The 72,089-nt window shown below is 37.3% G+C and overlaps 1 protein-coding gene and 2 pseudogenes across 1 annotated transcript; all 3 read left to right on the forward strand.

The window, feature by feature from the left end:
• Positions 1–12,155: 12,155 nt before the first annotated feature.
• LOC140889847 (abscisic acid 8'-hydroxylase 2-like) lies at positions 12,156–27,395 on the forward strand. Its single transcript, XM_073297578.1, has 11 exons — positions 12,156–12,310; positions 16,741–16,755; positions 20,735–20,759; positions 21,816–21,925; positions 21,992–22,325; positions 22,417–22,572; positions 23,915–24,163; positions 25,591–25,683; positions 25,823–26,008; positions 26,167–26,285; positions 27,293–27,395. Exons 1-11 carry the CDS (start codon positions 12,156–12,158, stop codon positions 27,393–27,395), a joined length of 1,545 nt encoding a protein of 514 aa, XP_073153679.1.
• Positions 26,752–26,902, forward strand: LOC140893915 (U1 spliceosomal RNA; annotated as a pseudogene).
• LOC140893921 (U5 spliceosomal RNA) lies at positions 26,978–27,104 on the forward strand (annotated as a pseudogene).
• Positions 27,396–72,089: the final 44,694 nt, after the last annotated feature.

Consider the following 72,089-nt stretch of genomic DNA (forward strand, 5'->3'; position numbering starts at 1 on the left):
CTCAGAACTGACGCCAATATGGGGACAATACGGAAGGAGATCAATGAACTTCTGCTGGTACTCATCCACAGACAAAGATCCCTGCTTTAGATTAAGCAGCTCAATGGCCTTCGCCTGGCAAAGAGCTGGAGGAAAATACATGTGGCAAAACAATCTGCAGAAATCTGGCCACCAAACGTGTCCTTGCTCCTAAAACAATGGTGCGGACGTGGACTTCCACCACTTACGAGCGCGTCCCTCTAACAGAAATTAGCAACCTCTATCTTTTGATCCTTAGAGCAATCGAAGACACGGAAACAACTCTCCATATGATCAAGACAGTCCTCCGGTACCTCGATCTTCTCTCCTCCTATCAAATTCTTCGTGCCTATCTGCACGAACCTATGCTGCTCAAAATGACACTTGTCCTCTCGATGGTAACGATGTGCATGGGGAAGTCTAGGAGCATCACCATCTCCCCAACGGCCACACTACCCTGACTCTCCTGATCTCTATCGGCCATCTGAAAATACAACGCGCATCAAAACCCAAAGAGCCAAAACTAAATCATAGAATTATCTTAAGCATGCTCTGATACCATAAATGTAGTGACCCACACCATGCTCTGATAGTCTCGTTTCTCTTAGTCCTGAATTAATCTCAAATCTGAAAACATTAAACTAACTAGAAACATCAAAAACATCAGGAACATTCATATCATAAATTTTAAATCTCATAAATAAAACACATAAAACCATTAAAATTATTTAAAAACCCTCGCGAGTGAACTAGTGGATTACTGGACCTTACAGTCGGCATTAGTAGGAGACTATTGGGCTTGTAGCGATCTGTGTTCAAGTTGTGGGCTCTCAAAATCAACGGCTGATGACAAACTCATATATCGACTGAGATCTCTACTAGTTATTGATAGTAGCTATTAGTCTAGTTAAGAATTGGAAAAACTGCAATTTTGGTCCTTTATGTTTGTCACTTTGTGATTTCGGTCCACTATGTTTTCATATTTCACTTTTAGTCCTGTATGTTTCGATTTTTGGCAATTCAGTCCTTTTTATTGAAAAATGATTACGTGACACTATACACGTCAGCTCCACATCAGCACTGTATTGGTGCCACATCAGCGCCACATAAAAAAAGACTAAAATTGCCAAAAAAATAAAGATAGCGGACTAAAACTGAAATCTCAAAATATAGACGACCAAAATCGCAAAGTGACAAACATATATGACTAAAAAAGTAATTTTTCCCTAAGAATTATAGATAAGTTATAGTGACATGATATTCACTTGACTTGTAGGCTTGGACTGTAGACAATTGTACTGCTAGACCTATGAGTTGAGGTATGTAAGTACAGACTGAGATAACTAGCTGAGTATGCATTTTTATGTTTTGCATTATTATCTTTCCTTTGGAGATAGCCAGTTGTGTCTAGGGTCGCTCAACCCTAGTTTTTCCTTGTACGATTAGGTACCATGTGACCGCCACTGGATCGAACGAAGCAACGTGTGCGGTCACCCAAGAAGGTGGTAATCCAAGATCGAAGTCAGTATGTGTGTCACAAACTTAATCTTCGGAGCAGCATTGTAACGTCCCAAAACTTGAGGACGCTACTAAACATACTATCTTATTTAAAAAGAAAATGCGAAAAAATAAAAACTTTCATTTAGAGAAAAATTGTGCACCACCAACTATAATAAAATATTTTCCAACAATGTTTTGCCAACATGCAAAAAGATTAAAATTTAAAAAAAAATTCCTTAAAATAAACTTAAAAGATGCACAACATAAAAAATTCTTTTGAAAGCACGCTTGTGCATATTCTTCCCTCCTGACCGTCTGCTCTGCTGCATGTCCCTCAACATACTCGTCGATGACATCATTAACTTCATCATTACCTGGACCATTCAAGTATAGTGAGTCTAAAGACTCAACAAGCATAAAGGTACATATTCATACATAATAAATATAATGCATTGGCGTGAATTAAACATAACAAAACATCATGCATTAAAGATCATGACATAAAAATCTTCTTCCTTAATCGTGATGGAGTACATGCAATTGTGGTAATCATATCTTATGAGCACATGGGGTTCTCGTGATCATGGTCGTTGTAGAACAAACATATAGATGTATCATCCATACTAGCCTTGAATAATATGCGCACCATCTCTGTACCGTCCATACTGGCCTTGGAAAATATGCGCCCCTTCCTTCTTTGGAAAGGCTCCTCTGTAGCTTATCTCGGAGTACAAGTCCCATACTGTTACCACAAGAACATATAAAATATCTAAACTAATATATCATGCATCATAATAATTATAAACTCGGTCATGTTTTCTCATCATAAACCTTTTCATCAAATCATGTTCTAACAATCTTTCGTGCTTAAAATCATGCATGCTAAGATGGAATAAAATCAAATACACCTCTAAAATTTCATATGATTTCATGCTTTTCATAGAGAAAAAAGCTTTCGTGAAGATATATAGCATATAAATGCAATACATAACTAGACCGATCCACGTGAGTCGTTCTCTACGTTTTCGACGTCGAAACTCAAAAATTTTTCCATAAAACATCTTAAAATTTTTTAAAATACTTTAAAAGACCATAAAATTGAATTTAGGACCTTAAATTTGAAAAAAAAAACAATATGTAAAAATTACTGTCTTACCCACGCTCGGGGGCAAGCTCGCGCGCCTCCTGGCGTGGGTTGTGTTGAAATTTTCCTACACGAAAATCCTTGAACCTCCACACATCAAACTCTTCCAAATGCATTCTAATATACATCCAACCATGAAAAAAACTTACATATCAAGATACTATTTTGAAACAATCACATCTCAAGATTGAACCAAAAAACACATTAAAAACCTCGATCATCAACCAATCAGATTTGGACTCATTGAAACTATTAAAAATATGAAAACTCTCAAAACATAATCAAGAACTAGTTGAGATCGACCTAAATTTCACAAATACATACAATCATACATCATGCTCTTCAAAAAATTTCAATAATTCAGGAAATATACAATACATACACAATAATTTTCAAAATTTTCATATCAAAATACCTATATTCTTGAATTGTGGTTTTAAAAGTATTTAAAACTTTCCTGATAGTTGTAGGTTGAGAATAATCGGCACTTTGGTAACGATTCTAGCCTTGAACGGATGAGAACGGATGTTTCTGCTTGTCCTTGGTACAACTTTTTGAATGTGAAGAGGGAAATGGGAATGGGAGTAGGCGGCGGCCAGGAGAGAAATAGAATGGTGAAAGAATTTTGACGACTAATCACTTTGTAACTAATGGGCTTGGAATTCTACCCATTAGTTGTAAACACTGACTTTAAAATTTTTCTCTATCAAATATTAAAATAACACTTCACCAACCTAAAACTTAAAATAATCATGAAATATTTTTCTTAACTCATTCAAAGGCTAGTATCGTTCCTCAGTCCGGAATTAATCTCAACTTGAAAACATTAAACAAATTTGCAACATTAAAACATCAGGCATATACATCTTATAACTGTTAAATTCCATAAATAAAATACATAAAATCATAAAAATCATTTTCAAAATATCGTGAGTGAACTAGTGAACTTTTGGACCTTACAACTCGACCCTATTTAAAAGAATTTAGTCCTCGAAATTTGACTTACCAAACAAATATGGATAGTGACTTCGCATATCCTGCTCATTTTCCCACGTAGCTTCTTCTACGAGATGATTACGCCATAGAACTTTCACCATTTTCGCCTCCCTGTTCCTCAACTTTTGGACCTGACTGTCCAAGATTTAAACATGTATCTCCTTATTGGACAAGTCTTGTGTCCATGCACTGGCTCATGGGAAATCATATGGGAAGGATTCACAATATACTTCCTCAACATGGAGATATGGAAGATGTTTTGTACGCCTGACAAATTTGAAGGTAAGGAAAATCTATAAGCTCGAGCTCCCACTTTGTCTAGGATCTCAAAAGTTCCTATGTACCTTGGACTCAGCTTTCCGTTATTTCCAAATCTCATCACTCCCTTCTAAGATGACACCTTTAAAAACATGTGATCTCCAACCTCGAACTCCAAATCTCTACGCCGCTGGTCGGCATAGCTTTTCAGACGGCTCTAAGCTAGCATCTTGTCTCTGATATTTGCTATCAGACTCACATCTGTGTCAATATTTCTTGTCCCAAATAAGCTCTTTCTCCAACTTCATCCCAATGTAAGGGAGTCCTACACTGTCTCCCATAAAACGCCTCATAAGGAGCCATACCAATAGTAGCTTAATAACTATTGTTGTAGGTAAACTATACTAAAGGCAATTTCGACTCCCAACTTTCTCTAAATTCAATCACACAGGCCCTGAGCATATCCTCGAATATCTGAATAACTCGCTCCTAATGTCCATCTATCTGTGGGTGGAAAGCTGCATGGAACGCCAACTTTGTACCTAACCCACGGTGTAAACTCACCAAAAACCCCAAGGTAAACCTAAGATCTCTATCAGAAACTATTCAAGTTGGAATCCCATGCAATCTGACTATCTATCGAATATAAAATTCTGCATACTGATTTGTCAAAGAAGTTAGTATTAACTGGCATAAAATGAGCTAACTTAGTCAATCTGTCAACTATCACCCAAATGGAATTCATACCTCGTGGTGTAATCGACAAACCTACCATGAAATCCATGGTGACATCCTCCCACTTCCACGTGGGAATTGGTAATGGTTTCAGTAGTTCTACTGGCCTCTGATGCTCGGCTTTAACTTACGGACATGTCATACATTCGTTCACAAACTTAACGATGAATTTCTTCATTCCAGGCCACCAATAAAACTGTAGATCCTTAAATATTTTCGTACTCCTAGGGTGTAGTGACCCGTCCCAGAATCACTAAGTAACCAAATATTTAAGCATGCAATTAACTTAATATGCAATTAATCAAAACATAACAACAAAATCATAATTATTCCAACTTGAAAACTATCGGCAGAATACAACCGGTCTTGAACAAATAAGCGTTGTGCAACCCAATCAAAAATAATACTAAATCCCATAACAAATGAATCTGGTACAGTAAAATCCACCCTGCTGCTGCTCAACGACCGCTACCACCTGGTCCATCTAACCTAAGTCCTGCCCCATGGAATGGCATGTCCAGAAAAAAAACCAAGGACGTGAGAAAATAATTCCCAATACGAACATATGAGTATACATATGCTATGAATGCTAAATGCAAGTGAAAAGGTACCGGGAACCTATCAATGTAGAATACTGCTCAGTCAAAGGTGCCATGGTATGTAGCACGATGGGCCGCCACATCAGGAGGTACTCCCATACCATAGACCGTGGACATAACCGGATCCAAAGCCATGGCATCCATCCACAAAATATTATGAGGCTGGGAGACCCCTCTACTTGTTATAACAAGGTGTAGGCTCAAAGTGATAATGCATGAAACATAATATTCATGACATAATTAATGAATAAAAAATAATGTCACACAAAACATGCAAACATAGAACATGCATACTCAACCAGGGTATCTCGTATAGTACGTCTGTACCTCAGAATAACTAACCTAGTGATACTGGCTCTTTAGTCCAAGTCTATAAACAGATAATCATCGTATCACTAAAAGTCTACTAAAAGCCTAAACTAGACTAATATCTACTCACTGAAACTAATCAGGGTCTAACAATATACATGCATTCGTAGTCAGCCCTTTGATGGCGATGGTCTCAGAACATGGGCACAACTCTGCTGCAAACCCGGCAGTGCTTCGTCTCCATTTGGCCCTCGAATAGGACGTCCAGAAGACCCTAAAATCTAGCTAGAATGAGAGAGGGAGAAGTTCGAATGAGCAAATTAAAGTGATCTCTCGGCCCCATATTTATAGACCACATTCAGAACTACCAAACTCGCAATCGGAACTTTTGATCTCCCTTCGGAGCTTCCGAGCGTGCTTCTGATCGTTCTCCACCAACCACGTGTCTCTGATTGGACAAATCGTCTATCGACAGTAGTTCAGAACTACCGATCCATAGTTCGGAGCTTCGGAACTCCCTTACATCCAATCACCCAATCAAAACACATACACTGTCTGACTGTCACTCGATCGAAACTACCGATCTCTAGTTCAGAGCTTCCGAACTACTCGCAATTTCCAAACTACAAATCTAGCTTTCGAACCAGTTCGGAGCTTCCGATCCTTCCTTTGGATCTTCCAAAATTCTCCAGTACTCTATGTAGCGACCCAACTCGAATCCATTACCTAATCAGAGTTAGAGCATAATTAAGCATGCATTTAAAATAAATCGCTGCGGAAGAATTAAATAAAAGCTGACCGAAAAAATACAACCGGTTAAATAAACCAATATACAACCCAATCGAATACAAATTATCCTAAGGGTAAAACCTACAGCTAATCCTGCTGACTCCACTGGTCACTGGTCTCTCCAAGCGACTGGGTACACCTCTTGAACTTGCACCTGCCCCGTCGAATGGGGTGTCCAGACATACAAAAAAATACTGGACATGAGCGACTACACTTAATACATAAGCAATGATATATATAATATATGCAGCACATAAGTTTATTTAAAACCAAGGTAAATCAGCATACTCAGGGGCGCCAGGAATATACAAGGCTGTGCCGGATAGCTAGTCCGCGGTGCCGCTCCTATATTATCCTATCAACTATAGTGTCTACTCCACCGTCGTGGTCGCTCCTAGTGATATCAAAACTAGGGGCTGAGCCTCCCCAAAACCTGACCCAAATCCAAACAGGACACAAGGCTCACATGGAAACTGACAATACCCGACTCGAGTCCATGATGAGTTACAAGCTCCCTATGGAAACTGTCAATGACTCACATCTCACGGGATGCAGTCTAGTACAAAACATGCATGTGTTAAAGCAATAAAACATATAAAACACGTAGCACATAATCATGCAACACATATAATATATATCATGCTGGTCATCTCAGTCAGTACTTACGTACATCACTAAAGGCAGTCCTAGCAGTCCCACTCTAGGTTCCAAGCCTAACATCAGCTCTACAATGAAAATTATCCATGCATCATTATTTAAGCTCTAAAAGCCTTAACTAAGCTATTGAATACTCCTAAATAATTCAAGGAGACCATAACTATACGTGCGTCCGTCGTAAACCCACTGATGACGACTGCCTCAAAACTTAGGCACAGCTCCGCTACGACGCTGGGATCGCTCTGCTACTTTCGTATTCCCAATAGTACGCCTCGAAATCCCTAGATCTGACTAGAAAGAGCTAAGAACGATAGAGAAGAGAGGAAAGGGGTGAGTTGAAGTGAGGCCTCGGCACCCCTATTTATAGACGGAGATCGGACCGTCCGAACCCTCATCGGAGCGTCCGTTCCCGATCAGAGCATCCGATCGCCACATCGGAGCATCCGATGTCACCTCACATGCATAAGCAGTGACGTCAATATGTTTACGTTAATGATGACACAAGTCCTAGCCATATCGGAACGTCCGTTTCTGTCGACGGAGCGTCCGATCCCATCGAATGGTCCGGTCTTAGATCGGATCGTTCGATCCTTACCGACCTCCCTAGCCATTTTCGAGCGTTTTGGATCTATTTTTGGACTTCGATAATCCACCTGAAATTTTTTTAATCATGTTTTACTTAATCTAAACATGATCACTTGATTAATTACCAATTAATCATTAATTCCAGATACGGGTCACTACACTCTAAATCCTAGAAACCATTTTTGATAGTTTTGAATCCGATTTTCAACTCCTTAAGCCCAATTGAGAACCCTATAATCATATTTAGTCATTATTAGCTTAATTAATAGTCGGGCTACTACACATGGTGAATGGAATATGATGCAATATGTTCTTTTGTCATCACATCGACTCTCAGTGAGTCCACTATTGGCACCCACATTCTAACCTTGTGCTGCACAATCTCCTCATTTAATGTATACAAATTACCATCTTTGGCCTCGCCCTTTGCTTCCATCCAATCCATTGTCGGTCTGAAGCATTTCCTGCTTGAATCCTGTCAATCAGACTCGACATTACTGTTAAAGCTCATAAATTGCACTCTTCCTCCAGCTCAACCACTCTAACCTCGAGTTCTGAAAATCTGCAATCAACTCTTGTTGAGTTGTCAACTATTTCAAGGTCGCAGACTTGCGACTCAAGGCATCTACCACTACATTAGCCTTATGTATCATGATTGCATGCATTGCATAATCCTGTAAACTCAGGTTTACGTACTGGGCGTTAGCGCTAACACTCATATTTTTTCTATCGATGGGGCAGGTTTTCAAGTTGACCAGGGTTTGGGTCAGATATTGATTGGTGATCAAGGCTTGGGATCAGAGGTTTTTGGTGATTTAGATTAAGTTGATCTACGATATTTATTTTATTCGATTGAGTTGTATATTTGGTAATTTGGGTTTCCATTCTTGTTCCGAATGTATATTGTCAGATTGGTATTTTATTAAGTTTATGTTTTTATACTCTGATTTTTTTAAATCTTTTTATCTTAATTACATGATTAAGTTTTGATTAGTAACGGGTCCAGATTGGGTCACTACACGTGACATAAGATATGAACATAAAAACATGTCATATAGAATGAAACACATAGAACATTCATAATCAAAAAGTACATCTCGGATGGTATTTTAGTACCTATACAAAGAAATCCTAGAAGCATCGGGTCTAGGTCCAAACCTATAACCAAGTGAACATAATATCACTATTACTTGTTTAAAAGCCTTTACTAAGCTAATACCTACTTCCAATAGCTACTAAGAACCAAACTTATACATGTGCCCATATATAGCCCTTTTAATTCGAAGTCTCCAACAAGGCAAATGTAAGGCCCGAGATTAATTAAAAATTAATCCGAATTTAATTTGATTTTAATTCGATTATATTTAATTTGGAAATATTTAGAGTTTTGATTTAAATTCTAATATTCTTAAATTATTTAGGATTGAAATTGAATTAAAATAAGGGCCGAGGACCAAATTGCAAATATTGAAGAATTGAGGGGCTAAACTGCAATTAGACTTGAACTTATCAGATTTTTAGTTTATTACTCAGCTTTCAACGTGTAAGCCTACAACTATGTTCAGAAAATTGAGAGAAGTCAGAACATAGAAGCTGAGACCTTCATTTTCTTTGAAAGTTGGATATTCAAATCCTTGTAACTTTTGCTCTGGTTATCCGATTTCCGTAAATTGTTCTGGAATTCTTACGACGAGGGCTTAGATCTCGTGTAAGTTTTATGATGTTTTATATGAATTTCGAAATCAGTTTGGGGCAGAGATCAGGTTTTGAGTTATTGAGTATGTTTATCGTTGTTTATACGATTCTATCTCGAAATCGGATTGAGGAGTTTGTATTGAACGTGTCCAAGCATGATTTCCAGCTTATGATTGTTGTTTATAGATGATATTATGAAGAGTTTGATGATATATTAGTTGATATATGTTGTACGAATGATTGAAGTGAAGTTAGAAATGATTTTGGGATTACGTCGATTACCGATTTTCAATCGCTACGCCGTCGAATTGAGTTTTTAGACTGTTTTGTTGGTTTATCTCTGAGCTGAAGTTGTTATCTAGATGATATGAATGTTATAGCATTTTTATTCTCCAGTTTCAGTTGAGTTTGGAAGGCCAACAAATCAAGACGTCGACTTTGTATCGAAGAAGTTTGATTGAGGTTTGAAATGAGTTTGATCGATGATCTTATGATGTTTTCGACTCGATTTTCATATGATAGATTGGAATGAAGTTTGATATATGTATTTTGATTATATCTTTCAGATTTGAAGAGTTCAGAATCGAGTTAAACGAAGGTATAATGACGACATCATGAGTTAGGGACTTTGAAACTCAAGAACGTCTATTCTTGAGTTGGCCCGTAAAAACCACATACTTGATATGTTTTGATTTATGTTTTGATGTTATTGATCCATCTCAGGTAGTGGATCTTTGAGTTTGAGTTGATATGATAGCATACTGAATTGATTCAATGCCAAGGTTGCGGTTAACCTTATTTTCTAGCCCGAAATGGCTACGATAGATGGATATCCATGTCAAGATCGTTTCCGAATCTTGATGGCAATGAAATGATATGAATCAATTCTTATTGAAGCGTTGATTACTCTATTTGCTGAGTCGAGTTTTAAATAGAGTCGATATGATTTATTTAACGCTTTCTATATATGTTGGTTATATTGAGAATTGTTTCTCACCGGAGTTTATCCGGTTGTTGTCTTGTTTTGTATGTGTGCATGACAACAGAGAGAACAGGAGCTGATTATCGACGTCATTGACAGCGGGAAGAGAGTCTAGCATGTGAGGACTCGGGTTGTAGAAGGTTTAGAAGCATCAAACATGATAGTATATTGTAGTTTGAAGTATACTTTTAAGAATTACGATAGTTGTGTTGTTTATTGCTTTTTGAACGTCTAGTTTGATGTAATAATCGCATGGTTTGATGCTAGGAACTTACTACATGTATATATGCATGTTACAGATTTTATAAACCATGATTTGAGTTGGTTTTTGATTATTTTGGATTGAGTTTGCATAGTTGACAGCAACAAAAATTCTACAGAATTCTGAACAGAACTCGTGATTTGCAAAAACAGAGAATTGGAATTTGAGGCTCGCTCGATCGTGTGAGTACGTGCGATCGAGCGCAACTTGAGATTGAAAAACAGAAAGTTTCAACTTTTATGTGCGCTCGATCGCATGAGTTTGTCCGATCGAGCGCAGGGCCAATTTTAAAAAAAAAAAATTAGCTCTTGATTTGAGTATGTTTTAATTGACTCGATTAATTGTTTATTAATCGTTAATTGCCCTAAGTTGAGATTAGCAACCCGAGTTCCCCACAACAGGTGGTATTAGAGCCTAAGTTTCTTGGACTGAGATTAGAGGAGCGGGGTAGATCGAGTCTTCTAGTTTGATTTATTTATTGCTTTTATACTTGTATGGTATATGATTTATTGAGTATAGATATTAAATTGTCACATGATGCTGTGATAATTTGCGAAGAATATGTCGTACAGTGTTTTGAAGTATATGTTATCTGATTATCTGATTGAAGTAATAGCATGTATTGAATGAGTATGAATCAGAACTCGATCTCTTGAGAAGGCATAATTGTGCTAATCAGAGGCGAACTGAAACATATTTATTATATCTATGATTGAATTGTGCACTAATCTCCTTGATTATCAGATATGCCTCCCCGACCAGCACCGAGAGTTAGATAGACATTGGCAATGAATCAGCCTGAACAGACGAATGTTGTACAGGTCCCAGTGACAACAACTGAACATGGACAGGGTATTACTTCTACTGATGAGTTTAGTGATGCTAATCCGATGGAGAAATTTCTGAAACGATTCCAGTCATTCAAACCACTGAAATTGCAAGGAACTGAGAATGCTGTGGATTGCGAGAATTGGATGGAAGATATAGAGCAGTTATTTGAGTCACTTGATTATGTGGAAGAATGATGAGTGAGATTGGTAATCCATCAACTACACGGCCTTGCGAAGAGTTGGTGGATAGCGACGAAGAGAGCATTGGAAAATCAAGGTACTGTTATTACCTGGTCTGTATTTCGAACTGCTTTCTATCAGCGTTTCTTTCCTGTTTCTTATCGTAAGGACAAGGGGGCAGAGTTCGCGAGTTTGCAACAGGGACAGTTAAATATCGAATAATATGTTGCAAAGTTCACTAGTTTGTTGAAGTTTGCTCCCCATATCGCTGTTAGTGACGAAGCTCAAGCCGATCAATTCATCAATGGCTTGAATCCTGATGTATTCACACTTGTGAATTCGGGAAGACCGAATACATTTGCCAATGCTCTGAATCGAGCAAAGGGTGCAGAAGCAAGAATACTGAAACAACGAGGAGCTCATTTTGTTCCCCAGCCGATGAGAAAACCCCAAGAGCAGCCACAGATTCCACAGCCACCTCGATTTGAAGCTGGAGGTAGCAGCAGTGGAAAGAAAAGCTTCTTCAAGGGTAAGAGCAAACAATTCAAGAGATCAGGTGGTAGTAGCTCTTCTAGTTCAGGTAGTTCTCGACAGTATAGAGCTGGACAGAGGTCCGATGTGTATTGCACTAAATGTGGATGTAGACATACCAATGAACAATGCCGAGGTGTTTTTTGCAGTTGCCACATTTGCAACAAGATGGGACACTTTGCGAGAGTATGTCCACAGCGAGGTTCTGAAGGTGCTCAGGGTACTGGATCATCTAGACCAGTAGTTCAGACTGATAGACAAGTAACTTTGGTACACTCTTTTCAACCACAGCCTGTAGCACAGAGTAGAGGAGGAGGTCAGACGGTGAATCAACCTCCGAGGCAACAAGAACGAGTGTTTGACAGAGGAGCAAGCACAAGCGGCACCGGATGATGTGATTGTAGGTAACTGTTTCTCTTTATGGTTATCCTGCCTATTTCTTATTTGATACTGGTGCGTCGCATACCTTCATTTCTGAACAATTTGTTACATTGTATTCATTGCCTATTGAGTCATTAACTACTGTAGTGTCTATATCTTCACCGTTGGGAAAAGGTATAGTATCAGTGAAGTCTGTTCGAAACTGTGTACTACAGTATGAAGGTAATGAAGTTGAGCTTGACTGTATCGTTCTTGGTTTGTCTGATTTTGACTGCATAATCGGTATTGATATGCTAACCAAGTACAGAGCAACAGTTGACTGTTTTCAGAAGATAGTGAGGTTCAGACCAGTGATGGCTGACGAATGGAAATTTTATGGTAAGGGTGCTAGATCTAAAATTCCCTTGATATCTGTTATTGCTATGGCTGATTTGTTACAGAAGGGAGCAGAGGGATTTTTGATCTATGCAGTTGATGTGCTGAAGACTAGTCCGAAATTGACTGATCTACCAGTGGTGAATGAGTTTGCAGATGTATTCCCTGACGAGATTCCGGGATTGCCACCGTACAGAGAGGTAGACTTCGGTATTGAATTGATGCCAGGTACACAGCCGATATCGAAAGCACCATACCGAATGGCACCGATTGAACTGAAAGAACTGAAAGACCAACTCGAAGATTTGTTGGACAAAGGATATATAAACCGAGTGTATCCCCATGGGGTGCTCCAGTGTTATTTGTAAGAAAGAAGAATGGATCAATGAGATTATGTATTGACTACCGACAATTGAACAAAGCAACGGTAAAGAATCGTTATCCTTTACCTCGTATCGATGATTTATTTGATCAATTGCAGGGTTCATCGGTATATTCGAAGATTGATCTACGATCCGGTTATCATCAATTGAGGGTTAGAGACGAGGATATTCCTAAGACTGCATTTAGAACCAGGTATGGCCATTATGAATTCATAGTCATGCCGTTTGGTCTAACGAATGCACCAGCAGTTTTTATGGGATTGATGAATAGAGTATTTCAAAAATATCTAGACGACTTTGTGATTATCTTTATTGATGATATTTTGATATACTCTAAGAATATGTGTGAACATGCTGATCATCTCTGAATTGTATTGAAAACATTAAGAGAAGAGAAATTGTATGCCAAGTTATCCAAATGTGAATTTTGGTTGCCGAAAGTTGTTTTTCTTGGTCATATAATTTCAGAAGATGGCATTTCAGTTGATCCGAGTGAGGTTGAAGCTGTGATTAGTTGGCAGAGACCGACATCTGTGCCAGAAATTCGAAGTTTTATGGGCTTAGCTGGTTATTACCGACGATTCATTCGAGATTTTTCATCGATAGCAAAGCCTATTACACAGCTTACACAGAAAAATGCACCATTTATTTGGTCTGAGGCGTGTGAAATAAGTTTTATCGAACTAAAGAAGAGATTGACTACAGCGCCAGTTTTGAAAATCCCTACAGGTACTGGTGATTTTGTTGTTTATTGTGATGCTTCTCACCAGGGTTTGGGATGTATTTTAATGCAGAAAGGACATGTTGTCGCTTATGCTTCTCGACAACTGAAACCACATGAAGTCAGGTATCCGATCCATGATCTTGAATTGGCTGCAATCGTTTTTGCATTGAAGATCTGGAGACATTACTTATACGGCGAGAAGTTTGAAATCTTTTCTGATCACAAAAGTTTGAAGTATCTGTTCTCACAATCTGAATTGAATATGAGACAACGACGATGGCTTGATTTATTGAAGGATTTTGATTGTGAAATAAAATACTATTTGGGAAAATCTAATGCAGCAGCGGATGCCCTGAGTAGAAAGGTGTGTGCTTTATCCTTGTCTACGGTAGGTGTATCTAATTTGATTGAGGATTGTTGTATTTCTGGGTATGTATTTGAGACAGATAGAAGGCCAATGAGAGTTTATACAATCATTGTTGAGCCAGAATTGCTGATTCGTATCAAAGAAGCGCAGAAAGCTGATCAGAATGTACTGAAATCAATTGAAATGATCCGATCAGGACATCAGTCTGAATACAAGGTTAGTGACGATGATATATTGTATGTGAATAACCGAATAGTTGTTCCCAATATTACAGACTTGAGACAGAATATTTTGAAAGAAGCCCATTGCAGTCGCTTCAATGTTTATCTTGGAGGTAGAAAGATGTACAACGACTTGAAGAGTCAGTACTGGTGGAAACAAATAAAGTCTGACGTGATTGAATTTGTATCCAAATGTTTGAATTGCCAACAAGTGAAAGCTGAAAAAAAGAAACCAGGTGGCTTGTTATAGAGTTTATCGATTCCTGAATGGAAATGAGATCACATTTTCATGGATTTTGTAACGAAGTTGTCACGATCATCTCGAGGATGCGATGCTGTTTGGGTGATCATCGACAGATTGACAAAATCTGCATACTTTATTTCTTATCGAATGACTTATCGTCATGATCAAATGGCAGATCTCTATATTCGAGAAGTGGTAAGATTACACGGTGTGCCAAAGTCGATTGTATCTGACCGAGATCCAAGGTTTACGTCACACTTTTGGCATAGTCTACAAGAAGCTCTAGGTACGCGCTTACATTTGAGTACTGCTTATCATCCTGAAACTGACGGTCAATCTGAACGAACTATTCAGACGCTTGAAGATATGCTGAGAGCTGTAGTACTTGATTTTGGTACTACATGGCAAAATTCTATACCACTTGTGGAATTTTCTTATAACAACAGTTATCAGACGAGTATAGAGATGGCACCATTCGAAGCATTATATGGAAAGAAGTGTCGATCGCCTTTGTATTGGGATGATGTTTCTGAGGTACCTGAGTTAGGGCCAGATATGATCAGACAAATGACTGAGAAGGTGAAACTGATACAGCAACGAATGAGAACAGCGCAACACAGACAAACCAGATATGCGAATGTACGACGACGGCCGTTATCTTTTGATCAGGGAGATAGAGTGTTTCTGAAGATTTCACCGTTCAGGGGCACAGTCCGATTTGGCAAACGAGGAAAATTATCTCCGAGGTATATTGGGCCGTACGAGATTCTCGAGAAGATAGGCAATCTTGCTTATCGACTCGCTCTTCCTATGTTTTTATCTGAAATACATGATGTCTTTCATGTATCGATGCTAAGAAAGTATATATCTGATGCGTCTCATGTGATTCAATCTGATGAAGCTGAGTTGGATGACACTCTTAGCTATTTCGAGCAACCTATTCAGATTCTTGATAGAAATACAAAACAACTCCGAACGAAGACCATTCCATTGGTGAAGATTCAATGGAGTCGACACGGAGTTGAAGAAGCAACGTGGGAAGTTGAAGAAGACATGAGACAGAGATTTCCTTACTTATTCCACTAATGGGAGTTCTTATTCAGTTTTCGGTTATTCTTTATTCTTATGAGCATACAGACTGCATATCTATACTGTTTATGAATTTGAGGACGAACTCATGTTTTAGTGGGGGAGAAATGTAAGGCCCGAGATTAATTAAAAATTAATCTGAATTTAATTTGATTTTAATCCGAGTATATTTAATTTGGGAATATTTAGAGTTTTGATTTAAATTCTAATATTCTTAAATTATTTAGGATTAAAATTGAATTAAAATAAGGGCCGAGTACCAAATTGTAAATATTAAAGAATTGAGGGGCTAAACTGCAATTAGACTTGAACTTATCAGATTTTTAGTTTATTACTCAGCTTTCAACGTGTAAGCATACAACTATTTTCAGAAAATTGAGAGAAGTCAGAAAATAGAAGTCAAGACCTTCATTTTCTTTGAAAGTTGGATATTCAGATCCTTGTAACTTTTGCTCCGGTTATCCGATTTTGATTCCGTAAATTGTTTTGGAATTCTTACAACGAGGGCTTCGATCTCGTGTAAGTTTTATGATGTTTTATATGAATTTCGAAATCAGTTTGGGACAGAGATCAGGTTTTGAGTTATTGAGTATGTTTATCGTTGTTTATACGATTCTATCTCGAAACCGGATTGAGGAGTTTGTATTGAACGTGTCCAAGCATGATTTCCAGCTTATGATTGTTGTTTATAGCTGATATTATGAAGAGTTTGATGATATATTAGTTGATATATGTTGTACGAATGATTGAAGTGAAGTTAGAAATGATTTCGGGATTACGTCGATTACCGATTATCAATCGCTACGCCGTCGAATTGAGTTTTTAGACTGTTTTGTTGGTTTATCTCTGAGCTGAAGTTGTTATCTAGATGATATGAATGTTATAGCATTTTTATTCTTCAGTTTCAGTTGAGTTTGTGAGGCCAACAAATCAAGACATCGACTTTGTATCGAAGAAGTTTGATTGAGGTTTGAAATGAGTTTGATTGATGATCTTATGATGTTTTCGACTCGATTTTGATATCATAGATTGGAATGAAGTTTGATATATGTATTTTGATTATATCTTTCAGATTTGAAGAGTTCAGAATCGAGTTAAACGAAGGTATAATGACAACATCATGAGTTAGGGACTTTATAACTCAAGAACGTCTATTCTTGAGTTGGCCCGTAAAAACCACATACTTGATATGTTTTGATTTATGTTTTGATGTTATTGATCCATCTCAGGTAGTGAATCTTTGAGTTTGAGTTGATATGATAGCATATTGAATTGATTCAATGTCAAGGTTGCGGTTAACCTTATTTTCTAGCCCGGAATGGCTACGATAGATGGATATCCATGTCAAGATCGTTTACGAATCTTGATGGCAATGAAATGATATGAATCAATTCTTATTGAAGCGTTGATTAATCTATTTTCTGAGTTGAGTTTTAAATAGAGAAGATATGATTTATTTAGCGCTTTCTATATATGTTGGTTATACTGAGAATTATTTCTCACCGGAGTTTATCCGGCTGTTGTCTTGTTTTGTATGTTTGCATGACAACAGAGAGGACATGAGCTGATTATCGACGTCATTGACAGCGGGGAGAGAGTCTAGCATGTGAGAACTCGGGTTGTAGAAGGTTTAGAAGCATCAAACATGATAGTATATTGTAGTTTGAAGTATACTTTTGAGAATTACGATAGTTGTGTCGTTTATTGCTTTTTGAACGACTAGTTTGATGTAATAATCGCATGGTTTGATGCTAGGAACTTACTACATGTATATATGCATGTTACAGATTTTATAAACCATAATTTGAGTTGGTTTTTGATTTTTGGATTGAGTTTGCATAGTTGACAGCAACAAAAATTCTGCAGAATTTTGAACAGAACTCGTGCGCTCGATCGCTTGAGTACGTCCGATCGAGTGCGGCTCGTGATTTGCAAAAAACAGAGAATTGGAATTTGAGGCTCGCTCGATCGCGTGAGTACGTGCGATCGAGCGCAGCCTGAGATTGAAAAACAGAAAGTTTCAACTTTTATGTGCGCTCGATCACATGAGTTTGTCCGATCGAGCGCAGGGCCAATTTTAAAAAAAACAATTAGCTCTTGATTTGAGTATGTTTTAATTGACTCGATTAATTGTTTATAAATCGTTAATTGCCCTAAGTTGAGATTAGCAACCCAAGGTCCCCACAACAAAACTCTGCTACGATTCAGGTAGCACTCTGATATCGCTCGACCCTCGATAATATGAATAGAAGCAGAATAAATATACACTGAACTAGGATTTACATCTAAAACACACTGATTGTGAGAAATTATTTGCCTATTTATAGAAAGAGGTTGGACGCTCCGATCCCTTGCATGAAGTGACGTGTCAACAACGTTTTGACAGCTATGTGGACAGTTATGTTCTGACGGTCTGAACTCGTGATTGGTGGATCCGATCTCCCACGTTTTCGTGCACTTTAGACACCTCATTAATCTGCATGGCCTAAATTTGATAGACGTTGTGATCTATGTTCGAGGCTTCCGAACTCACTTTAGTGGATCCAAACTCTTCGGAGGTTCCAAACTCAAATCCTTTGATTTCGAGCTGTTTAATCACTTGATTTACATAAGTAATGATCCATTAATCTTATTTAACATTTTAATTACATAAAATGGTGTTCGAATCACTTAACCATCCTTTAGAATAGGTCGGTTGGGTTTTCATTTCTTGGCCCATCCTAATGGTGAGTTTTGGGTTGTGGGTCAGCCCGCCTAGTTGGGCGTTTTGACGGTTCTATGTGATACTACATACATTAGCATTGCATTGAAGCCACATCAGCTTCATGTCGTAAAAAAAAACTAAAACTACCAAAAAAGAATATAGTGAACTAAGATTGAATTTGATAGTAAAACTGGGCTTGTTTCTGGAAGTTTTAATGATGATACCTAATTCTTTCTTTTTTTCTATTTTCAGAAGATATTATTATAATACTTTGACTGATATAATACTAGTATAAATCTACTTCAGTAGGTCTTATATCTTTGCCAACTGAAGCTCCTAATATCACAAGTCTATAACACAATGAAATGTTTATGGGAAAAACTCTTTCCACGGATTAAAAATTGTCTCACATTTATTGATAATTAAAAAAATACAAATATTGTGAGTGAGCAGTAAAGCAAGTGATCTTCTTAATCTGATAAGCTTTAAGCGTGTGATTTTAATAAATTTCAGTAGCTTTGTAATGCTTTTTGTTCCATGATTGATTCTCAAGAATGCGGGAGAGAGATCTGTAAGTCTAACGATGAGGCTTTTATAGATGTGTCTCAATGTTTTAATCGAGAATGTCTCTTGAAGTCTCATTAAATGCGCTTGTATATGAATAAACCAGGTTTTAGCTTGTCATTTGTTTTATATCGGGAATAATAACAAGCATAAATGACCTAGTACAATCTATTAAATGAAATGTACTATCATGCAGAACAACAAAATAAATATCAAACATTATCTGACTTATAGTACACAAGATCGGATGCAAATATTCTACTAAAATTATGTGATCTGCTAGCTACATATTTAGTCATCCTACTGAAATATTTCTCTTCTGAAGCTCTATTAGTTTCAGCGTTCAATGGCTTGACTTCTACTTCTTCCTTAAGTTTATTCTAACTACAATTCTGCTGGTTTTCCCGACATCAAGCGTATACTAAATTCCAGATGCCAACTGTTTTTTTTAATCAAACTGGTAGAACATCAACAAAACTTATAATACCTAACACTATATTTGTATTAACCCGATTATATTTTAAGCAATTAAATTATCTAAGCATGTTTAAGTGGTCAAAACATGATTAAAGAATTCTCATTTGGGTTTAATAAATAAAAAATTGGGTTCAAGACGTCCGAAAATGGTTTGAAAGTCATTTAGTGTTCGAGTAGTTCAGGAGATCCGAACTTGAACCAAGGCAGGATCGGAAGATCCAAACTGATCGGATGGAGCGTTGATTTAGGATGCGTAGTGTGAGTTCGAAAGCTCCGAACTCGCGATCGAAAGTTTCGAACTCCTTCCATCAAACAAGATATGGGTTTTTATTGGTGATTTGATGGGTGAGAGATCAAAAGCTCCGAACCCTAAGATCGGAAGGTCCGAACTCCGTCGGCAAGATGATTTGTCCAATCAACAGACACGTGTTCGGTGGACAAGGATCGAAAGCTTCGATTGAGCGATCGGAATCTCCGAAGTGCGATCAAAATGTCCGAACATGGGATCAGAAGTTCCGAACATGGTCTATAAATAAGGCCGAGACTTTTCATAGTAGTGTGTGTTTTGGGTGTGTGGGTTTCTAATAAGTGTTGGTTTCTTAGTGTTTTAGTCTCCTTTTTGAGGTCCGGACTATAGCGAGGTGCTACGGGCTTGTAGCGGAGCTGTGCTTGGGTAAGGGCCTTCGACATCAGCGGACTGGCGATGGACGCATGTATAAGCCTAGATTTTGATTAGCTTTTGGGAGTAGTTATTATTCTAGTTAAGACTTTTTTAGATAAGTTATAATGATATGGAATTGTATTGTATGCTTAGATTGTAGACAGTTGTTCTGCTAGGCCAGTAGTTGAGGTACATAAGTACTAACTGAGATAGTCAGAGATGCATGATATTACTGTTCATGATTTGTATGCGACATTAGTATACAATGTTGAAAATGTTATCCTTTTGAGATAGCTAGTTGTTTCTAGGGTTTCATTGTACGATAGGGTACCGTGTGACATCAACTGGACTTATGGGATAGCGTGTGTGGTTTACCCAGGACGGTGATAGTCCAAGATCGAGTTCAGTATGTGTGACACCAACTGAATCCGGTAGGAGTAGCGTGCCCATACTGGAGGCACCTATTTTTTTTAGCATGATACTCCAGATCTTGTCCCCAGTGTACTAGAGCATTTCATATTTCATGTTGCATGCATCATATAGACTTGTGTACTCGTACATTAGGTTCTGGACGTTAGCACTTACGTCCCTACTTTTATCTCAAAACCTCATTCGACGAGGCAGGTTCGAAGGTGGAGCAGGAGTGAGTTCAGTGGTTGGTTAGGTGACCAGGGCTTGGAGGCAGGGGTTGCCGGTGGATTCTAGTTTAAGATTTTATTCGGTATTTATTCACTCCATTGAGTTGTATTATTATTTCTATCAGATTCCAGTGATTTACCGGTTATAGTCTGCGGGATTAGTATTTAATTAAGTTTACACATTTAGCTCTGATTGTGGTTTTTGCTTAAGTTTAATTGCATGCTTAAGCTTCTGATTAATAGGTGTTTTCGGAGCTGATCACTACAATATTTCAAATATGTACCCAAAAATATTTATCTAAAATATTATAATTTTTATTTTCAATTATTTATATTTGGAAGTGATGTAATATCTAAATATTTAAAAAAAATTATTGAATTTTAAAATATAAGATAAAAGATTTTTTTTCTAAAATTTATTAAGAAAACAAAAAAAAAATTATAATTATTATTTTAAATAAGATTGATAAAATCAATTAAAAAGTTAGTTAGCATAGGTATCTCAACATTAATAATAAAAAAAAATATTTTTAATAAAATTGAAAACACATGGGTTTTGGCAATTGGATTGCTTGACAAATCACCATTACTTGACCTCAGGTTTACACGTATATATAGAACCAAAAAGCAAAACCAGAAAGCAAGCAGTAATTACTTACTTTATAATTAATTAATATTGGCTATATGTATGTATGTACCAGTACCAGTACCACCCATCGTAGTCACACCAGGTTAAAGCTTTCACCGCTTCGGCTTTCATTTTTAATCTTCGAACACAGCTAAAACATCTTCTTCTTGCTCATCGACAACCGATAATGGCAGTAATCACTACCGCGGTACTAATGCTGTTGTTGGGATACTACCTTTTCAAGAGATATTGGCAATGGAGTGAGCGCCGCCGCCACCGCACACACAAGGGATCTCTCCGCCGTCTGCCTCCTGGTTCCATGGGTTGGCCCTACGTCGGAGAAACCCTCAAGTTTTACACTCAACATCCCAACACCTTCTTTTCCATGAGAAGAAAGAGGTACATATATATATTTTCAAGAATATTAATTATTAGTTAGATGACAACATGTATGGTGATGTGCAGGTATGGTGATATATTCAAGAGCCATATATTGGGATGCCCGTGCGTTGTGATATCGAGCCCAGAAGCTATAAAGGAAGTAATGGTGACAGAAGCTCATCTTTTCAAGCCCACATACCCATCAAGCAAAGAGAGAATGATTGGACCCAACGCCATCTTCTTTCACCAAGGACGATACCATTCTTCCCTCAGGAAACTCATCCATCCATCCTTTTTGCCAGCCGCCATTAAACCTTTAGTCCACCATATCCAAAATATAGTGCTTCAGCTTTTACACACATGGGAAGAAATGGCCGCCACCCGCCACCCTATTCATGCTTTAGAGGGGATGAGCCAGGTCAATTAACTTTAATTTTTAATTATTTGTATATTACTTTTGTTGCAGTTTTATTTATATATATCTTATATATCTGGATCTGTTTAATTAGTATGCATTTGATGTTGCTATGGTGTCGGTGTTTGGAGGAGGCAACCACCAAGAGGTGGAGTTGGAAGGAATCAAATATTTATACCAAACTTTGGAGAAAGGTTACAATTCAATGCCTTTGGATTTTCCGGGAACTCCTTTTTACAAAGCAATGAAGGTAAATCTAAATAATTCATCATCTTCAAAAACAAAAACACACTCACACACACTTCTCATCTATATATACAATCCGTTGTGGCACATGCGATGCATGTTTTGTAAATATATAATTTGTAAAGACTCCAACTTGATAAAGTATGTAGGTATAGAGAAAATTTTAATTTGATAGTGAAAAAAAAATGGAAGAGAAAGAAGGAGGTTAGAAGAAAAACCGAAGAAAAAGTGGGAAAAAATAAGATACGATAGTTTTTTTTGGAGTGTGGGGTATAATCGAAAATTTTTAAAAAATTTAACATGACATCAAAAACAGTTTTTATAAAGTATACACATTTAATAATATAGTAAATATAACCTTCAAAAAAAATATATAGTAAATATATATTTAGATTAGATGTAATAAATAATAATAATAAATAAATAAATAAAAGAGATATTAATTAATTTGGCAAATAATCAAATACGTCCGGTGTTTTTGTCTTCATGCAAAAAGAATTGTACACGTACATGTAAGACGTGGAGTTGGACATAAAGTCATCATCAGTCTCATGACTCTCCTAATTATTAAATGTTCATGACATGACACTTAGACTTGTTTAGACAAGTATTTGTATATATATATTTTTTTTAAATAAAAGTGTTTCTTATAAAAATTTTATAAATTGTTTTAGCAGTTTTTTTTTTAAAATAAATATTTATTTACATAATTATTCTATAAAAACAATGTTGTAGTTAAATTAAAAGCAATATATTTTTATTATATTATTTCCTTCAATTATTAAAACATTAAAGACGCATCTCTGTTGTTGTTTAAAAATTTTAGTTGGATAATTATTTTTTTAAAATATATAAGATTCATAGCAGTTGTTCTTAAAAAAATTTACTTGGAGAATTATTTTTTAAAAATATTTGACAAAAATCTAGTTCAAACATATATATACTTTAAATTTTTTAACTAATAAAACACTAAAAAAAATTTAAAATATTTATCCAAACATAACTATACTACGATTGAAATATATTATATATCTTCAACTTATATATATTGACTCAAACATTTTACTTTATAAAAAATAAAAATAATTAATAAAAATAACAATTTTGGTTCTAGGGGAGTTTCCCCTCCTTTTGTTTTTTTTTTAGTCTCTTCAGATGGGATGCTTATGTAACGTTGATGTTGCGCCGACATGTGCAGCACATAGTGAGAAAAATTCCCTTGATAATTAAATCAAGGAGTTTGTAAACATTTACAATAGCTGATTATTGAAGGATAATGAATTCGAGATAAGTTATATATACATATTTAATTTCTTATATAATGGAATAATAATATATAAACACAGGCAAGGAAGATATTGAACAAGACAATGATGAAATTAATAGAGAAGAGAAGGAGCAACGGCGATTACGGCGGAGGGCTGGTGGGAGCTATGCTGAGGGCTCAACAGCAGAAGCTGAATACTTTGAGTGATGACCAAATATCTGATAACATTATTGGAGTCATATTTGCGGCTCACGACACCACTGCCAGCGTTTTGACTTGGCTGCTCAAGTATTTGCATGATAATGCTAATGCTTTGAATTCTGTCACGGTATATATATCTGATCATATACATGCAATTAATATATCTTCCATCTAAATATAATAATTTTAATGTTAGTTGTTGTTTAACTTTTAATTCGATGGTTTCATGGTTTTTAGATGCATGCATGCATGCATATATCGATGACGGAGGGATTATGATATTCCATGTGTCTGTTGTTGTTGAGCATTTTATGGACGGCGCACAATGTTCATATTATGTCACGTTAACGGTCCCATCATACACTTTTTTAGGTTTCAAGAATTGTGCTGTATTAAATGTTTCCACGATGTTCACATGATTAATATCTTGTGGAACTCATGAGATGCTTAACAAGACGCACTCGGAATATCAAAATTATATATGTCAAATATGGAGTTTTTACGACGCGCGCACACACACACATATATATACATGCAATTAATCTATCTTCCATCTAAATATAATAATTTTAATGTTAGCTGTTGTTTAACTTTTAATTTGATAGTTTCATGGTTTTTAGATGCATGCATGCATATATCGATGACGAAGGGGTTATGATATTCCACGTGTCTGTTGTTGAGCATCTTATGGGTGTCGTACTATGTTCATATTATAGAATGTCAGGTTAACGGTCCTATTATACACTTTTTGAGGTTTCAAGGAATGTGTTGCATTAAATGTTTCCACGATGTTCACATTAATATCTTGTGGAACTCATGAAATGCTTGACAAGAGGCATTCAGAATATCAAAATTATCTGTCAAATATGGAGTTTTTACGACGGTTACACACACGTACACGCACTTTTTGAGGTTTCAAGGAATGTGTTGCATTAAATGTTTCCACGATGTTCACATTAATATCTTGTGGAACTCATGAAATGCTTGACAAGAGGCATTCAGAATATCAAAATTATCTGTCAAATATGGAGTTTTTACGACGGTTACACACACGTACACGCACATATATATATGTATATATATATATATATATATATATATGCAATTAATCTATATATCTTCCATCTAAATATAATAATTTTAATGTTAACTGTTGTTTAACTTTTAATTCCATAATTTCATGGTTTTTAGATGCACGCATGCATGCATATATTGATGACGAACCGGTTATGATAGTGTCTTTTGTTGAGCATCTCATGGGCGCCGCATTATGTTCATATTATGGAATGTCACGTTAACGGTCCTATCATACACTTTTTCAAGTTTCAAGAAACGTGCTGCATTAAATGTTTTCACGATGTTCACATGAATTTCTTGTGGAACTCATGAGATGCTTATCAAGAGGCACTCGGAATATCAAAATTATATCTGTCAAATATGGAGTTTTTACGACATGCACACACAACAAATGTTTCCCTTTTTGATATAATTCTTTTGAAACATAAAGTTTTAGTTCTGACAATGAGAGTATCAAGATTATTGTTAATGTTTCAGATGGAGCAAGAAGAGCTCCAGAGAAAGCTACGATTGCAAGGGCAGCGGGGACTTACATGGGATGACACCCGACAGATGCCATTCACCACAAGGGTACCTGCCTAGTGTGTGTATATATATATATATATATATATATATATATATATATCAGAATCGCAAAATTAAATTCTTACATTGAAATTTATATTGTGAAATAAATCACATATTCATAAAATAAATTTGTGGGAAATAGGTGATTCAGGAGACATTAAGAAGTGCAAGTATTCTGTCGTTTACATTTAGAGAAGCAGTGGAAGACGTGGAATTCCAAGGTTATGTGATCCCCAAAGGTTGGAAAGTTCTTCCCCTCTTCAGAACCATGCACCATTCCCCAGATTTCTTTCCACAGCCCCACATGTTTGACCCTTCAAGATTTCAGGTACACCGACCGCTATCTTTAATTAGGAAAAAACTTCGAAACATTGATATTAGATGAACTATAAGTCGTGAACTATATATTTAGTATCACAATTTGTGATTACATGTATATATGTATGTCCAAAATCTTCACTAGATTATAATGGGATGTGACTGCAGGAACCACCAAAACCTAACACATACATGCCATTTGGTCATGGAGTGCACTCTTGTCTGGGGAGTGAACTCGCTAAGCTCGAAATGCTCATCCTCCTTCATCATCTCACAACCAGTTACAGGTAATTTAATTCTATTATTTTCTTTCTCAAATTGATCTTCGTGTACTTCGTTTAATAAAAAAATCAAAACGAAAAAATCCTGTTGTGTGAAATTATTTTCATTTCATACCCTGTGTATGTGAAACCGGCCGTTACAGATTGGACAAATGTGCTTGAAATTTCTTCAACCCGGAGTTTAAATGTGTGATTAATTATTTGACAATGGAGAATATATTAGCATATTAATATTTTTAGAAGGATAATAGGTCTTCTAGACTTTTCACAATGGTTCCGGTGAGATTATCCCTAGTATAATTAGCGGAAACCATATAAAGTACACGAATGCATGCATGTTTAGAAAACTAAGTTTAATTGCTTCAATATAAAAAATAAAAAACTAATATTATCTACGAACAAATCACTGACTTGGTCTTGTATGACAAAGTAATTGATAATATAAATTGAAGGAAAATCCTTAAGCTCCGTACCAATTACTTGGATAGGGTCGATGGACGATCAAGAAGGCCAAGGGCCTAGGACAGTGACCTCCATCCCACTCGGGAGGGGCACTTGCCTAAGGTCGATCAAAGTAGTCGAGTCTACATCATGATAGAGGGGTCTGCGTTCGCATGACCCTTGTCAAGTATAGTGCTAAATTAACTGTTAAAGTAGTCCATTGAAATGTACTTTCCATTCTACGGAATAAGCATACGGTGCATTGCAATGAGCACAGAGCGAGCGATTCTTTCGCCTTTTACTAATGAATACCATGTGCTCGTTGCAATTCAAGCAGCATATATATATACACTACTTTTTTGGAGGGTTCTTTTCCTTATATTTGAATTTTTATTCTAACATGAGTTCAGTGGTGCATCCCATTTTTCATGGCACAATATTGCTCCCTTTTGGTGCTGACTTAGCGACTGTTGATTCATATATTGCTCATATGTAATGTAATTAATATGTTTATTTTGTAATAATTCACTTCACATCAAGCAAACAAATAACATCATGTGTTTTGGTATCAGATGGAAAGTCATTGGAGAGGATGATGCAATACAATATGGCCCATTCCCAGTGCCTAAAGGAGGATTGCCAATACATGTTTATCCAAAGACTAAAGATGCGTGAAATTACTTTTCAATACCATTTGGAATTTATGACCAAAAAAAGAAGGGACTAAAGAGTTCTTTGTGAGGCTACCTAGTTATTGTATCTTTTAACCCAGTGCCAAAAAAATAAAAATGAATCTCTTCTTGCCAAGTGATCAAGAAAGACTAGTTTATATAGATTTATGTGTACTCCTTTAAATTTAATGATCATATATAAAAATGTTTTTAAGGTGGAGTAGGAGTTTGAGTTTGGTGGATTTTTTGTTCGATCAATGTTATGTGTTCTATTCCCTCTATTAATACTTTCTCAGATGATATGTTGTAAAAGGGTTTTCGAGTATGGTTTACCTTATTAGCATAGTTTGTAAGTTGAGGCTGTGTTTATCGGATAATTTATTCAATACACAATGAATGATAGTGATTACTGGTTTTATCGTTGTAAAAAAAAATCATAAAAGATATATAATAATTGTGCTCATATATTGATTAAAACCTCAAAATGATTAAATAGTTTGAATTTTTAAAAATTAATTATATGACAAAATATTATGAATGCGAAGAAATATAGATAATGATTAAATATTTACATTTTGATTAAGTACTTTAAATTGCATATATTTATAAACTCTATGTCGTCATATGTTAAACCTACCATTGCTATTTTTTGGTGTGCATTAAGTAACCTCAAGGTTAACGTAAATCGTATTGGCTTGTAAATCAGGTTAACCAAGTAAATCGTACTGACAAGAGTCATGTGCGACAAACTCGTCTTAGAAGATGTTCGTAGGAAAAATCAAACTTTTATCCACTGATCAAACATTCACCTACTTCACCAACTCAAACATCTCACGAGAACATGTTGTAAAGGCTTTTGATGGATATATATATATGTTTCCACTATATTTTATGGAAATTGTAATCGAACCAAATTATTTTTAATTTGGATATAATTACAAAAAATTATATTTAAGCATGAATTAGTTGTCATTGACAATTTGGCATTGCACCGACGATTACATAATTATAATTGTGGAAGCATGGCATTTAATTTTTATCTTTTAATATTAATTAAGCACATTTAACCACTATGTTATAAAAACTCAGACACATTTACCCAACTGAGAGGGTTTTTATGCTTAATTGTTTTAAAAACATAAGCTCTAACATACTATTAATTTTACGTACATAGGGTGTTTTTTATTTTTTGTTTTTATTTTTCACAAGAGTGTTGATGCGATTAACCCCATTTTAAAATATAGCATTTGATAATTTTAAAAACATAAAATACCATTTATGTATCTTCATTATAGTGAAATAAATTAAACCATTATAAAATTTTTCGTTTGACCTGCAATTCATAATCGAATATTAAAAGTTATTGCAGCAAAACTAATTTTTGAAAAATTAATGGACCAAAACAAAAAAAAATGGATAAGTTAATGAACCAATAGGAGAAATGAATTGTAGTGCGGTAGTGAGTCCATTGATTAAACTCCCTGAGTTTTCGGTTGGCTGATCTTAGTACTTGAGAGAGAGTGAGACTGATCTCAAGTTCTTCAGGGGTAGTGAGGGGCTTGGAGGGAAGAACCATATTTCCTTTACCTTTGTCTAGAGGGCCCAGAGGAGGCACCCGAACAGTTTAAGAAGGAATTGTACCTTCTTTGATAACAACACGTTTTATCGGTTAAAGGATAGTAGCAGATGGATAAGTTGAGGCAGATGATGTTGTTTAGACCGGTGGTGGGCGAGACACCTTTTCCGGGTGAGGATCATTGGTGGGCTTCTTGTCGACTGATGCTTACTCGAACTATGAAAGAGTTTTCAATTTCTTTTTCTTAGGTGTAGCAGCCTCATCTTTCTTAGATTTCTTCGATTCCTGGTCTTTCACCTGAACAGGTGAGGAAGACCCGGATACTTGATGGAAAGGAGCATTAATATCCAGTGCTTCACCGGGATCAAAATAATATAACATCTTTCTGATGCCTTTTTCAAGGCCTTCTTGGGTGCAGGAGCCTCAGTCTCAGCTAGATCAATGGTACCAGGAATCATAAAACTTTGTATTTAAGCTTGGGGTATAAGGTTCGATTCTTGGGAGGGCAAAAACTCCCCACCAGGGGGAAGAAGACCATGAGTGCAAGAATGGCTGGGCCAACCCAGTTCATTAATCATGACATAAACATCATTGATCCTAATTCTTAAACATAAGCATAACTTGACATCATAAGCATACTTATTATAGTTGAGCATGATATTTTGAAACAGTCTATGCTCCTATCAGTAAGTGTGACTAAATCTGTACCGACTGATCAGTCTCCTGAACCAACGTACGTGACGGTGATAAATCACCTCTTGCTGGTAGTAACTACCTCTTAACTTAAATAGTGGATAACCACCTCTGTGCTGTCACACTACTTCAATTTCCATTATAAAAATATTTTATAGCTCAACAAGTACCATAATCATAACATGTAAAATTTCATGAATGCATGCACTGAAAATATGTCTGTAATATATATTTAATTGATTTTCATAATAAATATACTTATACTTAAAAATAACTTTCATGCATAAAATAAATTAAATATATATTCCGAACTTGGTAATTTTCATGGGTTGGTCCAGACTGCTGATCACTGACTCTAAGCCCATAAAATCTTAAATAAAAGCCTAATAACAAATAAATTCTTAATTAAAAGCTCTTAATCATAAATGGGCCTAAATAAAAACATTTAAGCCCATTAACTTAAACTAAGCCCAAAAATCATATTTTAGTCCAAATAACTTAATTAAACTTAACTGTGCCTAAATAAAAATATTTAAGTTCATTAACTTAATTAAACCCAATAAATCTCTAGACTGGCCCAAAAATCCACGGACTGGCCCAAAAATTCCCATGGGCTCTCGAGCCTATAAAAATCATTGGGCTAACTTAAATAAATTATTTAAGGCCCAAATAAAATTATTTGGAGACCCAAATATTTTTTTAATTAATTTAAAAACCAAAAATACACTTAAACTATTAAATACTTAAAAATTAAAATACCCGAGCCCGGCCCACCTAACCCGGACCCAGACCCTACTGACCCGACCCACGACACCCTAGACCCGACCCAACCCAACCCAACCCACAGCCCAAACCCGATTCCTCTCTCTTGTTCCCCTCGGCTGCGCGAGCAGCTGGCCTTCATGGCCTGCTGCCGGCAGGCTCCGGCCGCCCCTGGCCGGAGCACCACCGCCCAGACGTAGCCCACGTCTGGGCGGTCCTAACCTACTAGGCCTCACCCTCGACTAGCCCCTGCATGGCTCGAACCAAGCCCTCTTCCACAAACCCTAAATCTGCACCCTCCTTGGACCAAAATTGAACCAGCTTGCCTAGGCCCCTTTCCAGCCCCAATCCGACCAAACCACTCCAGCCTAGGGACCCTAATGAACCCCCCTGTGACCCCTGACCAGCATCCATTCACACACCATAGCAAAAACGTGAGTATGTTCATGCAAACCAAGCAAAATCATGAGTCAAACATGTTCTAACTATGAAATCTTAATCATTTTCGAACATAACATCAACAACTCAATGAAAATATGACATGAACAAAATAAATAGCTTATATGGTGGTAAAGGAAGGAATTAAACATGCCTTTGTTGAAGATTTGAATAATAACGAGGCCTATGACGCGTGTACGGTGCTACGGGACGAACGGATCTTCAAACCAATTTAAAAACTTGAAAAATCGGCTATGGAGGTTTCTGGAGGATGAAGAAAGGTCTGATGGAGGCGGCTAAGGGAGGGGATTGACGTAGGGTTGGAAAAGATTTAAGGTAATTATGAATTAATTTAGGCTAAATTAGTATAAGTTAATTAGATAAATAATATACTATAAAAATATAAAATTTTAAACTCTTAAATACATACAAATCTAATAATAAAACCAAAATCTCGAAATTATTAATTAAGGTATTTTTAAAAATCAATAAAAGTCATTAAAATGATTTATTTTGGCTAAAAACAAGCTTTCTAAAATACCTAAATAAAATACCATAAATTTTCAGAATAAAAATTTCAAAAATAATAATTTATGGCTACTTAAATCTCCTAAAAATGATTGGGATGAAAAATCAATATTTCGTCCGTCCACGGTCCCGTCTATGCGATCAAAATAATAAATTTCTTAAAAAATCTAGAATTTCCATAATTATGGGTTAAATACTAAAATTAATTTAAATCATGCACATAACACACATAATAACACAAATAATATTCAACCCATATTTCTAAAATTTAAATAATTAAATCTCCCTAATTATGCATGCGAATTTACGTATTAAAATTTTTGGGTGTTACAATTCTCCCCTCTTAAATTGAATTTCGTCTTCGAAATTAAAGTATTTACCCGAACAACTCCGGGTAACGAGTCCTCATGTCCGCCTCGGTCTCCCAAGTAGCTTCCTCCTCCGAATGATTTAGCCACTGGACTTTGACCATCGGTATGACCCGCGTCCTCAGCTTCTGCTCCTCTCTATCCAAGATCCTAGATGGCCTCTCCTCAAATGCCAAATCCGGTGCCAACTGTAGAGGCTCGTAATCCAACACATGCGACGGATTCGAGATGTATCTCCGAAGCATGGATACATGGAAGACGTTGTGCACGCAAGCCCTGGTGGCATAGCCAAATGGTAGGCCAACGTGCCAACTCTCTCCAATATCTCAAATGACCCAATATACCTCGGATTCAACTTGCCTCTGCGACCAAATCGCATCACCCCTTTTCATAGGTGATACCTTCATAAACACATGATCACCAACAGCAAACTCAAGGTCTCGTCGTCGAGTATCAGCATGACTCTTCTGACGACTCTGAGCAGTCCTCATACGGTCCCGAATCTGAGTCACAATATCTGCAGTCTGCTGCACGATCACAGGACCAAGTAAAACTCTCTCGCCAACCTCATCCCAATGCACGAGAGATCTGCATCTTCTCCCATAGAGAGCTGCATAAGGAGCCATACCTATAGATGCCTGAAAACTGTTGTTATAGGTAAACTCCACCAACGAAAATCTAGTCTCCCAAGAGCCCTGAAAATCGATGACGCAAGCTCTCAATAGATCCTCGAGAACCTGGATCACTCTCTCAGACTGCCCGTCTGTCTGGGGGTGGAAAGTTGTATTGAACAGTAATCTAGTCCCCAATGCTGTATACAGACTCTTCCAGAACGCAAATGTGAACCTCAGATCTCTATCGGATACAATAGACACCGGTATGCCATGCAGTCTAGCTAACAATCTCTTTGATATAAAGCTCTGCATACTGGCTCAAAGAAAAGTAGTCCTCACCGACAGAAAATGAGCTGACTTGGTGAGTTTATCCACGATCACCCAAATCGCTGTACAACCTCTGACACTCCTCAGAAGACCAACTACAAAGTCCATAGTGATGTTCTCCCACTTCCACTCCGGAATGGGTAAAGGCTTAAGCAACTCTGCTGGACGTTGATGCCCTGCCTTGACTTTCTGGCAAGTCAAGCACTCATATACAAATCGTCCAATGTCTCTCTTCATGCCGGGCCACCAATATATTGACTGTAGATCTCTATACATCTTCGTACTTCCGGGATGAATGGAGTACGGAGATGTGTGAGCCTATCTCAAGATCTCTGTCCTCAACTGATCAACGTTTGGTACCCACATGCAACCACGGTACTGAACAATGCCATCAATGACAGTATAAATAAGACTGCCCTTGGCCTCATCCCTCTGTCTCAACCTCTGCAACTCCTTATCAGCAGGCTGTCCATCCCTGATATGATCTCGAAGATTCGGTTGTACTACCAACACTGCCAAACTCGGTGCGTGACCGCCCGTGTAGAACTCCAACTCAAATCTCTGAATCTCCTCCAGGAGTGGCAACTGTGCTGTCAAACAGGATACCACCGAAGTCTTCCGACTCAACGCATCGGCCACCACATTAGCCTTACCTGGATGGTAGCTAATGTCGCAGTCGTAATCCTTCACCAACTCTAGCCATCTGCGCTGCCTCATGTTCAACTCCTTCTGGGTGAATAAGTACTTGAGGCTCTTATGATCGGTAAAAATCTTGCACCTCTCACCATACAGATAGTGCCTCCATATTTTTAAAGCAAAAACCACTGCTGCTAGCTCCAAGTCATGCGTCGGATAGTTTTGCTCATGCATCTTCAACTGTCTCGATGCATAGGCAATGACTCGATCACACTGCATCAGCACGGCGCCTAACCCTAGCTTAGACGCGTCCGTGTAAACCACTAACTCCTCATGTGGAACAGGCATCGCCAACACTGGCGCGGAAGTGAGTGCTTCCTTCAGCTGATCGAAGCTCCTCTGATAGTCAGAACTCCATATGTACTTCGCATTTTTCTTGGTCAAGGTTGTCAAAGGTACTGCAATAGAAGAAAAACCCTTGATAAACTTCCGATAATAACCTACCAAACCCAAGAAACTGCGAACCTCAGAAGCATTCTTCGGAACTCCCCAATTCTGCACTGCCTGAACCTTAGACTGATCCACCGCTATCCCATCTCTTGAAACTATATGGCCAAGAAACGCCACCTGCTCCAACCAAAACTCGCACTTACTGAATTTCGCATACAGTCGATGCTCCCTCAAAGTTTGCAACGTTGTCTGCAAGTGCTGTCTATGCTCCTCCATGCTCCTCAAGTAGATCAATATATCATCAATGAAAACTATGATAAACTGATCTAAGTACGACTGAAATATGCGGTTCATGAGATCCATGAAGACCGCTGGAGCATTGGTCAACCCAAATGGCATTACTAAGAACTCATAATGCCCATAGCATGTCCAGAAAGCAGTCTTGGACACATCTGCATCTCTGATCCTCAACTGATGATAGCCAGATCGCAGATCGATCTTAGAGAAAACCGAAGCTCCCTGCAACTGATCAAACAAATCCTCAATTCTAGCCAGTGGATAGTTGTTCTTCACTGTGACCCTGTTGAGCTCTTGGTAATCAATACAAAACCTCATGCTACCATCCTTCTTTTTCACAAACAAGACGGAGCTCCCCAAGGAGAAAAACTAGGGCGGATGAAGCCTTTCTGCATCAATTCCTGAATCTGCTCCTTCAAATCTTTCATCTCGGTAGGAGCGAGTCGATACGGTGCATTAGATATAGGCACAATGTCGGGAATCAACTCAATACTGAACTCCACTTCTCTCGCTGGTGGAATTCCTGCAACGTCATCGGGGAAGACATTCTGAAAGTCATGAACAAAATCTATCTCTGATAAGGATCTGCTAGATGATTCTGATGTTGTGACTACACTGGCAAGAAACCTCTGGCAACCACGTCTCAATAACTTCCTCGCACGTACATATGAGATAACCTGCGAGACACTGCTGCTCTGAGATGCATAGAAGATTAACGGTTTACCCTCAGCGGGTTTCACTAACACTGTCCTCCGACGAAAGTCAAGCAAAGCTCCATTGACTGCCAACCAATCCATGCCCAAAATTAGATCAAACCCAGCCAATGGCAAAACCACTAAATCTGCTCGGATGAAGTGTCCCTGCAGCTCTATCTTCAATCCTCTGACGATACTAGTGGTAGTAAGAATCTGCCAAAATGGCATAGTGACATCGCAACCTGTATCAGCAACCTCAGGTGTAATTCCTATCCGCCTGATAAATTCCAGGGAGATAAACGAATGCGTGGCTCCAGAATCTAGCAATGCAAACGTGGAGTTTCCTCCAACTAGAATTCTCCCTGCACGCAAACATTCCCAACAATTGCATACCAACACTTATTTTCCCAAGAACCATATTACCAAAATCTTCTACTTCTAAACACAAGTAAAAATACATCTTACTCTAATCATGTAGACAGATAACCCATAAAACATGCAATTTAAAATCATGAAATAAATTCCCAAAAAAATTTCTTAAAAGACTAAGTTAGGATATACCGGTAATCAAGGAGGTATCTGGGTTTGCCTCCTCTGCCTGCATAACAAACACCCTCCCAGTGGTGTTCTTATTCCTTGGGCAGTTGTATGCTATATGCCCTGGCTCCTTGCAGTGGTAGCAGACGTTGGAGCCAATCAAACACTGACCTGAGTGAGGCCTCTGACACTGTGGTCACAATGGAACTCCTCCAGTCTTAGAGGCCCCGCCCCTTTACTGCTATTGTGTCTGTCGACCCTGAGGCTTCTGCTTACTTGGGCCCTTAGATGGCCCCGTGAACTGCTTCTTCACAGGAGGCTGCAAAGACGACCGCTGAAATCTCGGCTGGAACTGTCTCTTGCTCTGCTGTTCCCTCTGCATCTCTCTTCTCCCTTCCTCAGAACGCAATGCCCTACTAACTGCAGCCTCATAAGTAGTGACGTCTAGCATGCGAACGCCATGCTTGATGTCAGCCCGCAACCCATCAATAAACAGTCTCAGTTTCTCCAGTGCACTGTCAGCAATAAGGGGTACAAAGCGACACCCCCTCTCAAACTGTGTGATGTACTCTACCACATACTTGTCCCCCTGACGGAGACTCATGAACTCCCGGATCATGCGGCTGCGCACATCCTCAGTGAAATACTTGGCAAATAATATACGTCTGAATTCTGTCCAAGTCAAAGTAGGTAGGTGTACGCCCCTAACAGCGCCCTCCCACCACGAGGCAGCATCCTCTCTCATCATATAAACCGCACACTTGACCTTGTCCGCATCCGTAATCCACATGTAGTCAAAAATAGACTCCAATGATCGGATCCATCCCTCCGCAGTGAGCGGATCAGTGGTGCCTGTAAACTCCTTCGGTCCCTTCTTCTGGAACCGTTCAGCCACGTCCTCATCATGCGTAAGTCTAGGTCGTGCAGCTCGCTTCTCCAACAGAGCAGTGATCCCCGCCATTATATTTGAATTGGCCTGCTGCAATGCTGTAAGCGGGTTCTGCGGAGGTGTAGGATTACCACGCCTGTTCATCTGTCTCGGAGGCATTCTGTACCACCATATATTTCTTTACGTAAATCTCAATGCATAACTATGTATTTTTAAACCTTGCTAACATAAAGTCTTAAGTCGTATCATATGCTACTGATAAATCATAATAAAATATTTAAAAATTACAGACCGGTAGTGGGATTTCTGAGCTTCATGTGGCAGATAGACACCCTCCAAATATCGCGCTCTGATACCAAATGAAACGCCTACTACTAATAAAATGCGGAAAAACTTTTTTTTAAAATAATAACTATACATATATGATCATACATATATGTATAAACATTAAAAATAATAATACTAACCAAGTATTTAAATAAAAATCTTAAGTCATGTAATAATAAAATTATTGTTACGCCTTAAACGCATACAAATTTCGTGTTATGAGATTAATATTTTTAATGCATTAACAAATCTCATAATATTATGTTTTGATGATTACAAAACTCGGTTAATTGTTACTAACCATTTAAAGTGAGATTTTGCAGATTAGATTTATTGACAAATAAATTATTGGAAGTTATTTTGAAGCTATCAATGTATTTATGAAGTCTCATATTGCTCATATAATGGACACAGTGTTATATGGATGCTATGAAACATTGTTATGAGGATATGAAGAAAAGGACAAGAAGAAGCCAAAGTATGGAGCAGCAACTTCCGAAAATTATTGGGAATTTTCTATGATTTAAATCCAATCTGCACCGGTCATAATCTAGATGAGGAAGTGTTAAATCTTTTGTCTATATTTGAGAGAAATCCAACGGCTATATTGAGAAATATGATTTTTTCAAATATGCTGCAGAGTACCTACTCCTGCAAGGAACGAAACCATGAAGATTCAATTTCAGAAAATAACTGGGGAGAAATCCAAATAAAATCTCCACTAATCAGATTCTAGTTTAGGATTTTATACAACTTTTGTACAAATTTCAGATCCATCCAATGGATGGATTGAGAGATATGAATTTTTCAAATGTGTGTTATGCAAAAACATGATGAAGCAACTTCCGAAAATTACTGGAAATGTTTGACTCAATCAAATCAAATCGCCACCGTTCAGAATGAAGATTAAGATGTTTTAAAGACTCAATTACAATTTCAGATCAACCCAACGGTTAGATTGTGAGATATGATTTTTCCACAAATTCTGCTTATTGCTGGGTAAAAGCAGGCAGCGGCGCCGAACACTTTTTTGCCTACTCCTTGACTTTCCAACACACGCTCCATGCCCTCAAATCAGATTCAAATTCTTTCCAACTATAAATAAAAGCTTTCCAAGGTCATTTGGAGACATCCCAACTAATTTCTTCTCTCCTTTGCAAGCAATCTTCTCTCTATCAAAGTGTTTGTGTGATATATTCAAATATTTGAGAGTGTTTGTAAAAATAGTTTGTGAGTTGGTTGTGCTATTGTTGTAAACAATTGAGTGTGAAGCCAAGTGTGTTGTGCTATCATTGTAAACACTTGAATGTGAAGCCAAGTGTGTTGTGTTGAGGCTATCCTTGGAGCCCTTAAGGCCAAGTGTTCGAGTTGTATCGATGCGGTGATATTGTTGAGTTGTACGGTATCCTTGGAGCCATCAAGGCCAAGACGTTCGAAGTACTAATGGATCCTTGGTTAATCGATCTTAACCAAGAAGGGGAGACGTAGACGATTTATCGTCGAACTTTCATAAACATCTTTTATCCCTTTTACTGCTTTATTTTCATTAAGCATTTATTTACCGCACTTATTATTAATTGTTTTAAGTCTTCCGCTTGCGTATTTGCATAATCTCTTTAAATTGCTAAAGTTAACAATAGAACCTAAATCCCCCCCATTAGGTTCTAACAAGTGGTATCAGAGCCACCTTTTTACAAAATATTTTCAAAAAAGTCTCTATGACAAATCTTGCTAGCGATTATGCTCAATGACAATCAACCAATCGTCCTCCTCTTTTCAACGGCATAAACTATGGATATTGGAAAAATCAAATGTCTCTATACATCCAATCCATAGATTATGACCTTTGGAAAGTAACTGTGAATGGTCCCTACATACCTACGAAAGAGGTTGAAGGAGTTAAAATTCCTAAGGGAATGGACGATTTTTCAAAGGAGGATATGAAATTGATATCTCAAAATGCTAAAGCTATGAATATTTTGCATTGTTCCCTAGATATAAACGAGTACAACCGGATCTCTATGTGCTCCTCCGCAAAAGAGATTTGGGACAAATTAGAGATATGCCACGAGGGAACCAACCAAGTCAAAGAGACAAAGATAGATCTTCTACAAATCAAATACGAGACATTTGAGATGGAATCCAATGAAGATATAGACACAATGTTCCGAAGGCTCTCTCAAATCATCGATGAGCTAGCCCAACTTGGAGAACAATATCCAACCAAGCAAGTGTGGAGTAGAGCTCTACGCGCCCTACCCAAGGAGTGGGATGCCAAGAGGACGGTCATCATTGAGTTCAACAAAGGCGACACCGCATCCTATGATCTTGATCAACTTCATGGGACCCTTAAAACCCATGAGTTAGAAGTATCTACAAGGAAAAAATCAAAAAGGGAGGATGAAATTACCAAGGCAAAGGGGATTTCCTTATCCACCCAAGTCAAAGGAGAAGATGATGATGATATGACACTCTTCACAAGAAAGTTCAAAAGATTTATGCGAGGAAACAACTTCAAAAAGAATACGGACAAGGAAGTAACATGCTTCAACTGTCAACAACAAAGACACTATGCAAATGAGTGTTCTCTCAAGAAGAAGATTGACAAGGGAAAGAAGAAAGCACTCATAGCCACTTGGAGCGATAGCAATGATGACGAGGAGGAAGCTAACATCAGCCTCACGGCTAAAAGTGATGACATCGCCTCTGACGATGATGATGAGGTACCTTTCTATGATGAATTACTACATGCATATAAACATATGTTTGATATGGCTAAATCACTTAAAAAGGAAAATAGAAACCTCAAAAATGAATTAGAAACTAAGGAGCATGAAAACCCAAGATTAAAGGATAACATAGCTCACGTAGAAAAATCATTTGATAAATTCAATGTTAGTAGTAATAAATTGAATAATTTATTAAGCATGCAGAAATGTAGTTTTGATAAGGATGAAATAGGGTATGATAAGAAATCTATAGATTTTACTAGCCTTACTGCTAAAGCAAAAATGAGATCATCCCCTACATGCTCTTACTGTTGTAAAATAGGTCATGCTAGACATAAATGTAGATCTTTGAAATATCAATATGATCAAAAGAGCTATATGAAATGGAGGCCTAAGAGTACTTAACAACTCATCAGTTGACATTATGAGATCATGATCTAAGGGAGTTCATCACAGACCGGTTTAAACTGCTTTGACTTGCGACTAGTCTTCCTGATGAACGCAGCTCTGTCCAAGGAAATAGGTTTTTAAAGAGGCCATAGCCCTACCTACTACTGGGAGCACTCTTGAAAAGTGGCGATGATGTTGCTATGAGAGACTGATGATATGAATCTTATGTATGAAAGGCAACACGATTACAACGAATTGCACCTCAATTCGATAACAAAATAATTCAAAGATTTTTGTCCCGACTTTGAAACAAGTAACAGATTTGGATCTCCATCTCTAGTTGAACCCGTAACTAGCAACAGAGAATCACGATAAAAAAAGAATCAATAATTCAATTAGACCTTCAAAGGAACCTGTCTTTGATAACCCAATCAAAAATCGACTGACAAACGCCACAAAGCTATGAAACTTTGATAAGTTTGATTTTGGATAAAGCAAAAGCTTTGATAAAATTCTAGAGAGAATTTTTGTATTGAATAATCAATAATCTGAAAATTATTATTCTATATCAAAAAAATAATGAATGTTGTAGTATTTATATTACAACCTAAAATATTGAAAGATAATGCAAAATAAATAAAAAAGATATCAAAGATATCTCCTAAAGTTTCCTAGTAGGAATAAAAGACCTAAAATAACAAAATAAAGCCAAAATATTAAAAATCCCGAACACACACACAAACACCTTTGGTGCATGTAAAATACGTCGGGGCGGGCGCGCTAGGAAGAGGCGCGGGCGCACCGAAGTTGCGCAGAACACGGCGCGGGCGCGCCGAGGGTTCGCAAAAACTTCGTCAATTTGGCATCCGGACGCGCAGGCGCGCTGTTGGCTCGCTAATCAAAGGCGCGGCCACACCGCAGCTTCGAGCTTGGTCTTCAATTTCTTCACTTTCTTGACCTCATTTGACCTCAATAAGATTATAACATCCTCCAAATTGAATATCAAGAAACCCAACGCCCTCTTGTGACTTCAACATCAAAGATTGAAGTGCTTCCTTAAACTTCTGAGCTCGGCCTCTCGAACTGGTCCTTGTGGTATCTCCAACGGATCCTTAGCCACTTGAGCAGCATGCGAGCCATCCATGATCGCATCATCCTCCCCTTCTTGAAAAGGATTTGTCCTCAAATCTTGATCATCACCTACATCAAACGGAGATAAATCAGAAACATTAAAAGTAGCACCGACATTATACTCACCTGGAAAATCTAATTTGTAAGCATTGTCATTGATCCTTTCCATGACTTGAAAAGGGCCATCGCCTCTTGGTAACAACTTAGAACGTCGCTTCTCCGGAAAATGCTCATTCCGCAAATGCAACCAAACCCAATCACCGGGTTCAAATACAACCTTCTTTTTACCTTTGTTTGCTTGCTTTGTGTATTGCAAGTTCTTTATCTCGATGTTCGCTTTCACCTTCTCATGCAAATTTCGCACAAATTCAGCCTTTTTCTTTCCATAAAAATTAACCCTTTCACTCATAGGCAAAAACATTAAATCCAACGGGGTTAAAGGATTGAAACCATACACAATTTCAAATCGTAAAAAATTTGTAGTAGAATGCACACTACGATTATATGCAAACTCAACAAATGACAAACATTCTTCCCAACTTTTAAAATTCTTCTTAATTATAGTACGCAAAAAAGTTCCTAACGTCCTATTAACAACCTCAGTTTGACCATCCGTTTGAGGATGACATGTAGTCGAAAAAAGTAATTTAGTACCAAGTTTGCACCACAATATTTTCCAAAAGTAGCTCAAGAAACGAGTATCTCTATCAGACACAATACTCCTAGGCATGTCATGCAATCTAACAATTTCATTAAAGAACAAGTCCGCAACATCAGATGCATCATCAGATTTATGACACGCAATAAAATGAGTCATCTTAGAAAATCTATCAACCACAACAAAAATTGAATCCCTCCCCTTCTTAGAACTCTGTAGTCCTAAAACAAAGTCCATAGAGATATCTACCCACGGTTCACTAGGAACAGGAAGTGGAGTATACAAACCATGTGGTTGTTGTCTAGACTTTGCTTTCCTACAAGTCACACATCTTTAGCAAATTTTCTCAACATCATGCTTCATATGTGGCCAATAAAAATGTTCATCCAAAGTTTCATAAGTTTTAGCAACACCAAAATGTCCTATTAAACCACCCACATGTGATTCCTTAACAAGTAATTCACGAATAGACGACTTAGGAACACACAAAGTATCCTCCTTAAACAAATACCCATCATGCATGAAGAATTTATCTTTTGGACCATGCAAACATGATGCATATATCTTACTAAAATCGAGATCACTAGTATATAACTCCTTCACATACTCAAACCCTAAGAATTTAGAATCTAGAGTAGATAAAAGCATATACCTTTGTGATAGAGCATCCGCTACCACGTTTTCCTTCCCTTGCTTGTACTTGATAATGTAGGGAAAAGTCTCTACAAACGCCACCCACTTGGCATGTCTCTTGTTCAGTTTTTGTTGTTCTTTGAGATGCTTCAAAGACTCATGATCCGTATGAATCACAAATTCTTTTGGCCTCAAATAGTGCTGCCACGTCTCAAGCACACGAACCAAGACATAGAATTCCTTGTCGTAGGTAGGATAATTCAATGCTGCTCCACTTAGTTTTTCACTGAAGTATGCAACTGGCCGTCCACCTTGCATCAAAACACCTCCAATCCCTACACCTGATGCATCACATTCAATTTCAAAGGTATTAGAAAAATCAGGTAAAACAAGTAAAGGAGCATTAATTAATTTTTGCTTAATAATATCAAAAGACTTCTCTTGCTCCTCGCCCCAATGGAATGGAACGTTCTTCTTGATCATCGCAGTCATAGGAGCCGCCAAAGTGCTAAAATCTTTCACAAATCTCCTACAGAAACTTGCAAGACCATGAAAACTTCGAACTTGACCAATAGAAGTAGGCGTTGGCCAATCTCGAATTGCACTTACCTTGTCCTCATCAACTCTGACACCTTGGGAACTCACAACAAAGCCAAGAAACACAAGTTCTTTTGTACAAAACACACACATTTTCAAGTTGGCATACAAATGTTCAGCTTTTAGTGTGATTAGCACAATTCTCAAGTGTTCGACATGCTCATCCAAATTTTTGCTATATACCAAGATATAATCAAAATATACCACAACAAATTTTCCAATCTAAGCATGCAATACATGATTCATCAATCTCATAAAAGTGCTAGGTGTATTAGTTAATCCAAAGGGCATAACCAACCACTCATACAAGCCATATTTGGTTTTAAAAGCAGTTTTCCACTCATCACCTTCTCTCATCCTAATTTGATGGTAACCACTTTTTAAATCAATTTTACTAAAGACGCTAGAACCATGCAACTCATCCAACATATCATCTAGTCTAGGAATAGGATGCCTATACTTCATAGTAATGTTATTAATGGCTCTACAATCCACACACATTCTCCATGAACCGTCTTTCTTAGGAACCAACAAAATAGGAACTGCACAAGGAGACATAGAATCACACACAAATCCCTTATCGAGAAGTTCACTTACCTGCCTTTGTAGCTCTTTTGTTTCCTCCGGGTTACTCCTATAAGCTGGACGATTCGACAATGCACTTCCGGGTACAAGATCAATTTGATGCTCAATTTCCCTCAAAGGTGGTAATCCTTGAGGCAAATCCTCCGGAAATAAATCTTCAAATTCTTGTAAAAAAGAAACAACATTGCTCGGAAGATTTCCGGCTGTATCACTTGTGTTAAGGAGAATCTCCTTATAAAAAAACAACACAAGTGGAGTATGCACATGTAAAATCTCTCGCAACTCACTCTTTTGGGCCATACATATTTTTTTATCGGCCTCTTTCCTCTCAATTTGTTTTTCATCTTTTTTTTTTCTTATTGTTTTTTTCTAAGGCCATCTCACTTTTTTGTTCACTCTTTTTTTTGGCCTCTTCTTTCTTTTTCTTTTTCAAATGGTCCCCCAACACTTGCTTTGGAGTCATAGGTAACAATACAATAGGCTTCTTTTTCAAGGTAAAAGAATAACGATTTTTAAAACCGTCATGTATCACCTTCTTATCAAATTGTCATGGCCTACCCAACAAAATATGACAAGCTTGCATAGGCACCACATCACACAACACTTCATCTACATACTTACCAATGGAAAATGGTACCACCACCCGCTTATGCACTCTCACCTCCGAGCTATCATTAAACCACTGCAATTTATAAGGTTGAGGATGCTTTATAACAGGCAAAATCAAATTTTCCACCAGCTCATAACTCGCTACATTAGTGCAACTCCCACCATCAATAATAACACTACACACTTTGTTATTCACAAAGCACCTAGTATGGAATAAATTTTCCCTTTGAGTTTCTTCCTCCTCCTTTTGTTGTACATTCAACACTCTCCTAGTCACTAATAATTCTCCGACCACCGCATCATATCCCTCTTCATCGGGATCCTCCAACGCAGGCATACCATCATAATTTTTCTCCTCACTCTCCGACTCAATCTCACCACCAGCATTCATAATCATAATTTTTTTATTAGGACACTGACTGGCAATATAACCAATACCTTGACATCTAAAACATTTAATATCTCTAGAACGAGTGTTAGTAGTTTCAGTTGTACCTTTACTCACTTGTTTTGGTGCCTCCGATTTGGGGTCAAATTTTGGCTTGGACACCGGCTTGTTGTCCTCCCGTTTTGCAACGTTTGGACGCCAAGAAGTCGACGATCCACCACCTGTAGAAAATCGACCAGCTCCTCTCCTCTTGAGCTGGTGCTCCACCTTCATGGACGTCTGCACCATCTCATCCAAATCAAAACAATGGCGAAGCTCCACTTGATCGTGGATTTCTTTATTCAAACCGCACAAAAATCTGGCCATCGTAGCTTCATTATCCTCCTCAATGTTGGTCCGGATCATCGTGGTCTCCAATTCCTTGTAGTAATCCTCCATGCTTCTTGGACCTTGCTTCAGAGTTTGTAAATGCCTGCACATATCACGATAATAATAGTTAGGCACAAACCGCTTCTTCATGACACGCTTCATCTCCCATATCTCAATAGGTGGCTCTCCATACCTCCTTCTAGTGGTCACTAATTGATCCCACCAGATTAACGCATAGTCTACAAACTCAACCACTGCCAACCTCACTTTCTTAAGGTCAGAATAGTGATGTCAATCAAACACAAACTCCACACGCTTCTCCCATTCCAAATACGCCTCTGGGTCAGATTTCCCATGAAATGCTAGAATTTTCATCTTAATACTACTAATATTCTCATCCTCCTTACTGCCCTCCGTATATTTTCCCCGTACCGCTTCTCGCCTATGTCTACCCCTATGTACTCTTCTCTCCCCATCCCAATTCTCATCAAAACTCTCCTCATCACCTTCAAAATCATTCCCCTTCCTATCTTTAATTTTTTTTTTCCACTACCACTACTCTCCTCCAATTTACTCATTCCGTCATGAAGAGGCTCCAACTCCGACCTCATCACCCTAGTCAACTGCCCCATCAACGCCTCCATCTGAACCTAGGGAATTCCTTGGTTCACACTCTCACTAGCATCTTTATTAGGATTCATGGTAACTGCAAGAAAATTGTTAGTAATAAACTTCCTCACACAAGTTCTCACAGTTCACTCCAAACGAATCACTCAAACACTATTTTTCTTTCCACTCAAAATTTGTGTAGGCTTTTGCTTTGTGTAAAAGTGAATCAAACTCTCAAGTTCACAACTTTTAGACGCTTGAAGATCGACTCTCGAAGTTTGACAAAAACAAGAATAAGAAATTTATGGATGCTCGAATTTTGACTTGCACCCAAGGATGAACAAGAACAATAATTGTCCACAAGTTATCTTGCTTCTTTTATTATTATTTTATTTTATTTTTTGAAGCTTTCGGCCCTTACTTTTTTTTTTGACCGAAATTTTCGAATTTTCCCTTCTTTTTTTTAAAAAGATAACTTGTAGCACAAGACACGAAAACTTGGGCAACAGAATTGACACAGAAACGATTTAGAAATTTGAAATAAAATAGACTCAGATGAAGAATGAAAGATGAAGAGCGACGAACACGAAGAACACGAAGAACGAAAAAATATGATACTTACTTGGTTCAAAACCTTGGCTCTTGATACCAACGGATATGAATCTTATGTATGAAAGTCAACACGATTACAACGAATCGTACCTCAATTCGATAACAAAAGAATTCAAAGATTTTTGTCTCGACTTTGAAACAAGTAACAAATTTGGATCTCCACCTCTAAATGAACCCGTAACTAGCAACAGAGAATCACGATAAAAAAAACAATCAATAATTCAATTAAACCTTCAAAGGAACCTGTCTTTGACAACCCAATCAAAAATCGACTGACAAACGCCACAAAGCTATGAAACTTTGATAAGTTTGATTTTGGGTAAAGCAAAAGTTTTGATAAAATTCTAGAGAGAATTTTTGTATTGAATAATCAATAATCTGAAAATTATAATTCTATATCAAAAAAATAATGAATGTTGTAGTATTTATATTACAACCCAAAATATTGAAAGATAATGCAAAATAAATCAAAAAGATATCAAAGATATCTCCTAAAGTTTCTTAGTAGGAATAAAAGACCTAAAATAACAAAATAAAGCCAAAATATTAAAAATCCCGAACACACACACAAACACCTTTGGTGCATGTAAAATACGTCGGGGCGGGCGCGCTAGGAAGAGGCGCGGGCGCGCCGAGGGTTCGCAAAAACTTCGTCAATTTGGCATCCGGACGCGCGGGCGCGCTGTTGGCTCGCTAATCAAAGGCGCGGGCGCGCAGCAGCTTCGAGCTTGGTCTTCAATTTCTTCACTTTCTTGACCTCCTTTGACCTCACTAAGATTATAACATCCTCCAAATTGAATATCAAGAAATCCAACGCCCTCTTGTGACTTCAACATCAAAGATTGAAGTGCTTCCTTAAACTTTTGAGCTCGGCATCTCGTAACTGGTCCTTGTGGTATCTCCAACAGATCCTTAGCCACTTGAGCAGCATGCGAGCCATCCATGATCGCATCAACTGAACTCTTAGAAGTCCATTTTGTATCTCTCTTTTCTAACACTATGGACCCAAAAGAACTAAAGGGTACCAAAATCAATTCTTGCAGGGAAATAGGAAAATTGTTTTCCCTAGCATATGGTATCTAGACAGTGGATGTTCTAGACATATGACGGGGAACAAAGAGCTACTCCAATCGATCAAACCAAAGGAGAAAGGAACTATCACCTTTGGAGACAACAACAAAGGAGTTATTGAAGGAATCGGCTCAATAGGTATTTCTCAATCCTGCTTGATTGATGATGTACTACTAGTGAAAGGACTTAAGCATAAACTACTAAGCATTAAGTCAATTGTGAGATAGAGGTTATGAAGTCAAATTCACTCCCCAACACTGCACAATATCACTCACATCTGAAAAATCCATAAATTTCAAAGGATATAGAAGTGAAATTTTTTACAAGGTTTCTTTAAATAATTTATCTTTGACAAATATTAAAAGCCTTGTATCCTTGAATGTTGATGACAACATTCTTTGGCATAGACGACTAGGTCATGTTGGTCCTAGTACCATAGAAAAACTTTTTAAACTTGATTTAGTTGTTGGTATGCCAAAACTCAATTTGAAATTAGATTCTGTTTGTGATGCGTGTCAACTTGGCAAACATACAAGAGAATCATTTAAAAGAAAAAATTTTGTATCAACTTCTATGCCCCTTGAACTTCTTCACCTAGATCTATGTGGTCCCTCGAGGAACGCTAGCCTAGGAGGGAAGCTTTATGCATTTGTCATTATGGATGATTTTTCACGTTACACGTGGACATTGTTTTTAGCCCACAAAAATGATGCCTTTGATTATTTTAAAACTTTTGTCCAACGTGTTGAGAATGAGAAAAATCTTTCAATAAAACAGATCCGTAGTGACCACGGAACTGAATTTAAAAATGAGAGTTTTACAAATTTTTGTGAAGAGAAAGGCATCGGTCACAATTTTTCTTGTCCTAGGACTCCTCAACAAAACGGGGTCGTTGAGAGGAAAAATAGAAAACTTGTAGAGATTGCAAGGACCATGATATGTGAGCATTCTCTACCAAAATATTTTTGGGCTGAAGCAATGAACACTGCCTGTTACATTATCAATCGTGTATCAATAAGGCCAATTCTCAAGAAAACTCCATATGAATTATGGAGAGGGAGAAATCCTAACATTTCATACTTTCGGGCTTTTGGATCAAAATTCTACATTCATAATAATGGTAAGGATAATCTCGGTAAGTTTGATTCCAAGTCTGACAAAGGTATCTTTCTCGGATAGTCTACCTCAAGTAAGGCTTTTAGAGTATTTAATAAACGTACTTTACTTGTTGAAGAATCTATGCATGTCGTATTTGATGAATCTATGTCTATAGTTTTTCGCACTAACAATGATGACGTAGATTTACTTGAAGAAGAAATGAATTCCTAAAGCTTAAATGATTTAGATGTTTCTGTTGAGGAAACGCCTCTTCCAAAGGAATGGACGCTACACAAAGATCACCCAATGGATCTTATCATCGAAATTCCTTCAAAGGGAGTAACCACTCGCTCTTCACTTACTAATATTTGCAATCATCTTGCTTTTGTTTCGCATGTTGAACCTAAGTGCATTGATGATGCTTTATTAGATGATTCCTGGATTATTGCTATGCAAGATGAATTAAATGAATTCAAGCGCAATGTTGTTTGGTGTCTTGTTCCTAGGCCGCATGATAGATCTATTATTAATACTAAATGGGTCTTTAGGAATAAACTTGATGAACATGGTACTATCACTAGAAATAAAGCTAGGCTAGTAGCGAAAGGTTATAGTCAAGAAGAAGACATTGATTATGAAAAGACATATGCTCCCGTTGCCCGACTTGAATCTATTCGCATGTTTCTTGCTTTTGCTTGCTCTAGAAATTTTAAGTTATTTCAAATGGATGTTAAGAGTGCATTCCTAAATGGTGAACTAAAAGAGGAAGTTTACATTGAACAACCTGATGGCTTTGTTGATACATTATTGCCTGATCATGTGTTTAGACTTAACAAAGCTTTGTATGGTTTAAAACAAGCTCATCGAGCTTGGTATGAAAAACTATCAATTTTCCTTCTCTCAAATGGTTTTTCGAGAGAAAAGATTGACATTACTTTATTTACCAAAAATGTCAAAAATGATTTATTGATTGTGCAAATTTATGTTGATGACATAATTTTTTGTTTTACTAACGAAACTCTTTGTCAATATTTCTCCAAGCTTATGCAGGAACACTTTGAGATGAGCATGATGGGGGAAATTAATTATTTCCTCGGATTGCAAATCAATCAGTGCAAGGATGGGTTCTTTGTGAACCAAAGCAAATACATCAAGGAGATTCTGAAGAATTTTGGGATGGAGAACACAAAATCATCATCTACACCGATGAGCACAGCAATCAGACTCGATAAGGATGAAAATTGTAAATCTGTAGATCAATCTTCCTTTCGTAGTATGATTGGCTCCTTATTATATGCTACTGCTAGTAGACCGGACATTATGTTTAGTGTTTGCTTGTGTGCACGATTTCAATCATGCCCAAAGAAATCACATTTGTTCGCCTTAAAACGCATTTTTAAATATCTTTCAAATACTCCAAATCTCATCTTGTGGTATTCGAAAAATTCTTTCTTTGATTTAAAAGCTTACTGTGATGCCGACTTTGGTGGATATAAGGTGGACAGGAAAAAGAACTAGTGGAACTTGTTTCTTTTTAGAAAACTGTTTAGTCTCTTGGTTTTCTAAAAAGCAAAATTGTGTTGCGCTGTCAACGACCGAAACCGAATATATGGTTGCTGGTAGTTGTTGTGCACAAATCCTTTGGATGAATCATCAACTTCTCGACTATGGCGTCTCTTTTTCAAAAATCCCTATTTTTGTGATAACACTAGCGCCATATGCCTTACAAAGAATCCGATTCAACATTCGCGCACCAAACATATTGACATTCGTCATCATTTTATTCGTGATCACATCGAACGAAATAAAATTGAACTTCAATATGTTGACACTAAAAATCAAATTGCAGATATTTTTATAAAACCACTAGATGAAAATACTTTTATTCGTTTGCGTGGTGAACTTGGCATGATTGAGTTGTAATCACTTGTTGACATATTCTAAAGATAATGTCATATTAAGGGGGAGCTTAATATTAAATTCGAGCAATTTAATGTTGGATAATATAAATTAATTATATTTATTCAATATTATACGCTCATATTTTGTTATTTATGTGAAATTTATGTGTTGCATTTTAGAAATCATATTTCAATTCTCATGTTTTTGCATTTACTTTTCCAGTCTTTTTGATTATCACAAAAAGGGGAAGAATTAGTTTGGTTAAATACTTTAACTAAGGGGGAGAGTTAGTATAGTTAAATGCATGAAGAATAAAATTGGTTATTTGATAAACAAATTGTTTTTAACTAACTATTTAATTGAGGGGGAGTTTTTGCATAGTTTTATTTATGCAATTTTATTGTGAAAATTTAAATTATTTATTTAATATTGTACATTTATTTCTCCGATTTAACCATGTTTTGTGATCATCAAAAAGGGGAAGATTGTTACGCCGTAAACGCATACAAATCTCGTGTTATGAGATTAATGTTTTTAATGCATTAACAAATCTCATAATATTATGTTTTGATGATTAAAAAACTCGGTTAATTGTTACTAACCATAAAAGTGAGATTTCACAGATTAGATTTATTGACAAATAAATTGTTGGAAGTTATTTTGAAGCTATCAATGTATTTATGAAGTCTTATATTGTTCATATAATGGACACAATGTTATATGGATGCCATGAAACATTGTTATGAGGATATGAAGAAAAGGACAAGAAGAAGCCAAAGTATGGAGCAGAAACTTCCGAAAATTACTGGGAATTTTCTATAAATTTAAATAAAATCTCCATCATTCATAATCCATATGAGGAAGTTTTAAATCTTTTGTCCAAATTTGAGAGAAATCCAACGGCTATATTGAGAGATATGATTTTTTCAAATATGTTGCACAGTACCTACTCCTGCAAGGAACGAAACCATGAAGATTCAACTTAAGAAAATAACTGGGAATGATTGAGACAACAAATCAAATCTACACCAATCAGATTCCATTCTAGGATTTTATACAACTTCTGTCCAAATTTCAGATCCATCCAACGGATGGATTGAGAGATATGAATTTTTCAAATGTGTCGCGCAGAACAAGATGCAAAAACATGATGAAGCGACTTCCGAAAATTACTGGACATGTTTAGCTCAATCAAATCAAATCTTCACTGTTCATAATGAAGATCAAGATGTTTTAAAGCTTCAGTCAAAATTTCAGATCAATCCAATGGTTAGATTGTGATATATGAGTTTTCCATAAACTCTGCTCAGTGCTGGATAAAAGAAGGCAGCGGCTCCGAACACTTTTTTGCCTACTTCTTGACTTTCCAACACACGCTACGCTCTATGCACTCAAATTAGATTCAAATCTTTGTCAACTATAATAGAGGCTTTCCAAGGTCATTTGGAGACATCTCAACTCATTTCTTCTCTCTTTTGCAAGCAATCTTCTCTCTATCAAAGTGTTTGTGTGATATATTCAAATATTTGAGAGTGTTTGTAAAAATAGTTTGTGAGTTGGTTGTGCTATTGTTGTAAATACTTGAGTGTGAAGCCAAGTATATTGTGCTATCGTTGTAAACACTTGAGTGTGAAGCCAAGTGTGTTGTGTTGAGGCTATCCTTGGAGCCCTTAAGGTCAAGTGTTCAAGTTGTATCGACGCGGTGATCGTGTTGAGTTGTACGGCTATCCTTGGAGCCATCAAGGCCAAGACGTTCAAAGTGCTAGTGGATCCTTGGTTAACCGATCTTAACCAAGAAGGGGAGATGTAGACGATTTATCGTCGAACTTTCATAAACATATCTTATCCCTTTTAATGCTTTATTTTCATTACGCATTTATTTACCGCACTTATTATTAATTGCTTTAAGTATTCTGCTTGAGTATTTGCATAATCGTTTTAAATTTCTAAAGTTGCCAATAGAACCTAAATCCCCCCCCCCCCCAAATTAGGTTCTAACAATTATTATTCAGAAAATCACCCAAACAACAACTGAATTAGAAAGCCATAAATAAAATATAAAATTCCTCTCAACCACTGAAACATAAAAATATGAAACATGTTTTAAAAGCTCTCATAAATAACTCAAAGCATGCTAGGACTCGATGCGACGGTCACGGGATCCTCTGCCAGCTCGCTCACACATCCTCACCACCGGTAGGAGCTACAAATGAAACATCATGCTCACCTGCACCATATAAGCGTAGCGAGCCTAGAGGCTCAACATTTCTAATCCTTTATAACAAATGTTAAAATAATGCATCACATAATCATACTAATACATATACGTGTACATGCATGCATGACTAAAAATATTGCATAATCATGAAATAAACATCATTGATCCTGATTCTTAAACATAAGAATAACTTAACATCATAAGCATACTTAATATAGTTGAGCATGATATTTTGAAACAGTCTATGGTCCTATCAGTAAGTGTGACTAAATCTGTGTCGACTGATCAGTCTCCTGAACCAACGTACGTGGCGGTGATAAATCACCTCTTGCTGGTAGTAAACTACCTCTTAACTTAAATAGTGGATAACCACCTTTGTGCTGTTACACTATTTCAATTTCCATTATAAAAATATTTTATAGCTCAACAAGTACCATAAACATAACATGTAAAATTTCATGAATGCATGCACTAAAAATATGTCCGTAATATATATTTAATTGATTTTCATAATAAATATACTTATACTTAAAAATAACTTTCATGCATAAAATAAATTAAATATATATCCGGACTTGATAATTTTCATGGGTTGGTCCAGACTGCTGATCAGTCACTCTAAGCCCATAAATCTTAAATAAAAGCCCAATAGGAAATTAATTCTTAATTAAAAGCCCTTAATCATAAATGGGCCTAAATAAAAACATTTAAGCCCATTAACTTAAACTAAGCCCAAAAATCATATTTTAGTCCAAATAACTTAATTAAACTTAACTGGGCCTAAATAAAAATATATAAGCTCATTAACTTAATTAAACCCAATAAATCTCTAGACTGGCCCAAAAATCCACGGACTGGACCAAAAATTTCCATGGGCTCCCGAGCCCATAAAAATCATTGGGATAACTTAAATAAATTATTTAAGGCCCAAATAAAATTATTTGGAGGCCCAAATAATTTTTTAATTAATTTCAAAGCCAAAAATACACTTAAACTATTAAATACTTAAAAATTAAATACCCAAGCCCGGCCCACCTAACCCAGACCCAGACCCTACTGACCCGACCCGCGACACCCCAAGCTCGACCCAGACCCCAAAGACCCGACCCAACCCAACCCAACCCAACCCACAGCCCAAACCCGATTCCCCTCTCCCCTTCCCCTCGGCTGCGCGAGCAGCAGGCCTTCATGGCCTGTTGCCGGCCGGCTCCGATCGCCCCTGTCCAGAGAACCACCGCCCAGACGTAGCCCACATCTGGGCGGTCCTAACCTACTAGGCCTCACCCTCGACTAGCCCCTGCATGGCTCGAACCAAGCCCTCTTCCACAAACCCTAAATCTGCACCCTCCTTGGACCAAAACTAAAACAGCTGGCCTAGGCCCCTTTCCAGCCCCAATCCGACCAAACCACTCCAGCCTAGGGACCCTAAGGAACCCCCCTCTGACCCCTGACCAGCAGCCATTTACACACCATAGCAAAAACGTGAGTATGTTCATGCAAATCAAGCAAAACCATGAGTCAAACATGTTCTAACTATGAAATCTTAATCATTTTCGAGCATAACATCAACAACTCAATGAAAATCTGACATGAACAAAATAAATAGCTTATATGGTGTTAAAGGAAGGAATTAAACATGCCTTTGTTGAAGATTTGAATAAAAACGAGGCCTACGACGCGTGTACAGTGCTCTGGGACGAACGGATCTTCAAACCAATTTAAAAACATGAAAAATCGGCTATGGAGGTTTCTGGAGGATGAAGAAAGGTCTGATGGAGGCGGCTAAGGGAGGGGATTGACGTAGGGTTGGAAAAGATTTAAGGTAATTATGAATTAATTTAGGCTAAATTAGTATAAGTTAATTAGATAAATAATATACTATAAAAATATAAAATATTAAACTCTTAAATACATACAAATCTGATAATAAAACCAAAATCCCGAAATTATTAATTAAGGGATTTTTAAAAATCAATAAAAATCATTAAAATGACTTATTTTGGCTAAAAACAAGCTTTCTAAAATGCCTAAATAAAATACCATAAATTTTCAGAATAAAAATTCAAAAATAATAATTTATGGCTACTAAAACCTCATAAAAATGATTGGGATGAAAAATCAATATCTCGTCCGTCCACGGTCCCGTCTACGCGATCAAAATAATAAATTTCTTAAAAAATCTAAAATTTTCATAATTATGGGTTAAATGCTAAAATTAATTTAAATCATGCATATAACACACATAATAACACATAAATAATATTCAACCCATATTTCTAAAATTTAAATAATTAAATCTCCCTAATTATGCATGCGAATTTACGTATTAAAATTTTCGGGTGTTACACACGGTGTCAACAGAAGCCTCATTAGCCTTAAGGAACTTGTGAATGGTGCAAGCATTGATCCATTTTGTGGAGAGCAGTGGCTCGGCAGCACTAAGATCTATCCCCAAGCATTTCCAAGAGATGGTAGATTTGAAGAGCGAACCCTTAAGACTGAGTCTTGCCTCGGGTCATATCACACAAAGTGCCAAACACAATATCCGACTAGTTTACTTGGATTTGAGAAGAAATGACAGTCATATACTGAAATTTCTAGAGGGTTACCTTCTCGTAAGAGCCTGCTCGTGTGAGACGATTCTTGGCCACGATGTTGGCCAGTAAGTGAAATTATACTTTCAGATTAACCTTGTCTCTTGGAATCTTGATGGGGTGGCCATCCATAGTGAATTCAGTGGCCTATTGGCTAGAATTTTTGTCAGGAAGCTCGGAAAATTTCATCAAACTAGTGGCAGGTAACTCAAAAGTGTCGGCAAAGAACTTCTGATTAATATATTATTTGACGTCGTTGATAATGAAGATAATTTGTACATGCTCCAGACGAGCAGAAGCAAAGAATTGCTTGCCCCAAGGAATTGACATGATCGACTGATGCTCTTTCTGTCAATCTTACATCGTGCATAGTCTGCATCTGAATAGCAAATTAGGTTAAAACTTGCGTCTTTGGGATACCAAAGACCCACATTAGTACCCTTGAGATATTTGATGATTCTTATGGCAGCAGTATAGTGAGATTATTTGGGTGTAGCCTGAAATCTAGCACATAGACATAGAGCAAACATGATGTTTGTTTGACTAGAAATTAGGTATAATAGGGAGCCTATAATACTACGATAAATTATTACCTTGACCATTATTCCCCCTTCATATTTATCAAGTTTTATTGATGCACTCATAGGGGTTGTTGCTGCTGAGCAGTTTTCCATGCCAAATTTCTTTATGAGCTTTTTGGTGTACTTGGACTGATTTATTAAATTAACCCTTCTCAAGATGTTTAACTTACAGTCCCACAAAGAAATTGAGCTCTCCCATCATGATCATTTCAAATTTATCCTGCATTAACTTAGAGAATTTCTCACATAATTTGGGATTAGGTGACCCAAATATTATATCATCCACATAAATTTGCACAAGAAATATATGACCCCCTTTTGTAAATTTGAACAAAGTCTTGTTGACTATTCCTATTGTAAAACCATGTTCGAGTAAAATTTTAAAAGGGCAAAATACCATGCACGCGATGCTTTTTTTAAACCATATAATGTTTTATCTAACTTAAAAACATAGCTAGTGTGAGAACCCAAAATAATGGCAGAATGTAAACTAAAATCAAGGTAAATTGAACTAGAGGAAAACTGCTTGAAGGTAAACTGAACTTGAGATAAACTGCTTCAATAAAACTGAAACTTGGTAAATTGAAATCGAGGTAAACTGAAATCCAGGTAAACTGAACCGAGGTAAAATGAGTTGATCAGTTGACCAAGATCAGTCCAGTAGCTAGACTGAAATCATTGTGCTTCAAAATCGTAACTGATGCATTAACTCATAAATCATGGAAAATAAAGGCATTGAATGGGGATCCTAACAGTCAGAATCTTCCCTATAAATAGCAATCAGATATTTTAGAATGGTTACATGAAATTCTGAGAATTACACCTATAGAGTGAGTGAGGAATTTAGTCTAGCAGTAGCAGTCATTTGAGCAGACCAGAAGCAGGCAGTTGAACAAGGAAACCAAAACTTTGTTTAGCAAACCTACTGTAAGTGGGCGTTTTGTTTTAAAGTAATGAAACTCTGTTTTTATTTTCGAATCCAACATGATTTGTTTTTTGAATAAGCACTCTGTGATTTTTTGGTGTACCAAAACTTATGAACTAGTGGTAGGAATATATATGCTGAACATTCTGCTCTATTTTTATTCTGTTCTGATTCCTTACCCTTTAGTGGATAAACATACAAGGGCCTGATATCAGTTAGCCACAAAATTTGCAAGTAACTTGGTACACTACCTGAAGTTTATGTTTTTGAATTTCTGAAAGAATAAGTTTCTGTCTATGTACTCTGTTATATTCTGCATATGAATTAAATCCTGTTACAATGATTTTAAACAAATGTTGGGAATTTATCCCATTTACTGAGTGACACACATATCACTTACCCACCCAAATCACCCATCTCAGATAAGAACGATGAAGAGCTCAAGGATGATGAGAAAAACCAGTTCTGGGGTTGGTGAAGAAGACCAACAAAATGTGGATGCGTAGTTCTGTTTAGTTTTTGTTCCCTTTTAGTTGTAATAAGCCGCTACGTATTAAGTTCTATTGTTTTCAGTTTAAATATTGTAAAGACAATTTAAATTCGAGTTTATAAAAGACCATGTAAAATTCAGTTTCATGAATGAGTAGACTGGTTATTCTGAAATTCTGTACTCCGAGGCTTGTTGTTTAATTTGAAAACTTTAAATAACGCCGATGTCAACTAGGCTCAGTTACGGGGCGTGACAGCTAGAATGAGTTGGGTTGAAAAAACCTGGTGGTTGCTCAACATACACTTCCTCTTGCAATAATCTATTTAGGAAGGCTGTCTTCACATCCATTTGATAAAGTTTAAAATCCTTGAAGGCAGCATATGGAAGGAAGATTCTAATGGCTTAAAGTCTTGCTACAGGTGCAAATGACTCATCAAAGTCAATGTCTTCTTCTTAACGGTAACCTTGAGCCACCAGAAGAGCTTTCTTTCTTATTACAGTTCCATTCTCATCCATTTTGTTCCTAAATTAATACCCATATGGTACCAATGATGTTTTGTCTTTACAGGCGAGGGACTAGATGCCCGACATTATTGTGTTGAAACTGGTTGAGTTCCTCTTACATGGCATCTATCCAGCATTCATTTTCTATTGCTTCATCAATCCTATTAGGTTCTATCTGTGAGAGAAAGCTTGCATGAAAAAACTCATCAAGTGTTTGATGCCTAGCTCTAAGGGGTGCAGAAGGGTCTCCTATGACCAGATCAGGTGGATGATTTCTATTCCACCAGAGACAAGGTCCAAGAGGTTCTGGATCTTGTTGAGGTTGTGCTTCTGCATCAGGAGGGATGAAACCTGCATTTCTTGGTCCATCAGTGTCGTCGAACGATTGCAATGGGTCTCGATCGGTTATATTTTCTTCAAGAATTGGAGGGCCAGTCGTGAAAATTTCTTCAGGGTGTCGCCTGATCTCTATATCACTTTAACTTTCATAGATGAAATTTTTGTTCTCCAACTTATGACTCAATTCAGTGATATTTACCTGTTTTGGGCTGCACATACAGTAGATTAATCAAAGATAACATGAATGTTTCCTCAACGGTCACAGACTTATTATTGAACACTCTGTAAGATTGCCTAACCGAGGAGTTACCAATGAAGATTCCTTCATCAGTTTTAGCATCGAAGGCAGTTAAGTGATGTTTACCATTGTCATGGATAAAACACTTGCAACCAAATATTTTTAAATAAGAGATATCAGGTTTAAGACCCGGGATTATTTGATTTAACCAAAAATATTTAATTTTAATCCGAGAATATTTAATTTGAGAATTTTGGAGTTTAGATTTAAATTATAATATTCTTAAATTATTTAGGATTGAAATTGAATTAAAAAGAGGGCCGATGACTGAATTGCAATTTATGAATTTTTGAGGGGTTAAAGTGCAAATTCTGAAATTTGACTTGGACACTTGTATTTTAAATGGCCATCAACGTGTAAAGCATCATTTTTTTTTCAGAAATTTATCAGCAAGAACCGAGACTCCTTCTTCTTCACTTGGAATTTCATCTTCAATCCTTCACATCTCACAATCCGGTTATCCGATTTCAATTCCGGACATAGCGCTGCGATCCTCTTGCTACGAGCTTTGATTTGGTGTAATTTTTCTTATGTTCCATCATGTTTTGAAAATTTAATGTTGGGAGAAATCAGAATCGAGCATAAATATGTGTTTTCTGAGATTTTGATGTATTCTTGCTGATATATGATGGTTTTGAAGTGTATGTGATGGTTAGAATTGATAGAAATGAAGTTCGGTTACCGGTTTTTTTGTCGTTATGCCGCCGGTTCGAAAATAGCTAGACTTGTGATATTTTGATTGAGCTGGACATTGATTGAGTTATTGCTGATATATTATGCTTGTGATCACTTCAATTGACAGATTGATAAGAAGTTGACGAGCTTGGGAATTCCGTATTAAAATCGGTTAAGAAGTGAACAAGGTTTGAAGTTATTTTGGTATTGAATATTGAGTTGTGATTAGTTTGAATAGATTTTAATATGAGTTTTGTTGTAGATTGTCAAGACTTGAAGCATCTACAATTCAAAAGAAACGAAAGGTATAAGATGACATCGATAGAAAGGGATTTTAATACTCGAGCTAGAGAATTCTCGAGTTGTCCCGTGAAATCACATACTTGTTTACTTATACGTTCTTGTTTTAGAATTTGACTTGTTGATCCATCACAGGTAGTGGATCTTTATATTATAACTGAAGTTATATTGTTGTCGTATCAAATATGACTATCGAATGGATCCATCCACGGTTCAGATATGAATCTTGAGGCCTGGAGCGGTTTTAAACCTCAATCCAAGATTAGATACGAGTCTTGAGGCCTGGAGCGGCTTTAAATCTCAACACCAAGATTTTATTCAAATCTTGAGGCCAGGAGCGGCTTTAAGTCTCAACGAACGAAGCTCTTTTACGAATTAGCAATTTATTGTTGTATCTTGAAGTTGAGATATGTTAATTTTGCATGTATATGTCTTTTATACTAAGAATTATATTCTTACCGGATGTTTCTGGCTGTTGTCTTGTTTTGTATGTGTGCATGACAACAGATGGGGCAGGAGCTAGTCAGAGACGACATGGATAGCTCGAGAGAGAGTCTTAGAACGTGGAGTCTTGGGTTATAGCATAAGTTGTATGATGTATGGTTTGTGAAACGTGTTAGAAAACCATCACTTGTTATAAACTAGAGAGCATGTTGAACAACTTTTGTAGTGTAGCTCTTTTGTTGTATTTGAGATACTAGTTGGATGTATCAAAAGCTTGTAAATTTGTTTAGAACTTGATATATATATGTTTGTGCATGTGTTTGATGTTCAAAGATCAGGTTTTGGAAGAGATCAAAGGGTCTAGTATGAGCTGCAAAAATAGGGTATGAATCTGCTCAGGATAGGCCCGAGATTAACTTTATGGCAGCCCGAGCGCAGCCGTAAAAACCCCAACCCGAGGGTTGGGTAAAATGGGGAGCCCGAGCGGCCAAAAAGGACCGCTCGAGCGCACCCCTTGTTAAAAAAAATAAAAAAAATTCTTGATTTCTTTAGTTGTGATCCTTTGTTCATTAATCATGTTTAGATACTAATTGTCCCAAGAAAGTGATTAGCAACCCGAGGCCCCACATCAGGTTTTGAACCATTCCAGATCTCATAAGAAGTTTTATTATGTCTCTTGTTAATCATGATCTATTTTGAGTATAATACGCTGTATTGACTGCTTCTGCCCAAAGCCTTTGAGAGACATTTGAATCAGTGATTAAAGTTCTATCTGCTTCTTTTAAAGTTCGGTTCCTTATCTCAAAAACACCATTTTGCTAAGGAGACCTAGCAGCAGATAACTCGTGTCTGATTCCCTGGTCATCTAGATAGGATCCAAGGGTTTTGTTTAGAAACTCAGTACCCTTGTCACTATTTATCCTATCTATCCCAGAGGATTTCTCATTTTTCAAACGCTTTAAAATTTTTATCAGGTGAGAGGCTGTTTGATCTTTAGATGACAGAAAAATTACCCATTTAAAATGGGAATAGTCATCCACAATCACTAGAGTATATCTCATTCCCCCTATGCTCTTTACTAGTATAGGACCGAAAAAATCCATGTGAAGCAAGTCCAAGCATTTGGAAGAATAAGTACACCCTTTATTTTTATAGGTATACCTCACCTGTTCTCCTAGTTGGCACGCGGAACAAATTTTATTTCACAAATTATCCATTGGGCAGTCTGGTCGCCAAATCATGCTTACTCAAGTGGCAATAGATTTGAAATTCAAGTGATTCAAGTGTTTATGCCATGACCAATTCTTATCAATCTGAGCAACAAAATAGGTGGGGAGGGGCAGTTGATCATCTTGACAATTTATTCTATAAGTATTTTGCTCTTAATCCGGTTAGCATAATATTGTGTTTGCTAGTTTGACAGTACAAGTGTGTTGTTGAAACTCAACAATATACCCATTGTCACATAGTTGACTAATACTGATCAAGTTTTAGCATAGATTTTCAACTAATAGAACATATTTAATCATAATATTACTATGGATAATCTTACCCTTATCCATAGTTTTACCCTTTGAGTTGTCACCAAAGGTGATTATTGGACCCTTGCTTTCAACTATTTCATTCCAGAGATCTTTGTTCCCAGTCATGTGACATGAACACCCATTGTCCAAGTACCAGATGGACTTCTCGATTGGTTGGGGATTTTGTACCCATATATATTTGGGTCCAGACAGGATTAGTCCTTTTGGGACCCATACCTGAATTACCATATAAGGCCTACCTATGTGCGTGTCCAGAAACTCATGCGATCGAGAGACCTTGTGTGCTAGTGTGTGTGCGAGTCTTAACAATATGTTGTTTAGGTTTTGGATCCTTGCTGTTCAATCTATACCTTTTTCTAAACTAGCTTGCTATTGAAGTTAGGGGTGGGCATCGGGTCGGGTAATTTGGATTGGGTACCCGATATGTCGGGTAGCCAATTTCACTACCCGAACCCAATCCAAAACTGTCGGGTACCGACACCCAAAAATTTCGGGTAGCATGCGGGTACCCGAAAATTAAAACCAATTTTTTTAAAAAAATCAAAATGTGAGTGAGATTTTTTTTCTGTTGAATCACTACCCATCGGTCAATTAGCTTACTACTTCTAGCACAATAAATAAAGTGATAATTATAAACCAATAAAAATAAAGAAAACAATAGAAAATAAATCGAATTGCTTAAGGTTTGGTTCACTTCTTCGCGAGGCCGAGTCTGCTGGTTTGTGTCTGCTGGCTAGATCCAGCACCATTTTCGACCAAAGTTAACCACCCAGCCATCTAGCCATGGCCCGTGGGGTGGGAGATAGAGTGAAATTTAAACCCTTTCTGCCATGATGATTGGATTTGGAGATTGAAATTCTGAATCTCTACTTGTCGGGGAAGAAAGAATGAAAGTGATGGGCCTATATTAGTTATTTAGTTTAATTAATAGGCACATATCATTTTAAAAAAAAAATCGATCGGGTACCCGATACCCGATCGGGTAGCAGAAAAAATACCCGACACCAAGCCGACCTTCACTATATCATAACCGAACTCGATTTTTTAAAAAACTACCCGATCCGATCAGGTCGGGTCGGTTACCCGATACCCAAAAATAAATGCTTACCCCTAATTGAAGTAATGGTTATGTTTGCCTTTTGAGCACCTCTCCTAGATAGATGAGGCCTGGTACAAGATCGGTTGGGATTTGACTGGTCACCCGGTCTCATGCCTCTCGTTCTTGGCTTATGCCAAGTATTTCTAAGTGAAGCATTTTGGGTTCAAGATATCCCAGACCTATGCTTGGTCGAGTTCTCATAAGATATTTTTGGGTAGCTTGGATCTCAGGCTTATCATGTTCATATACTGTATTGGACCTGAAAAAGTGTATCAGTTTAGACTTGCCTTCGTCCAAATTTGGTAGATTACTGGTCTTAACTTGATTACAATCATGTGAACTAAAGCCTAAGCCAAACTTATCTCCCGCTTGCTTTGGTTCTCATGTATCTTCTTATTGAGACAGAAGACTGGTTCCATGAGTTGATGACTTTAATCAAATTTTGGTTTTCATTCAAAGTAGCTTGAAATAAATTTTTCATATTATCATTCTCAATGACTAGCAGACCTAGCTTCACCTTAAGACTGTCAAGTTCCTTTTGCTGCAAGTAGTTTGATTCACTTGAATTATCTTTTAGGCTTACCTTCTCTGCCTTTTCTTCCTCGAATGACTTAAAGAGCTTCTGGTATTATTTATTCATATCATGCAATGCAGCTACTAACTTATCACATGTAAATTCAGAAGAGCTAAAGTCAAATACCTCATCGTTTTCCTCTTCATCTGGTTTTGAATTAGACATTAAACATTTCACTTTATCCTATTCGTTGTCACTAGATGAGCTCTCAGAGATTGTTGATTCTGAGTCTAAGTCAGCCCACTTGCTCTTGCTATCCTTAGCAACAAGCACTTTCTAGTCTCTTTTCTTCTTCAAGAATCTTCTCTCATCTTTCGATCTTTTCTTCTTGACCGGATACTTATCATTATTCTTGGGCCTGTTGACCGCTTAAATCGGTGTCTACTAGCAAGTATACTAGATCAACTAAAAGTAAAGTGGACAGAGAGTCCAAGTATTGATCCCACAGAGACTGTAGTTAATTCTCAAGAATTAATTATTTAGCTTAATCTAGACATAATAATAAAAAGGTTGCGATGAATTAAATAAAAAATAAATTATTAAAAATAATAAGAATTTAAAATAGAAGAATAAATTCAATTAAATTGAGACAACCAAGACACACGCAGGTACCGAACAAATCATGTAACATGCAGCCGATTTAGGACTCAGATTTAATCTTAAATTATGGTGAATTCTCCTAACTTGTTTAAAGTTCTATTTCTAAAACAATTAAACCTATTCAAATATTGACGGATTAATTTTCATAATTCTAATCAAACTTAAATGCATTAGGAACTATGAGAATTCAGTTTGCACATAAAACCGCACCATGAAATCGAATACTATTTCTACTCAATTTTACCTCGTGTTAATTATTAGAGTGATCGAAATCAATTCCTCCTCTGTCTACTTGGAATCAATTTACATGCAAACAAAAAATTGGTCAGATCATTCATAAGACAGATATAAATTAATAATCAATAACATAAAACCAAATATGAAAAATTTCAAACAAACATCCAAGTTTTCTACATAGATTTGTTCGGCCCAATCTCGTGGTCTTGGTTGAAAGAAAACTAATCAATAGTTGAAAATAATATTCAAAATAAAAATAAGAAAGAAGAAAGAAGAAGAACTAGAATGGAGCCTTTAATCCCGAGCCCTAGCCGCCGCCTCCTATGATAAAACATGTCTGATACCCTTCATCTGATGATAAAAAGCCTATTTATACTCCCCAAATCTTCAAAAGATTGCATCCTTCGCGAATAAGAGTTTTCAAAAATAAAGAGTCTGCACGTCGTCTCGCTAGAGCGCCTAAACATGTGCTCGAGCGAGAGATCTTCTGTTTTATTTTTTTCACGCTGCTTCAGGCTCGCTAGGGCGCATGAACATGCGCTAGGGAGAGCTGTACTCTGTCCTCTTCCCATTAAAATATTCTAGCTCGCGCATAATTTTTGAAAAATTCATAACTTGAGTTATAACCGTCGGATCAAGCTGAAATTTGGACAACAACTTCACAACATCTTAAACTTAATTTTGAATGGTGGGGAACGGATTCTGTTCTTTCTAGCATCAAAAATAAATTTTGTACCATCACTGCTCCGTAATTCATTCTTGCGGCTCTTCTCTTGCCCCAAAATCATGAGTTCTTCACAAATTCCTACAATATCAACCCGGAGAGTGAAATGCACACATATACAATAAATCATAAAAAAAACACATAAAAAAACAATGAGACAATACATTCGCATGCAAAATAGACATAAAAATAACATAAAATAATGCACACAAAAGACACTTATCACCTGTTACACTCTACAATGAAATGACCTTCCTTGCCACAGTTAAAAAACGTAGGAACATTGCCTCTTTGGTCCTTTTTGTAATAAGGTTTATTGAAATTTGATTTTTTTGCGCATAAATTTACTAAACCTTTTAACAAAAAATGGCATGGCCTCATTGCTTAGCTGTTCTGCAACTGGAGGTCTCTTCGATCGGTTGGCATGCAACGATCGAGGTGAGAGCTCTGGTCAGTTGAGATGTTGAGGGCTCCTCGTCTGTTCGAATACTCATATCAAACTCATGGGCTTTAAGATTTGTAAACATGTCATATAGCTCCAGTTTTCTGAAGTCTTTTGACTCTCTCATAGCAATTGTTTTGACATCCCACACATGGGGCAAGGCTCAAATTACCTTCATAGCAATTTCTCTGTTAGTGTATTTTTACCAAGAGATAAAAATTCACAAATGATACTATTAAACCGTTCGTCAAACTCAACCATGGTTTCACCAAGCTTCATCTTGGCAATATAAAACTTCTGGATAACAACGGTCAACTTGTTCTCTTTTGTCTAGTCGTTTCCTTCGCAAAGCTGGGTAAGATTTTCCCAGATCTCTCTTGTTGTGGTACAAGTCTTTATCTTGTTGAACATCTTCTTATCCTGTGTCTTATATAGAATTTACTTTGCCACATTGTAGATATAGGCCTTTTTTTTGTATTCGTTGGTCCATTCTGACCGGTGTTTCTCTACCATCTGAGATCCTCCACCTAAAATTTCTACAACAGTATTGGCTTTAAGGATCATCATGGGATCATCATTAATGACATAACACATGTCATCATCTTGAGCAGAGAGATGTGTCTGCATTCGAATTTTCCAGTCGTCATATTCTTCTTTAGAAAACATGGGAATCTTGTTGAAGGAATTCATGGATGAGTATAAAAGTATCAGAGGTCAAGATAAGACACACTCTGATATCACTTTTTGGGATCGGGTGTGTGTGCAGAGGAGAGGGTGAATACACATACTTAAAATATTTTCTTAAAAAATGACCAACTAATGCGGTCGGTCGAGTAGGTGTTAACCAACTTGACCAAATTTCTCAACACCTAAAATTTGTCAAACAACTAAATAGTGCGGAAAAAGTTTGAGTGCTTTCATTGATTATTTTATACTCGTCACAATAATAAACTCAACAAGATAAGTAATTAAGAAAGATAAAGAACACAGAATATATGGAAGTTCGAAGGAAAAAATTCTTCTTCGTCTCCCCTTCTTTCACTTAGAAAGGAATTCACTAGAAGACTTTGCTCTTGTATACAGCTCACTCCTACTTTAGGACTTATGCACCACCTAAAAATAAAATCCTAGTTAACTCAATGATAAGACCTCAAATCTTATCAATAAACCACAATGTAATATAAGAAAGGTTTCAATCTTTCGATCCAAACAAAGAAAACTCTTCTTCGAAGGCTCTTTCTCTTGAACCGGTCTCAGAAGATTTTGATAAACCTGAGTGATCCTTGATGATCAAATGTATATCTCTTAGGCGGGTGTGTCTTGAGCAGATGAAGATCAAAATTTGAGTGTGCTCAAATAATCACTAAGAATGCATGCTTTGTGAATGAGAGATCATATAGATAAGAACTTGTTCAAATTTTTGGGTCACCTTCTCTGATCATCGCAACATCCTATATATATAGAGTCTCTTGCAATGTTCTTGTTTAACTTTCGAATGTAGGGACATTAAATTCCTCATAAATTCAATAGTAGAAATTTTGTCGTCTTCCTTGATAGATAGTACACTTCAATTAATGCGCAATTTGGAATGCATCTAAATAAAAAAAAAAAAACAAGAGTTGCAAACAGTTTCTACGCATACTCTAGGCATTGCACAATTCGAGTACAATTCTGACATATTGATTCTTGATAGTTGTGCATTGCTTATCAACCTAATTATTTCTGATAAAACATCTGAATTACTTCGAAGTATGTGAAACTTGTATCATAAGATATTACCTCAACCGTTATGCAAATCTCTGATATGCTAACCGGTCAAGGAAGGTTGTATATTGACAATCCGGGCGAGTCAAGCATCTGGGAGAGACAATCCTTTTGTCTGGATGAGGTGATCATCTTGACCGGGCAAGGAATCTTGAACTGCTTGAGTCTTGAGAACCTGATTTACAAGTAAAAGGCAGCTAATCTATAAAAATGATATATTGTTTATTATCACCAAAACTAAGGGATCTAACAGTCTCGGTGTCATGCCCCGGGCCCAGGCCCGCGCATGCGCGACTGCACAATGAGCCCCTATAGCAACTACTTCGTATTCGTCCTCGCTTTATGAAAATGATTAACCCAAGTTGCTATAGAAGTCCATTGTAGTCCATTTTAAACTCATTTTAAACCTTTCATTTTTTTCATGTGTGACATGGGTCTCACAATCACCCCTCCTTCAGAACGCGACGTTCTCGTCGCGGCCTGACCTCTCGATCCACCAGCACCAGGAATCTAGAGGTGGATCCTACGGGTTCAAGAGGTGGCTCCCGTTATGTATCACTTTGCCCCGCAGGTTCAAGAGGTGGCTCCCACGCACGTAGCACTTTGTCCCGCATAGCACTTATTTTTCGAGGTATGCGGGTTGATGACCGTCTCTGATACCATTTTGTCATGCCCCGGGCCCAGGCCCACGCATGCGCGACTACACAATGGGCCCCTATAGCAACTACTTTGTATTCATCCTCGCTTTACGAAAATGATTAACCCAAGTTGCTATAGAAGTCCATTGTAACCCATTTTAAACTTATTTTAAACCTTTTATTTTTTTCATGTGGGACATGGGTCTCACACTCGGTCTAGGTAGTTGGTAAGAGAGTGACTAGAGGAGTCATGGTACTTCGTAGAATGGTTGGAAGGCTCGGGGTCCGAGAGATTAGGACCGAGCTGAAGGATATTGAGTTGTGGAGAACAAGGATTGATATCATATCAAATCTGTTAAATCCTCATCAAGATATTCTCATATCTAGATAAGGAAAGAATCTCGGATATATATAGACTTGAATTCCAATTGGAAGCAAATCTTCGCAGTCAGAGGACTCCTAGCTTATAGGGTTTGTTTATAAATACAAATGTTTGATTTAACTTTGGACAGATGCACAATTCAGATGTTGCATTCTACTGCATTATCCTAGAGTTTTCCCTCTTTTGTGAGCTCTATACTGACTTGACCGTCGGAGTGGTCACATCGAAAAAATATTTCGGCGCCCATTCACGAGTTTTTTTTTCTTGTGCAGATAACTGGCCCTTGCTTATATGCCACAGTGAAAAGAAGGATATCAGTGAAGAAAGTTACCACGTCTACTCAATTGTTTTCCAGCGATAACAATTTGTTTCTCAGTCGGAAACACAAATTAATGAACATGAAACACAACAAAATGAGGAGACAAACGAGGAAGGTTGATTTTTAAAAATTATAAATAGCTGATTAAATTTACATGGAATGAAAATTTTGTTTTAAATAAATTTTCATGTTTATTCCAAAAGAACCAAAATAAACGTGGTAGGATGGTAATGAAGGACATTCATTCATTAGATACCAATGAGTTGCTAGTAGTAAGATTCAACAAAATATGGCAACTTTATGGAGAAATACAGCTTACTCTTGTAAATTATGTGGGGACATTTGCTCGGAATGGGAATCTGTCGCCCCTTAACTATTTAGGTTGGATGAGAATACCTAAGAATCATTTGGATAATGCGTGGGAATCTATAATTGTAAGTTGAAAAGTCTCATGTTCTAAACATGAATTAAATACAAATATTCTCTATTTAATGTTTGTACGAACATTTTCATCTCCATAGAAAAATTGTGGTGCAAAATATAGTAGGTGCATGGAGGCGATGGAGGTTTGAAATCAAGGGTAGGTCTTATGACCCAAATATTTCATTGAACGAGCTATTGAGAATTCGTCTAATCCCTCATAATTTGACATTTGATGATTGGGAAGCGTTATGTAAAAACTAAAAGACTACTGAAGTAGTTATAATATTTTTATTTTTCTATTATATATGTCTTGTGTGAATATTATATGTTTTTTTGTAAAATTTTTTGCAAAGGTCCTAATAAATTAATCGTGAAAATGCATATAAAAAATTAGGGATTCTTGCATAGGGACGCACAAACATTCCTTCACTGGAAGATAAATGTGTAAGTGTTACATGACTTCACTTACAAATTCTTTAAAGTTTTATGTTTTGGGGTTTTATATATTCGTTATAAGTTGTATAGAATGTAGTTGTATTTTTCTATGATATGTTATGAATAATTTGTGTTAGATAAATTTGATTATATTTGTCTATTGATTAGTTTAAGGAGAATCATAGAAAACTTACTCATATTGAAATATTACATTTAAGAGGTAAAGTAAGAAGAAAGAGAGTGTTCCAGTAGATGACGAAGCTATGCGATATGAGGTAATAATTTGTTTCTAATTTTCAAATGACTTTTCAATATTTTTAAACTTTATTAACAAAGTTTAATTTTGTGTAAGACTTTATTGGAAGTGGTTGTGCCGCGTCATCTCCAAGACAAGCCTGAGGGAACATAACCAAGAGAAGTGCATGAGACAATATTTTTGTAATACATTTTATTTTTGTTAAAGTTATGATTAACTTAATGATATTAATCACATTATTTTGATACTAGGATGTATTCACGCCCGAGAATTCCGGTAGGGTTCGATGTCCGGGAGCAGGTGCAATGTGAGACATCGTTTCTAATCAACTAAACTCGGAGGAACAACCAATAAGTAAACAAGAACCAAGATTAGAAGCAACCAATTATATATATATATATTTTTTTTTAAAGAAGGCTCGCGCGCCAGCGCTGACATCAGCGCGCCCGCGTCTAAGCTTCGCTAAAACCAAGCGCCCGCGCCGATGCTGCGCAAAAACCAGCGCGCCCGCGCTATAAGTAAGAGCGCCCGCGCCCTTACCTCGCAAAGAGGTCGTGCGCCCGCGCCGTCGGCACCGAAATAAACTCAACAAAACCTAAATACTTTCATTAAAAGTATTTGACATGCCAATAACAATACAAGTAAGGTTTAGGAAAGAGAAACATTCAATTCGGTAGTACCTACATCGTTTCTTGCTTACAAAACAAATACGAGAAGTTCAAATGACTAAACATGTTCGCAAAACATAACTAGGTTGACATGCTGATTCGACTTCTAAACGAGTCTCACTTCTATCTCTTGCTCTGGACGCTAACCAGGTATATGCTGACTTGATCCTGCCCTTCCTGTTGCCAAGTACACATACAAAATAAAGCAACAGCCGGAGAAATCGGTGAGAATGATAATCCCAGTAAAAGAAACATATCAAGTAATACAACCATAAACATGCTTTCAAGACAACAACACAATCAATAACAACGTAATGAAATGCATGTCTTTAAACCGGGATATCAAATCTGATAAACGAAGGATTGCTGCTGTGCTTTTGGGATCCCGAGGATGAGATCATGTGATGACTCACTGACTCTCCCAATCGAGGTGGTGCCACATATCTTACTCCTCTAGACTTTGAGCAACCATAATGAGTATGATAGCACTAGGCGATACGACTACGACCTAGGCCACTCAATCATAGTTCCCAAACGTCCAAACAAAAAGGGCGGTTCTGCCCGCTGAATCAACGTAGGCTCAAGATGAATGCATAACAGAAACATAAAACATAAGCCACATAGTCAAAAGCAAATTCAATCAACAAGACACAAGTTCCTCATGCTAGAACAAGTGTAGATGCAATATGTGATTTGAAAGGGAAACTCGAGAACCAACTGTCCCGAGTATGCTATCCCGCTACGATGACTGCTTTTACCTTTCAATGTCGTAGATCCAACTCCGGACAAGCTACAACAAAAGATTGTATCAACAACTATACAACCTAAACAACAAACAACGGTTCAAGGAAATCTCTTTACCGTTCTTCGTCCAACTCTCGACGAACAATGCTGCTAACACAGGGCTCGACAAACTCCAACACTCTGTACGAATACAAGAGTTGATCAACAACCAAGATCACTCACAAGCCAAAGCTTCAATCAATACAAAAATGGTTCGAAATCTCCAAAACTCAAACCGACGGCATAATGGCTATAAACTGAACAAACCGGAAAACGCAGACAGCAGTTCAATACCGATATAACCTCATATCAATGCCCAAAACAACAATAACAAGTAAATCCATCAATCTCAAAATTCACATTTTCGAAAATGGCTTCCAAAAATCATAACAAATCCGAACGTCGCTCTAATTAAAAATCGACAGATAATAAACGATCAGAACTCTGTCTAGAACAACATACTCGAATCTCAAACGATTCTTACAACATCCAAAAACTAGAATGTATCCGATCGTAGAAGAACTTACAATATAACAGAGCTCTCACTGCAGTGATCGATAATCTGCCTTCAGAAATAAATTCCAACGGCCGGATCGAGCTCGGAATGAAATCACAAAGCTTGGAAACTCATTTGGGCGCCTACAATGGAGGTTCTCGTCTTAGAGAGGAAGGAGAAGACTTTGAAAAGTCATTACAAGTGTAGATAATATATAAAATCCAATAATTGCGTTTTAGTCACTGAAAAATCCAATTTTTGCAAAAAGGACCCTGATCAAAATCAAGTCTGCTCGTGAACTCTGTAATCTCCGATTAACTCAAATAAATTCATTTAAGATAAAAACGGGGCGTTACAATTCTCCCCCACTAAGAAGAGATTTCGTCCTCGAAATCAATGAGAACCACAACTCATAAGATAGAATAAAGGACAAAAGACAGTAAGAAGAACTCACGTCATCCGAATAACTCCGGAAATCGCTGTCTCATGTCAGATTCTGTCTCCCAAGTCGCTTCCTCGACTCCGTGATGGATCCACTGCACTTTTACCAACAGGATCGACTTGGTTCTGAGTTGTTTCTCCTTCCGATCAAGGATCTGAAGCGGTCGCTCAAAGTAGCTCAGAGTCTCGTCTAACTCGGCTTCGTCAGGCTGAAGAATATGAGAAGGATCTGGATGATACTTTTGCAGCATAGAGACGTGAAAAATGTCGTGAATACCAGATAAAGACGGAGGAAGTGCAAGTCTGTAGGCAAGATAGCCTATCTTCTTGAGAATCTCGTACGGCCCGATGAATCTCGGAGATAACTTCCCTCTCTTACCGAATCTGACAGTGCCTCTGAAAGGTGAAATTTTCAAAAAGACTCGGTCTCCCTGATCAAAACTCAGAGGTCTACGCCTGACATTCGCATACTTCGCCTGTCTATCTTGAGCTGACTTCATTCTGGTTTGAATGATCTTAACCTGCTCTGCCATATCTCTAAGCATCTCCGGTCCCAAATCTAGTGACTCGGACAAATCATCCCAAAACAATGAAGACCGGCACTTTCTACCATACAAAGCCTCAAAAGGCGCCATACCGATACTCGCTTGGAAGCTGTTGTTGTAAGAAAACTCGACAAGAGGCAAAGAATCCTGCCAACTAGTGCCAAAGTCTAGCACTACCGCTCGCAGCATATCCTCTAACGTCTGGATAGTCCGCTCTGACTTTCCATCGGTCTGAGGATGATAAGATGTACTCAGATGCAATCGAGTACCAAGTGCCCCCTGAAGACTGTGCCAGAAGTGCGAAGTGAATCTAGGATCTCTGTCTGAAACGATCGACTTCGGCACACCATGCAATCTCACAACATTGCTAACATACAACTCAGTCATCTGATCATGAAGATACGTCATCCTGTACGGAATAAAACACGCAGACTTCGTCAAT

This window comes from Henckelia pumila, chromosome 3 (genome assembly GCF_033568475.1).
Source record: "Henckelia pumila isolate YLH828 chromosome 3, ASM3356847v2, whole genome shotgun sequence".
Lineage (NCBI taxonomy): Eukaryota > Viridiplantae > Streptophyta > Magnoliopsida > Lamiales > Gesneriaceae > Henckelia > Henckelia pumila.

What these genes read in the sequence shown, in the direction of transcription:
- LOC140889847 (XM_073297578.1), top strand. Translation starts at nt 12,156, where the DNA reads ATGTGTATTGCACTAAATGTGGATGTAGACATACCAATGAACAATGCC. An exon ending in TTGACCCTTCAAGATTTCAG is followed by an intron (nt 26,009 to 26,166) that starts GTACACCGACCG and finishes ATGTGACTGCAG; the next exon opens with GAACCACCAAAACCTAACAC. An exon ending in CATCTCACAACCAGTTACAG is followed by an intron (nt 26,286 to 27,292) that starts GTAATTTAATTC and finishes TTTTGGTATCAG; the next exon opens with ATGGAAAGTCATTGGAGAGG.